The 72,089-nt window shown below is 37.9% G+C and overlaps 1 pseudogene; it reads left to right on the forward strand.

Annotated features, from left to right (window-relative positions):
- The first annotated feature begins 1,319 nt into the window (after positions 1–1,319).
- On the forward strand, positions 1,320–59,321 carry LOC118838535 (annotated as a pseudogene).
- The last annotated feature ends 12,768 nt before the right edge of the window (positions 59,322–72,089 follow it).

Consider the following 72,089-nt stretch of genomic DNA (forward strand, 5'->3'; position numbering starts at 1 on the left):
TTTTTTTTCCTCTTAAACCCATTCCCAAGGAAAGTAAGTTACCAGAACTAACAGCCCTCCTCCCCATCTACTTCTTCTGGGTCAATTCTTTACTCTCGCACCTCATTTGTATAAAATAATTATTCTTTTTAGCTGTTCCTAAATGTTTTACTTTTTAAAAGTCATATCACACTCAAGTCTACCCCAATCTTTCTTACAAACTACCCAATTACTAATGACAATCTTAGACACACATTTTACATATATAAAAGGTAAACAGTCTATCCTTATTGAATCCCTTGGGGTCAGTCTTTGGTATATACCTTATGTTTCTCTTGGCTCTTACATGTGAAATCTTCTATTAAATTGAGCTTTTTGTTTTTATTTTTTTAAACGATGTCCTGAAAGTATGACAGTTGATTAAATATCCATTTTTTTTATTCAGGATTTTGCTTAACTTTGCTGGGTATAACATCTTTGGCCAGAACCCCAGTTCTTTTGCTCTTTGATATATAGTGTTCTAAGACCTGTGGTCCTTTAATGTCTCCACTGCTACGTCTTGTGTGATTCTAATTATGGCACTGCCATATTTAATTTTTTTCTTGTTGTTCTTAATATTTTATCCTTGAGCTGTGGGTTTTAGGATTTGACTGTAATATTCCTATGAATTTTCTTCATATGATCTTTTTCTCTTTTTTAAAATTTCTACTTCTATCCCCCCTCCCCTTGTTCTCACACTTCTGGATAATTTTCCTTAATTATTTCTTATATTATTATATCAAGGTTCTTTTTGTGATCATAGCTTTTAGGTTTAATTCTGATATTTTGTCTTCTTGATCTGTTCTCCAGATCAGCTATTTTTTTATCATATGTTTTACTTTATCTTCTATTTTTTTCATTTTTTATAGTTTGTTTATTATTTCTTGATGTCTTATAACTTTTCTGGCTTCAAGTTGCCTAATTCCAATTTTCAAGGTGTCATTTTCTTCCTTAAGATTCTGGATCTTCTTTTCTAATAGGGTGACTTTCTTTTCATAGTCTTCTTGTTTTTCTTGGAGTGTTCTTATTTTTTTAAGCTTCCCTTAATCTTTCTCAATTGATTGTTAAAGTCTTTTTTTAAAATTTTTCTACAAATTCTTTTTGGGCAGGTGATCATTTGATGTTACTCTTTGGGGTAGAGGAAGGTTTTTTTGCTTCAATATCCTCCTCCGAAGATGAACCTCCATCTTCTTTATTCCCATAACAGCTTTCTATGGTTAGATTCTTTCTCCTTCACCTGTGCATTTTTTTGTAGTGATAGCTTAATTTTTATGATCACTTCTTGTCCTGAGGCACGGGGGATGGTGCCTCACCCCAGATCTTCAGTTCTCCCCTGTAGCCTGGAAGCAAAGCCAAATCTCCAGCCTCCTGATAGTGCCCATGCCAGGGGTATCCGCCCCACTGCTTCTGCACTCACCAGGTGTGTACTCTTTCCTTCTCAACCCCACAGCTCTCTGCAGCACAGCTGGGTCTGATGTCCCTTGCCAGGAGAAGTTCCTTTGATCTTCCCTGCCTCAGATGCCCAACTCCCTTCTCTGTCACAGAGGTAAAAGCTCCTGTGGCTGGGGCCAAGGCAGCCTTCCAAACCAGCTAACGCCAGGGCTAACCCTTGTTGTTAAGAAGGACCCTAACCTGGAGGTGTTTACTTTTCTTAGGGACTAAATCTCATCCTGGGATTTTTCTTCTGATCTTTTCAGATTGTCCAGGAGGACCGCTATTGTGCCCCTATTCTTATTTGTTTTTACCCAAACTTTGTTAGCCCTGAGATGCTAGTTTATCTCTTTTGTGGGGAAAAATCTTGAGAGCTTGAAAGTTTCTGACCTACTCTGCCATCTTCCCAGAATCCTCTTCTTTAACTCCCACTCAAACTCTTTCAGATCTCTTTTATTTATTGTCTTCTCTTTTATAATGTAATCTCCTTGAGGGTAAGAACTATCTTTCCTTCTGTTTATATTTGTATTTCATGGTTTGTAAAGCTTCTGGCACATAATGAGTGCTTAATAAATGCTTATTGACTTAACTTTAGTATTAAGATCAATTGCAGTTCTTTATGGATCCCTCCAAACATCTACTCTCTAAAATACCATCAAAACTGCATATTTATGTACTTATTTCCATTGCTTCTGCATTGCAGCTGCTCCTGAGAAGTGCTGTTTTTATACCTCATTAGCCCAGTTCTCCCCTACCTGATAATGTGCCAACCTGCTGTGTAGTATTAGCAATTAAGAACATGCCAGCATCTCTTTTCATACACACTCCACTCTACAACATCCAACTAAATTTCCATTGGACAGCCTTTTTTATCTTGGCCTATTATTTTTCTCTTTAAGCTTTATTGCTTACCTTTCCTCAGAGCAAATATTATCCAGATCCACAAGTCTTGTGGTTGTCCTGTTATGCCATTATAAAGATCAAATCCTATTCTCTGATGTATTTCTCCTTCTTACTCCATCAGTCCATTGCACCTTATAAGTCAGAATAACAGAACAAGGAAGTGCTAATAAAAGAAAAAAGAAAAAAATGTTTTGAAGATAAATCTCATAGACCTCACATTTTGCAGATATTGCTCTGAGGAAGTACATTGTCTAACTTGCTTAGGGTGGCTTATGGAATGTACACCAGGGTCTGTGAGGGAATTTCCATAACCTTCATGTAGGCTACTGAGACCACTGTGACTATACCAACTTGTATCAATATCCACCTAGGGTATACACCTTGGAGAGTACCCTAGCCTACACAACTTCTATTTAATAATATGCCATTTGTTTTAAGTTTGTCCTTTTTTCTAACCCCATATCTTTTATTTTATTTTATTAAAAAAATTAATACCTCAACCTCTCCCCATGAGGAATCCAAATCACCTCTATATGTAATGCTACACTGGAAACTGAGACACAAAAAAATGGCAGGCAATTGAAAAAAGGTGATAACTGAATTATATTTTCCTCTCTGATATGCTTTTGGTTTGGAGGATGGTTAAGAAGTCCTTCCTAAGCCCAAATCCCTAAAAGGAAAAAAAAAATAGAGTCTTACCTTTAACTACTGTGTGGGAAAATACTTTCCCTTCTAGTTTGTTTTTATCCCTCTCAATTTCTATAGTAGTGCTGGGCATAGAATCACATAATCGAAATAACTATAGTAAGAAAGTAACTCTGGGGCAGGTAGGTAAGGCAGTGAGTAGATCCCAGGCCCTGGAGTCAGGAGGACCTGAGTTCAAATCCAGCCTCAGACACTTGACATAGCTGTGTGACCTTGGGCAAGTCACTTAACCCCAATTGCCCTACCTTCTCCCCTCAAAAAAAAATAAAAGAAAGTAACTCAAAGGTCATTTAGTCAAATCCCCTTATTTTACAGAAAAGAAAACTGAGGTCCAAAGAGGTTAAGTCCATTGCCTCAGGTAAAAAATACAGTATGTGACAGAGGTAAGATTTGAACCTAGAGTCTCTGACTCTAAAACCGGTGCTTTTCCAATGGCACAATAATGTCACACAAAATGGATAGTGACTGTTTGTTAACTAACTGTCTTTTACTTCTACATGCTACCTATCTATGAACACCCTTCACCTCTATTAAGACTTCTAGGACTAATTCAATCCTCACTGATCTCTACCTTCTCTGGACTCTTATAGTATTTATAGTCTAAAACTTAGAATTTACTCTCTGGGTAGGAGCTTTGAGGTATTAGAAAGATCACTGAATTTGGAGTCAGAAGAATTGACTTCTGGTCCTTATTTTGTTATCCGCTAGCTGCTTGACCATGGGCAAATCATAGGATAAGAGGATTTAGAGCTAACATTAGAGTTTATCTAGTCCACCACAATACTTTTATAGATGAGGGGAGTGAAGCCCAGAGAGGTGAAGGGATTGCCCCAAATCACAGAGATGATAAATATTAAGAGCTGAGATTTGACCCCTGGTCTCCTGACTCAGATTCTAGTCCACTTTCAAATACAGTATTGTCACTTTGTTAAAGCTTTTTGGGTCACAGTGCATCATCTCTAAAATGAAGATATTGAATACTGTGACTTCAGAAGTCTTTTCCAGTTCTCTAAATTTGAGTCTTATATGTTGTCTAATTTTCTGGTACCTTAATATTATTTTCCCCTAAAGACAGTAATCTCTTGGAGGACAGGGATTTTGACTCTTTTTTGGTATTTCTCATGATATCTTGTGTAATTCTAGATACATAATACATGCTTAACAAATACTTTCAGTTTTGAATTGACCAATTGACTAAGGTCACCTTTATGATATAACTAAGGAGTGCAAGTTATAGATTCATAGTAAGCTTTTGTTTTTGTTTTGTTTTGTTTTTTAGATAATGGTCTCAGTGATAAGATATATAATTCTGATTATCACAGCCTTCACTTCCAGGAAGGAGAGGCATTTTAGATTTTACCTCTCTGCCAGGGTTTTCTGGTACCCTTTAAGAATTTCGAGGAATGTCTAGGTTCTTTGCCTTTGGTACCAGCCCCCCTCCACCATGGTATTCCCCAAATATATGGGGGGGTCCCTTGAACATTAGTTCTATCTAGACAATAACAGTCTGATAAGCTTTTATAAAGAAATATACATTTTAAAAGGTATAATCCTAATGATACAGACTTACTCCCCACCCCACCCCCATGCCACCTCCATTTCTCAGGAAGGGATCAGGTCCTTAGGCTAACTTTGTTTTTATATTTCACATCCCACTCCTAAGTCAAAAAAGCCTACATCTCTAGTCCCAGGAACCCTGTCTTTTCAGGCCTTCTTTGAGTCATCCTTCTCTCAAGGGTGAATGAATAGGATATCGTACAAACATGAATCCTGGCTCCAAGATCATCAAGTCTCTAATGTAGGGTTGGGAGCCCAAACCTGGAATGGAAGACAAAGAAACAAATAGCCCCAGGGCCCATTTCTTAGAGCAAGACACAAGAGGAAGCAGAGAAAGGAAGCCTTTCTCCCTCCTTTCACTAGTTCAGTTCATGGCATCCATGTTACAGTTGAACTAGGATCTTTATCTCCAGGATTCAGCAAGAAATAACCTAAGCCAGAAAGAGTAGCAGAAACATAGCAACCATCTCAGTCGTTCTAATTTTAAAGATGCAACCTATTGATGTTTTGGAGACAATTGATGAAGGCTATTGCCACCTACATGCTAGGGGACAAGAGTGTCTCCATCTTAGGACATCTGAGTATGAAAAGATCAAGAGCTTGAGGGTGCTCCATGTTCAGTGATCTAAGGAGGCTCCAAAGATAAGCCACCATTACATGATAAACTGATCTGTATTTATAAAAATGAAGTCTATTCTCCAATTGGTCAATGATTGAAGTATGTGAGCAGGGAGGAAGATCCAAGACAGCAGCTGGAAAGCAGGGACTTGCTTAAGCTCTCCCCCACATCCCTGCAAACACCTATAAAAATAGCTCTGAACAAATTCTAGAGCTGAGGAACCCACAAAATGGCAGAAGGAAACAGGTCTCCAGGCCAGGAGAGCCTGAATGGTCACCAGCAAGTATATATCACACTGTGCTGGAAGCAGAGCACAACCCAGCATAAGCCATGCCAGGACAGATCAGACCAGGAGTCAGCCAGCGGAACAGGCCCTAGGGCCATGAATCATTGAGCTGTAGCAGTTACCAGACTTCTCAACCCATAAACGCCAAAGAGCAGGTTAGTGGGAAACTGTGGGATGGGGTTGAGACCGGTCCTGCCACCAGCCCTGGGGATGGCAGAGGTGGTGCAGCAGTGATGGTAGCAGCAGCAGGAAGCTCCTGAGGCTGCTTCCAGAGCTCCAGTGTCAGCTGCTTCCTGAGTCCCTGGCTCACACAGTGGGAGGAATCTAGCAGCAGATCTGAGCGGGAGTGCACGGAGTGCCTTGTGGGCACAAAGGAAGTTTCTCTTGCTGTGCCCTGCTCGGATCTGGACTGTGGTCTTGGTTGGCGGTTCTTGGGGGAGGAGGAGTGCTGCAGTAACAGACTCTAGGGTGATGATGAAGTAGAATTAGCTCTGAAAACAGCAGTGCTTGGACCCTAAAGCTTGGGACAAAGTACTTTACTATACAAGCAGTCATACACTGACAAAAAGCTCAAGGGTCAAGTAGTTGGCTGTGAACATGAACAGGCAGCAAAAATGAACTCAGACTCAAATGCAGACTCAAACTCAAACTCTAGATCCCCTTTTTAGTGACAAAAAGGATCAAAACATAGATCCAGGAGTAGTTGACAAAGTCAAAGAGCCTACATGAAAACCAACCAAGTAAAATATGAATTGGTCTCAGGCCATGGAAGAGCTCAAAAAGGATTTGGAAAAGCAAGTAAGAGGAACAGAGGAAAAATTGGGATGAGAAATGAGAGAGATGGAAGAAAAGCATGAAAAACAAGTCAATGACTTGCTAAAGAAGACTCAAAAAAATACTGAAGAAAATAATGCCTTAAAAAAATAGACTAACCCAAATGTCAAAAGAGCTGCAAAAAGCCAATGAGAAGAATGCCTTGAAAGGCAGAATTAGAGAAATGGAAAAGGAGGTCCAAAAGACCACTGAAGAAAATACCAACTTAAAAATCAGATTGGAGCAAATGGAAGCTCGTGACTTTAGGAGAAATCAAGGTATTATAACACAGAAAAAAGGAATGAAAAAAAATGGAAGACTGTGAAATATCTCATTGGAAAAACCACTGACCTGGAGAATAGTTTCAGAAGAGATAATTTAAAAATTATTGGACTGCCTGAAAGCCATGATTAAAAAAAGAGCCTAGACATCATCTTTCATGAAATTATCAGGGAAAACTGCTCTGATATTCTAGAACCAGAGGGTAAAATAGAAATTGAAAGAATCCACTGATTGCCTACTGAAAAAGATCCCAAAAAGAAAACTCCTAGGAATATTGTTGCCAAATTCCAGAGCTCCCAGATCAAGAAGAAAACACTGTAAGCAGCCAGAAAAAACAATTTGAATATTGTGGAAATGCAATCAGAATAACACAAGATCTAGCAGCTTCTACATTAAGGGATCAAACGGCTTGGAATACGATCTTCTGGAGGTCAAAGGAGTTAAGATTAAAACCCAGAATTGCCTGCCCAGCAAAACTGTGTATAATGGTCCAAGGAAAAATATGGATTTTCATCAAAATAGAGGACTTTCAAGCTTTCTGGATGAAAAGACCAGAGCTGAATAGCAAATTTGACTTTCAAATACAAGAATCAAGAGAAGCATGAAAACGTAAACAAAAAAGAGAATTCCTACGGGATTTACTAAAGTTGAACTGTTTTGTTTATATTCCTACATGGAAATATGATGTGTGTAATTCATGAGACCTTTCTCAGTATTAGGGTAGTGGAAGGTAACATACATATATATATATATATATATATATATATATATATATATATGTATATATATATATATATATATATATATATATATAGACAGAGGGGACAGGGTGAGTTGAATATGAAGGGATGGTATCTAAAAATAATTAAATAAATTTAAGTGGGAGAGAGGAATATACTGAGAGAGCGAAAAAGGGAGAGATAGAATTACGTAAATTATCTCACATAAAAGTGGCAAGAAAACACAGTTCTGTGGGAAGGGAAGAGAGGGCAGGTGAGGGGGAATGAGTAAATCTTGCTCTCATCCGATTTAATTTGAGGAATGAATAACATACACACTCATTTGAGTACCTTACTCCACAGGAAAGTAAGGGGAAGGGGATAAAAAGGAGGGATGATAGAAGAGAGGGTAGACAGGGGGAGGAGGTAATCAAAATCAAACACTTTTGAAAAGCGACAGGGCAAGGGAGAAAACTGAATAAAGAGGGACAGGATAGGATGGAAGGAAATAGTTAGCCTTTCACAACATGAGTATTGTGGAAGTGTTTTACTTAATGATACATGTGTTGCCTATGTTGAATTGCTTGCCTTCCTAGGGAGGGTAGGTGGGAAGGGAAGAGTGAAGAGAATTTGGATCGCAAAGTTTTAAAAGCAGATGTTAAAAAGAAAGTTGTTTTGCATGCAGCTGGGAAACAGGACATATAGGGAATGGGGCACAGAAATCTATCCTGCGCTACAAGAAAGAAAAGGGAAAGGCGATGGGTGGGGGAGTGGGGTGACAGAAGGGAGGGCTGACTGGGGAAAGAGGCAATCAGAATATATGCCATCTTGGAGTGGGCGGGAGGGTAGAAGTGGGGAGAAAATTTGTAACTTGTGGAAATCAGTGTTGGAAACTAAAATATTAAATAAAAATGATAAAATATTAAATAAAAATTCAAAAAAAATACATTACATGAACAGGCATTTCTTGAGGAAAGAAACCTGGACTTCCAATAGCCATATATCAAAAAAATCTTCCATATCACTTATAATAATAGAATTTAAAATTAGAACAACTCTGAACTTCTTTTTCCCACCCATTAGATCAGAAATTGTTGAAAACAAAAGACAAATGACAAATGTTAGAGGGGATGCAAGTAAACACGAATAGACTGTTGACAAAGTTTTGCATTGGTAGAGCCACCTGGAAAGCAGTTTGGAACTATGCGCAATGATTCCATTACTTATCCTAATCTTAGAGAAATCAGGAAAAGAAAGAAAGAACAAATTTGTATGTAAATATTTATAGCAATTCTTATGTTTGTGGCAAAGAATAGAAACTAAGAAGGTATATGATAATAGTGAAATGGCTCAACAAATTATGGTATGTAAATGAAAAGGAATATTATTCTGTATAATAAATTATTAAATGGATGGCTTCAGAGGAACTTTGGAAAGACTTGAATATGGAGTGAAATGAGGAGAGCAAAGGAAACAATGTATAAAATAACATCAATGCTGAAAAATGAGTCAACATTCAAAGGCTTAAGAATTTTCCTCAACATATTCACCAGTAATGATTCAAAGGAGTGATGATGAAGAATGTTATCCACCTCCTTACAGAGAGGTGATGGAATAAATATGAAGAATGTGACACATTTTCATATGTGGTCAACGTGAAAATTTGCCTTTTTTTGGCCTTATTTTATAAGGTTTTTTGTTTTTTTTTCTATGTGGGGAGGTTGGAAGCTAGAGAAAATGAATGCTTGTTAAATTTGATTGTGTGTGTGTGTGTGTGTGTGTGTGTGTGTGTGTGTGTGCCTTAACAGCGTTACACCAGTCTTTGGGAATAACCTTAACAATTTATTTTTCCATTTAAATCCTGTTCAGTTATAGTCACATAGATGTGTCTTTCGCAAGTGGAATGAGGTATTTTAAGTCCCTCTATATCTGGAATAACATTTAGGTTCAACATTCAGAAAGCAAGAAAAAAAAATGATATTCAATCACAAAGATTAAAATTAAAGTTAGAAACAGGCCTCCCTACCATTTGTGGCATGTCTTTCCCTGTATACAGTCCAATCCTTCTGGGCAGAAACAATATAGCACTATGAACTTATGTTACCTTAAAGAAAATCTTTCAGGCAGCTTTCCATTCTTCTGTTGTACAAAAACTTCAAAAGCACCAAGTAACATTCCATTCACAAATTGGATGAGATGTGAAATTACAGTGTTGGCAGCTGAGTCACCAGAGGTTGCTCTACTTGTCTCAGTCAATATAAACCACTACTCTCTCACTGGCATCCTGGTTCCTGAGCTCAAAATCTATGGGAGAATGAAAGCCCAAAGCCCAGCAAAAATAATTTTTTTTTGAAAAATGAAGTCTTTATCAGAGAAACTCACTGTAAATTGTTTTTTGTCACAGTGATGATTATCAACTATGTATTTCCATCCATCCTATTTTCTCCCATTTATCCTAGTATCTCTGTCTCTCTCTGTCTCTCTGTCTCTCTCTCTCTCTCTCTCTCTCTCTCTTTCCTTTTACCCTGTCCATTCTCAAAAGTGTTTTGCTTCTGAGTTTTACCTTTCCTAAACTGCCCTCCTATCTATCAGCTCCACCCCCATTCTCTTATCCTGTTCCCTTCCTGCTTTCCTGTACTGAGTATGTATATTATTCCTTCTTTGAGCCAATTCTGAAGAGAGCAAGGTTTATGTGCTCCCCTTATTGCTTCCCTCATTTTTCCCTCCACTGTAAAATGTCTTTCAGGCCTCTTTTATAACACATAATTTATCCCATTCGGCCTCTTTCTTTCCTTTTCTCCCAATGCATTCTTCTTTCTCATCCCTTAATTTTGTTTTGTTTTTTGACAATCCTACCATCACATTCAACTCATACCTCTGCTTTCTGTCTATGTACACTCCTAACTGTCCTAATAATGAGGGTTTTTAGGAGTTACAAATATAGTTTTCCCACGTAGAAATATAAATACTTTAACCTTAAAGAATCCCTTATGATTTCTTTTTCCTATTTACATTTTTTGTGTTTCTTTTGCATCTTGCATTCAAAAGTAAAATTTTCTATTCAGTTCTAGTCTTTTCATCAGGAATATTTAAAAGTCTTCTATTTCTTTGAATATCCATTTTCCCCATGAAGGATTATACTAAGTTTTGCTGGGTAAGTAATTCTTGGTTTTAATCTTAGCTCTTTTGTCCTCCAGCCTATAATATTCCAAGCCTTCTGATCCCTTAATGTAGAAACTGCTAAATCTTGTGTGATCCTGACTATGGCTCCACAATACTTGAATTGTTTCTTTCTGGATTCTTGCAGTCTTTCCTCCTTGATCTGGAATTTGGCTATAATATTCCACGGAGTTTTCATTTTGGCATCTCTTTCAGGAGGTGATCAGGGCATACTTTTTTTAATTTTTATTTTTAGTTTACAACACACGGTTCTACATAATTTTGAGTTCCAGATTTTCTACCCTCCCTCCCCCCTCCCTTCCCCCTCCCTCCCCAAGATGGCATGGAATCTCATATAACTACCACATATAACTTTGCATTGAATTAATTTGTACACTAGTCAAGTTGTGGAGAAGAATTATGACCAATGGGATGAATCATGAGAAAAAAGAAACAAAACCAAAAAACAACAACAACAACAACCCACAAACAAAAACAAAAGAGAAGAAATAAAAGGGGGGAGAAAAAGGCGAGCATGAAGTGTGCCTCAATCTGCATTCATACTTCATAGTTCTTTCTCTGGATGTAGATAGCATTCTCCATCATGAGTCCTTTGGAGTTGTCTTTGTACCTTGTGTTGCTGAGAAGAGCGAAGTCTATCAAGGTTGGTCCTCACAGAATACATATATCTGTGGTAGTGTATAATGTTCTCCTGGCTCTGCTCCGCTCACTCAGCAACATGTAATGTAGGTATTTCCAGGTTGTTATGAAGTCCATATCATCCCCATTTCGTATGGCACAATAGTATTCCATCACCTTCATATACCACAGCTTGTTCAGCCATTCCCCAATTGATAGACATCCCTTTGATTTCCAATTCTTGCCTACCACAAAAAGAGCCACTATAAATACTTTTGTATATATGGGTCCTTTTCCCGCTTGTGTGATTTCTTTGGGATACAACCCTAGAAGTGGTATTGCTGAGTCAAAGGGTATGAACATTTTTATAGCTCTTTGGGCATAGTTCCAAATGCTCTCCAAAATGGCTGGATCATCTCACAACTCCACCAGCAATGTAACAATGTTCCAATTTTCCCACATCCTCTCCAGCATTTATCATTTTCCTGTTTTGTTATTTTAGCCAATCTGACAGGAGAGATGTGGTATCTAAGAGTTGTTTTGATTTGCAGTTCTCTAATCGGTAGTGATTTAGAGCATTTTTTCATATGCCTATAGATATCTTTAATTTCTTCCTCTGAAAACTGTCTGTTCATATCCTTTGACCATTTCTCAATTGGGGCATGCCTTATATTCCTATATATTTGGCTCAGTTCCCTGTATATTTTAGAAATGAGGCCTTTATCAGAGATATTAGTTGTAAAGATTTTCTCCCAATTTTCTGCTTCCCTCCTAATTTTTGTTGCATTGGCTTTTTTTTGTACAAAAACATTTCAATTTAACATAATCAAAATTATCCATTTTGCATTTTGTAATGCTCTCTATCTCTTGTTGGGTCATGAATTCTTTTCTTTTCCATAAATCTGATAAGTAAACTATTCCTTGCTCACCCAAATTACTTATAGTATCAGCCTTTACTCCTAAATCATGAACCCACTTTGACTTTATTTTGGTATATGGTGTAAGATATTGGTCTATGCCCAGTTTCTGCCCTACCATTTTCCAATTTTCCCAACAGTTTTTGTGAAATAGTGAATTATTAGCCCAGAAGCTGCCCTCTTTGGGATTATCAAAGAGTAGATTGCTACAGTTGTTGACTTCTCCATCTTGTGTTCCTATCCTATTCCACTGATCCACACCTCTGTTTCTTAGCCAGTACCAGGTAGTTTTGATGACTGCTGCTCTATAGTACAATTTAATATCTGGTATAGCTAGGCCACCTTCTCTAGCATTTCTTTTCATTAATGCCCTAGATATTCTAGATCTCTTCTTTTTCCAGATTAATTTTGTTATTATTTTGTCCAGCGCAGTAAAATAATTTTTTGGTAGTTCAATTGGTATGGCACTGAATAGATAGATTAATTTAGGTAAAATTGTCATTTTTATTATATTAGCTCAGCCTAACCATGAGCAACTGATATTTTTCCATTTATTTAGATCTGACTTTATTCGTGTGAAAAGTGTTTCATAGTTATGTTCATATAGGCCCTGGGTTTGTCTTGGCAGATAGACTCCCAAATATTTTATAATGTCTACAGTAACTTTGAATGGAATTTCTATTTCTATCTCTTGCTGTTGGGCTTTGTCAGTGATATATAGGAATGCTGAGGATTTATATGGGTTTATTTTATATCCTGCAAATTTGCTAAAGTTGTTTATTATTTCAAGTAGTTTTTTACTTGATTCTCTAGTATTCTCTAGATAAATCATCATATCATCTGCAAAAAGTGATAATTTAGTTTCTTCTTTTCCTATTCTAATTCCTTCAATTTCTTTTTCTTTTCTTATTGCTACAGCTAACGCTTCTAGTACCAAATTGAATAGCAGGGGTGATAATGGACATCCTTGTTTCACCCCTGATCTTATTGGGAATGAATCTAGCTTATCCCCATTACAAATAATGTTTGTTGATGGTTTTAGGTAGATGCTATTTATAATTTTAAGGAAGTTTCCATTTATTCCTATGCTTTCTAGTGTTTTTAATAGGAATGGGTGTTGTATTTTGTCAAAGGCTTTTTCTGTGTCTATTGAGATTATCATATTGTTTCTGCTAGTTTTGTTGTTGATATGTTCAATTATGCTAATAGTTTTCCTAATATTGAACCAGTCTTGCATTCCTGGAATAAATCCTACCTGGTCGTAGTGTATTATTCTCATGATAAGTTGCTGCAATCTTTTTGCTAATATTTTATTTAAAATTTTTGCATCAATATTCATTAGAGAAATTGGTCTATAATTTTCTTTCTCTGTTTTGACTCTACCTGGTTTGGGTATTAGTACCATATTTGTGTCATAAAAAGAATTTGGTAGGACTCCTTCTTCACCTATTTTCCCAAATAGTCTAAAAAGTATAGGAATTAGTTGTTTTTTGAATGTTTGATAGAATTCACATGTAAAACCATCTGGCCCTGGAGATTTTTTCCTAGAAAGTTCATTGATGGCATGCTCAATTTCTTTTTCTGAGATGGGGTTATTTAGAAATTTTACTTCCTTTTCTGTTAACCTGGGCAATTTACATTTTTGTAGATATTCATCCATATCTCTAAGGTTGTCAAATTTATGGGCATACAATTGGGCAAAATAATTCCTAATCATTGTTTTGATTTCCTCTTCATTAGAGGTGAACTCACCCTTTTCATTTTTGATACTGGTAATTTGTTTTTCTTCTTTCTTTTTTTTAATCAAATTGACCAAATGTTTATCGATTTTATTGTTTTCTTTTTTTCATAAAACCAGGTCTTTGTTTTATTTATTAATTCAATAGTTTTCTTGGTTTCAGTTTTATTAATCTGTCCTTTGATTTTCAGTATTTCTAATTTGGTATTTAACTGGGGATTTCCAGTTTGCTCTTTTTCTAGTTTTTCAGCTGTATATCCAGATCATTGATCTCCTTTTCCCTATTTTATTCATGTAAGCATTTAGGGATATAAAACTTCCCCTAAGAACTGCTTTTGCTGCATCCCATAAGTTTTGGTATGTTGTTTTATTACTGTCATTCTCTTGAATGAAGTTATTAATTGTTTCTCTGATTTGTTCTTTGGCCCACTCATTCTGTAGAATTAGATTATTTAGTTTCCAATTAATTTTTAACTTATTTTTCCATGGTTCTTTGTTTCAAATAATTCTTATTGCATCATGATCTAAAAAGTGTGCTTTGACTACTTCTGCCTTTCTGCACTGGAATGTGAGGTTTTTATGCCCTAGTACTTGGTCAATTTTTGAGTATGTGCTATGTACTGCTGAGAAGAAAGTGTATTCCTTTTTAAACCCATTCAGTTTTCTCCAGAGGTCTATCATATCTACCTTTTCTAAAATTCTGTTTACCTCCTTAACTTCTTTCTTATTTATTTTGAGGTTAGATTTGTCAAGTTCAGAAAGGGGGAGGTTGAGGTCTCCCATTATTATAGTTTTGCTGTCTGTTTCTTCCTGTAACTCCCTTAACCTCTCCTCTAAGAATTTGTATGCCATACCACTTGGTGTATATATGTTAAACAATGATATTGCTTCATTGTTTATGGTGCCTTTTAGCAGGATATAATGTCCTTCCTTATCTCTTTTAATTAAATCTATCTTTACTTTTGCTTTGTCTGAGATTAGGATTGCTACACCTGCTTTTTTTTAGTGTAGCTGAGGCACAATATATTTTCTCCAGCCTTTTACCTTTGCTCTGTGTGTATCCCCCTGTTTCAAGGGGGCTGTCTGTCCCAGCTTTCTTATTCTGGGGATTGTGAGTCTAGAATTATAGCTTTCAGTTTCTTAAGGTGTGGGGGTCTGGCTCCCTGATGTCTCTTTCCCTAGGGGTGGTGTCCAGCACTGTTGCTCTTCAGTGATGGTCTCAGCTGTTGCTTGAGCTGATGTCTGGCACTTCCCCTGGGGGAGCAAGATTACGTCTGGGCTCCTGGTGTTGACCCTTGCAGGCTCTGCCCCTCTGGGACTAATGAACTTCTACTACTTGACCACTGAAGCCCCACTTCTTTCTCCTCTGTTCCAGCATTCTCTTTTTTCTTCTGAGGAATTCTCTGAGTGAGGAGGAGAGGGATTAGAGCCGTTTACCTGGACATTATGTCTCCTGGAAGTTCAGGACGCTGTGTTTTATGACTTTGGGCTGCAAGCCTCAGGAGTTGGTGTTTCACAGCCGGTGGCATTGTGCTGCCTTTCCTCACTTCCACAGACTGCCATCCTGTGTTGGGAGGCCTGGGGATCTCTGCCAGTTTGGGGTGCCCAGCTTTTTCCCAGTCCGTCTCCCACCCAGTGCATTCTTTCAATTTCTATTTTGCTCTCTGGTTCTAGAATATCAGAATAGTTGTCCTTGAGAATTACTTGAAAGACGATGTCTAGGTTTTTTTTTTTTTAATTTTATCATGACTTTTAGGTAGTCCAGTGATTTTTAAATTATCTCTCCTGCATCTATTTTGAGATCAGTTGTTTTTCCAATGAGATATTTCAGGTTTTCTTTTGTTTTCATTGGTTTTATTTTGGTTATTTCTTGATGTGTCATAAAATCATTAACTTCCACTTGTCCAATTCTAACTTTTAAAGAATAATTGGGGCAGGGCAGAGCCAAGATGGTGGCATGAAAACAGGGATTCAATTGAGTTCTTCCCCAAATCCAAAAATGACTCTAAGCATTTTCTAGAGCTACAGAACCCACAGAATAACAGAGTGAAAAAAGTCTTTAGCCCAAGATGGCCTGGATGGTGTCTATGAAGGGTCTATTGCACCATGCTGGTTGCAAAGCGCAGCTTTTAGGCTGCGCCAAAAGAGACCAACATGGAGAAGGCCTCAGAGCACTGAATCACTGGAAGCTACGACAATTTCCAGGCTCCTCAACCCACAAATGTGAAAGACCATGTAGCAGGTCAGTGGGAAAACTGTTGGACTGAGGTGAGAGAAGGGTGAAGTCTGACCCCAGCTTCAGGGCAGTGGAAGTGACTGTAGTGCCCACAACAGCAGCAGCAGCAGCAGTAGCTGTTTCAGGAGCTCCAGGCTTACAGATGGTGGGGAAAATCAAGCAACTGATCAGAGCAGGATTGCAGGGATCTCTTTGCTGGCAGTGAGGCAGGATTCTCTTGCTTTGCCTTGCTTGGATCTGGGTCACAGTACTGATTGTAGGTCCGTGGTGGAGGAAGAGCACTGGTGTGGCTGAGCTCATGGTGGCTGTCGAAAGGGAGTCCTCCTGGTAGTTACACAGCAGAAAGGAGTGCTTGCACTCACAAACAAGGCCACAGGCCAGGAGAGGAGTATCATACCCCCTCAGGATAGAAGTAACTCTGAAAACAGCAGTACAAAACCCCTGAAGCTTGGACAAAACACTCTTCACACTGGAAGCAGTCATATCCTGACAAAGAGCTCAAAAGTCAAGTAATTGACTGGGAAAATGAGGAGACAGCATAAAAGGACTCAGACTATTGAATCTTACTTTGGTGACAAAGAAGATTAAAATATACAGCCAGAAGTAAACAAATTCAAAGATCCTACATCAAAAGCCTCCAAGAAAAATATGGATTGATCTCAGGTCATGGGAGAGCTCAAAAATGGTTTGGAAATTCAAGTAAGAGAGATAGAGGAAAAAATGGGAAGAGAAATGAGAGTGATGCAAGAAAATCATGAACAACGAGTCAACAGTGTGCTAAAGGAGCCACCCCAAAATATTGAAGAAAATAACAACTTAAAAATAGACTAACTCAAATGGCAAAAGAGGTCCAAAATCTAACTAAGAGAATAATGCCTTAAAAGAAGAACTGAACAAATGGAAAAGGAAGTCCAAAAGATCACTGAAGAAAAATAATGTCTTAAAAATTAGAATGGAGCAAGTGGAAGCTAGTGACTTTATGAGAAATCAAGATATTTTAAAACAGAAAAAAGGAATGAAAAAATGGAAGACAATGTGAAATATCTCATTGGAAAAACCACTGACCTGGAGAATAGATTCATAAGAGACAATTTAAAAATTATTGGACTACCTGAAAGCCATGATCAAAAAAATAAATTATGAAGGAAAACTTCCCTGATATTCTAGAACCAGAGGATAAAATAGAAATTGAAAGAATCCACTGTTCACCTCTTGAAAAAGATCCCAAAAAGGAAACACCTAGGTATGGTATAGCCAAATTCCAGAGTTCCCAGGTCAAGGAGAAACTATTATATGCAGCCAGAAAGAAACAAATCAAGTTTTTATGGAAAGACAATCAGGATAATACAAAATCTAACAGCTTCGACATTAAGTGATCTAAGGGCTTGAAATATGATATTCCAGAGGCCAAAGGAGGTAGGATTAAAACCAAGAATCACCTACCCAGGAAAACTGAGTATAATACTTCAGGGCAAAATATGGATTTTAAATCAAATAGTGAGCATTGAAGCATTCTTGATGAAAAGACCACAACTGAATAGAAATTTTGACTTTCAAATACAAGAATCAAGAGAAGCATAAAAAGGTAAACAGGATAAACAAGAGAGAGAAATGATAAGGGACTTACTAAAGTTGAACTGTTTACATTCCTACATGGAAAGATGATATTTGTAACTCATGTGACCTTTCTTAGTATTAGGGTAGCTGAAAGGAATATACATATAGATAGATAGATAGACAGACAGAGGGCACAGGGTGAGTTTAATATGAAGGGATGATAGCTAAAAAAACTAAGGGGTGAGAGAGGAATATATTGGGAGAAGGAGAAAAGGAGAGACAGAATGGAGTAAATTATCTCACATAAAAATGGCAAAAAAAATCTGTTATAATGGAAGGGAAGAGGGTGTAGGTAAAAGGGAATGAGTGAACCTTGATCTCACCAGATTTGGCTTAATGAGGGAATAATATACACACTCAATTGGGCATCTTACTCTACAGCAAAGTGGGGAGAAGTGGATAAAAGGGAGGGATGATAGGAGCGAGAGCAAATTGGGGAAGGAGGTAGTCAAAACAAGCACTTTCGAAAAGGGACAAGGTCAAGGGAGAAAATTGAATGAAGTGGGGCAGGATAGGGTGGAGGGAAATATAGTTATTCTTTCACAACATGACTATTATGGAAGTGTTTTGCATAATGATGCATGTATAACCTATACTGAATTGCTTGCCTTCTCAAGGAGGGTAGGAGGGCAGGGAAGAAGGGAGATAATTTGGAATTCAAAGTTCCTAAAAACAAATGTTAAAAAAATTGTTTTTACATGAACTGGGAAATAAGACATACAGGGAATGGGGTATAGAAATCTATCTTGCTCTATAAGAAAGTAAGGGGAAAGGGATGGGAGTGGAGGGAATGAGGTGATACAAGGGAGGCCAGACTGGGGAAAGGGGCAGTGAGAATACATGCCATCTTTGGGTTGGGGGAATGGAGAGATGAGGAGAAAATTTGTAACTCAAAATCTTGTGGAAATGAATTTTGAAAACCAAAAATAAATTTTAAAATATCAGAAAAAAGAATTATTTTCTGCAGTGAGCTTTTGTACTCCCTTTTCCATTTGGCCAATTTTACTTTTCAAGGTACCTTTTTCCTTCATTGAATTTTTGTGCCTCTTTTACTATTTGGCCCAGTCTGTTTTTTAAGGTGCTATTTTTTGTGCCTCCTTTACCAAGCTGTTGACTTTTTTTTAAAGATTTTTTTTTGCATCACTCTCATTTCTCTGCCCATTTTTTTTCCCTTTACCTCTCTTACTCAATTTTTTTGGAGGGGGGAAGTTAGGGCAATTGGGATTAAGTAACTTTCCCAAGGTACACAGCTAGTACATGTGTCAAGTGTCTGAGGCCGGATTTGAACTCAGGTCTTCCTGACTTCAGGACTGGTGCTCTACTCACTGTGCCACCTAGCTGCCCATCTCTTGATTTTTAAAATCCTTTTTGAGCTCTTCCATAGCCTGAGACCAATTAATATTTTTCTTTAAGGCTTCGGATGTAGGAATTTTTACTTTGTTATCTTCTTCTGAGCAGTCTTCTTTATCACCATAGTAACTTTCTATGGTCAGGAAATTTTTCCTGTTGTTTCCTCATTTTCCAGTCTATTCTTTGACTTTTAACTCTATGCTAAAGTTGGGTTCTGATTCCCAAGTAGAGCAGGCACTGTCTCAAACTTCAGATATTTTGTGTAACTGTTTTCAGAGGTAATTGTGGGGACCTTGAATTTTTGGCTCTTCCAAAGTGGCATAATCTAGGGAGAGATATGTTTACTACTTTGCTGTACTGTGCACTGGTTTGTGAAAGACCACAAACACTGTTTTTTTTTTCAGTCCTGGAACTGTGAGCAGGGTCTCTGCTGCTGCTGGCCATAGATGTGCTAATGGTCCTCCTTATACTGAGACTAAGACCAAGGACTGCTACTCAAATCTGATTATAAGTAATGAAACAGAATCATGACCATGGTGCCAGAAAAGGGACTGCCTTAAATCTCCTTCTATCCTGTTGTCCCAATTCTCTTCCTGTCTGTAGGCTTAAAGGTATATAAACTGCTAATCCTGCCACTGATTCAGTCTCCCCAATGCCTGCTCCTGATTTTCTGTGGCCCAGTATGCACTGGCACGGTCTGTACTGGATTGTGTTCCTCTCTCCCCCTGGTGCAATAGAACTTTCCTGCCAACCTTGTAAGTTGTCTTGGGTTAGAAAATTGCTTCATTCTGTCTTTTTTGTGGGTCCTACCACTATAAAGTCATTAGAAGAAAAGTAGTAGTAGTAGTAGTAGTAGTAGTAGTAGTAGTAGTAGTAGTAGTAGTAGTGGTAGTAGTAGTAGTAAGAGTTATTATTTAAAGGTATTTGGAGGGGTTTGGGGAAGAGCTCAGGTGAGTCCCTGCCTTTACTCTGCCATCTTGTTTCTGCCTAGAAATAAGAACATTTCATTAATGATTATAGATCAAACAGATAGCACATTCCAGGTAGTCAATATTAAATCATTTAGTGAGAAAAGACTTTGGAGACACATTGCAAGGATACTTTTTAATCACTTGATAAAGAAATGTTTATCTGCTTGAACAACAATAACAAAAAAGACACACATACCATAATGGTCACACTATTTTAGAAAAACAAAAGCAAAAACTTTTTTTAGGTTGTAAAGTGACTGTGGGCAAGACATTTATCACTGACTAGGCTTGAGTGTTTTAATTAAAGTATATGTCTTTAACAATTGGTTTTAACACGTATCTTATTTCTTTTCATCTTAGCAGTGAAATAAACCATGAAAAAAAATAATTCTTAAAAGATGTCACCAAATAGTTGGATACAAACTAAAAGTCTCCCCTGACCTCCTAAAAGAATTGAGAATATAAGTCAATCTTTTACTTTAAAAAAACTGGAAAAATTTAGAATAATTATTTCAAACATATACTCTATGAATATCAGCACTGTATTAAACTTTATAAACCAGAAAGTGACACTGAATGAAGATAACACGGAGCCAGTTGGGTGTTATTATTTTAGGAAAGATACCTACAAAATAGCATGAAGGACAAAGAGTCCATTTGAGAAAGATTCTTTGTCCTTTATACTATTGGGCTATTTTTTTTTTTTTGCAGTTCGCCAGACTGATTTCATGAAATGTTAATGGAATGCCATGTCTCCACCAGATATATACACACACATACATATGTGTGTACACATGCATATACACACATATACATAAACACACGTATAAATATATGTACGTGCACATGTATTCATATACACATACACACATGTGTACACCTGTGTATGCACATATATGTACATGTACAATATATGTGCATATACATGCACTTATGTGCATATATACAATAAATGTGTATGTGTATATGTGTGTGTATACAAATAGGTGTGTGTATGTCTGGGATTAGGATGGTGGTGCCTAGAAAACATTACTATCTGAAAACTTTTCTCGAAAAGAATAAAATTAGTTTAATTCAGTTCTATTCCTACTTGATAGACCTCTATATAACAAATCTCTAATCAACTCCCTTGATTTGCACTATGATAAGAGGTTCTAAAATGTTTTAACTTGGACATCCCAGGATTAACTACAAATTATATTTCCATGAGACATCTTGAAGGGAAAGCTTGGGAAAAGTACCCATGACAATTGAACCCACTAACAATGTGGAATAGTGATCATTTTAAATGAGATAAAGTTATAATGAGCATGGGCTCCAAGAGTTCAAAACTCAGAGATTTTTTCCCAGAAGTTTAGGATAGAAATGGGCAAGGGGAAGGGAAAGGAAATGGCATTTACTAAGGACCTACCATGTGTCAGGCTCTATGCTAATTGTTGTGGCTTTTGTTTATTTTGTTTTGTTTTTGTTTTTTTACAAATATTACATCATTTCATCATTAGGAGTCCAGGTATCATTGCTTTCACACTGAGTTTGGGAGTTGAGTTGTTTTTCTTTTTTTCTGAAAACTTATACAATAACACAATTTGAAGCAATATAAAGGTCATCTTGCCCAGCCCACAGGAGAACAAGAATTCCCTCCATAACATACCCAAAAAGTAATCATTCAACATTGATCTGATCTCCTCTAGCAAGTGAGAACCCACTATCTCCTAAGGCAGACAATTCCACTTTTGTACAGCTCAATATTTTGGAGTTTTTTCATTATATCAGATCACAACTTTGTAAATTTTGCCCACTGTTCCTAGGTATACCTTCTTAAGCAAAGCAGAATAAATCAAATCCTGCTTCCATTGTGTTCTTAACCAAACTAGAGATAGAGGCATTTACAAAAGATAAAATAGATAACATTGATTACTTGAAACTGAAAGCTTCAGCATAGTCAACATTGATAAATCTAGGATAAAAGGGAAATTGGTCAAATGTGAAAAAAATCTTTCTAACAAATTAATTTGATAAGAGTTTGGTACCTAAAATAAACAATATCTGTATATATATATATATATATATATATATATTATATATATATATATATATATATAATTTATGGTATATTATAATATCATATATACACAAATATATATGACTAATAACCATTTTCCTATAGGTAAAATGTCAAAGGATATGCACAAAAAGTTCTTGAAGGAAGAACTCAAAAGTCTTCATAAACACATGGAAAATGCTCCAGATCCCAAATAATAAGAAAAATACAACTCAAATCAATGCTGAAATTTTACCTTATACCCTAAAGTTGACAAAGAATTACAGTGGTCAGTGTTGGAAGAATTGTGAAAAGATACATTGTTGGTGGAGCTGTGAAATGGTACAACCATTTAAAATTTTTTTTTTAGTATTCTAAAACTTATATAAACAATAGGAAAAGAAAAAGAAACACATTATAAACTTACATACTAAAACTTAAACACAAAAGAAGAAAAAAAAAACATTGCCATGTGTGCAACAGAAGTAAGAGAAGATTCAAAATATATAGCAATAAATTTCCATTTCAAGAAAGCATATATAATAAATAATACACATCATTTTCAGAGCTTTCCATCTTTTCTTTGCATCCTTGTATGTTTTATTTTTCTTCTCTGCTGTGCACTTTTTACTTTGTTGTTTTTCCTTCCCCTCCTCGAGGTGACAATTAAGTGTGGAGATGTGTAGAAAGATAGATAAAAAGAGAGAGAGAGATGATATATACATTCAAAGGTTTATATATATTACAGTACATATATACATATATAAGGTATATATACATGTATATATATGCATATACACAAATACCTGTATACCTATATATATTATACAATATACCTATATAATTTATATATGCATACATGTGTATGTATATGCATACATATATATGTACGTTTAAATACATTCTTATATACATTTACATACACATACATACACATACTTAGATATCTATAATCATACTCATGTAGACATATACATTCATATACATCTATGTAAGACCATATTGTTTCTCTCTTGCTTCTCTGAGGTTTGATAACATCTTCCTTTATAAATCCAAGTCTTTCCATATTTTTCTAAGTCCACTGACTTATTTCCTACACTGCAGCAATATTCCCATCTTATGCTGTATAGTCATTTTAAATCATCTAAAACAATATTAATATGGCCGACATGTGACATGATTACTACCCTTGCTTTTTTTCCTAATAAATTCTACTCCAGATCTTTATTTTATATTTGTGTATATTTCTTATTTCCTATCCCTACTGACTTCTCAACTTTACTTCTACCACTGCATTGCCCTCCTATTACTTAACCTACCCTCCTCCAAAGATCCCTCCCTTATCCTCTCCCCCATTGCTGTTAATCTAGATACCCTTCTATAGCCCACCTTGTCCTATGCCCTCCCCTCTACCTCTAAAAATATCTCCCCACCCTGCTCTATCCTCTTAGCCTTTTATTTCTTTCTGAATTTGGAATGCTTTTATATCCTTCTAGATATGTTTGTATAGTTCCCACTTTAATCCATTTCCCAATGAGATTAGTGTTTCAGAACTGCCATCCCTCCTCCACCATCTAATCCCTCCATGTCAGTCCTTCCTCTCACACCTCATTTGTATAGTATAATTACTCTTATACCCTGTATAAGATAATTACTCTTTTCACCCAAGAGGACCATTGTTCTGCCCCATCTCTTGTTTGTTTTTGCTGATCTATTTTTGCCCCAAGGCACTATTTTGTCTTGTTTGTGGGGGAAATGTGGAGAGGTTGGAATTTTCTTACCTACCATATTTTGCTGCATAATAATTGCAGATTTTATGCTAATTTTTTTTGCTAAAAGATGGGGAGCAACCATTATGAGAAAATTTTAAAAATTGTACCCATATTACTAAAAAATCATTCATTACTAAACTGTCTTTGCAGCAAGATTAGGATGCATAGAATACTCATGAATATACAAATATACATTGAAATTGAATACTGACAATGCCTATGCTGAGAATTCTAGGCTCCAGGTTTGAAATGTGCTAGAGATAAATGCATATCCATACGCCACTGATAAATACATCTCTTCTCCATTTATGTTTTAAGCATCCTGATGAACAGAATTATACCATTCAAAAATTACAAGACGAAAGGGTATAAACCAATTTTTGGACTGAAAAAAAACAGGGTGTGATTATTATGTGGTGGCGACGATTATGTGGTGAAGTGTGGTACTCTGCAGGTTTTCCAGAATCCTCTGTAACAACTGATTTGGGAAGCAATTTGGAATTAGGCAAATATAGTGACTAAAATGACCATACGCTTTGTTCCAGAGATTCTATTACTGAGCTTATACACAAAGGAATCTGTCAATGAGGGGGAAAATTTTTCTTATGTTTGAAAATATTTGTAGCAGCACTTTTGGTCATTGCTAAGAATTGGAAACACAATGGATGCCCATCAATTGGGCAATGGTTAATAAATTATGGTACTTGAAGCTAATAGAACAATACTATGCTATAAGAAATTATGTATGGCATGAATACAAAGAAATGTGGAAAGAGCTATATGAGCTGAAGCAGAGTGAAGTAAACAGAGCCAATAAAACAATGCCATACAATTCAAATGCAAAAAAAAAATCAAAAGTAAATACAACAAAATTATCAAGATCAAGTGGAACTCACATGCAAAGATATGAGAAGATACCTCTGACTTACTGCTTCTTGGATGTAGAAGATCCACATTTGTGACATATTACATATTTTCACATGTTTTCAATATGCTTATATTTTTTTTCCTCTCCTAAAAATATCACTTGTCATATGGGCTGGCTTTCTGGGAGGGGGTGTGGAAAGGCTTCATGGGATACTATGTTGATTTAAGAAACAGAAAATGTCAATTTTTTTAAAAAAAATCCCTCCTCCAAATGAAATCCTTTTAAGTATTAAAAAAAGTTATCATTACCTTCTCTAAGTCTTCTTTACTTTAGGCTACACAGTGCCAGTCCCTTCAATCAATCCTCTTATGCCTTGATCTATAAGCCTTTCATTTTCCTGAGTGACTTCCTTGGAATGTTTTTCTTTGTCAGTAAAATGTAGTAACCCAGAACTGAAGGCAGAACTCAGTTATGGTCTGACTAAGGATTCCCTAGGCTTGGATAAACTTTTCAGTGGATCTTAAGCTTATATTAGTTTGTTTTGCTTTTTTTTGTTTTGTTTTGTGTTTTTGGCTACCATAGCACACTGTTAGCTCATATTGAGCTTTCTGTTCACTAAAACTCCATACTGTCTTATGATGATAATCTAGCCATGACTCATCACATCCACCATGTTTTGCTTATAAAACTGATTTGTTTTGATGAGATGTATTAGTATTGATAATAAATTTCATTGTACTAGATTTGGCTCTACATTTTATCCTGTCATTTAAAAAAAAACCTGACTCTTTCATGAATTATATTAACTACCCCTTACAATTTTGTATCACCTATAAAATTATCAGCATGCTGCCTCAACCTTTATCCAAGTCATTAACAATAATGTCAAACAACACAGGGCCAAATTCCAGGATTGCCCAAGTTGACATTAAATCATTAATGGATGTTCTTTGGATCTGGTCATTCATCCAGTTCAGAGTACATCTACATATGCTACTGAATAGTACATATCCAGTCCTTTCTTCACAAGAATAGTATGATTTTGGAAAACCTTTTGCTAAAATATAGGTAAATAGTATTGACTACTTTGCTCTGATCAAACAGTATGATAACTGGAAAAAAAGAAAAGTAAATTAGTCTGGTATGACTGCTTATTGAGGAAGCTATGATTTCTGCTTCCTTTTCTAACTGTTCACTAACCATCATTTTAGTGATGTATTCTAGAATTTTACTAGAAGAGCAGATTTCACTCTCCTATTTTGAGGACTGGGACATCAGCCTCTACCTAATTATATGGCTCTTGTCCCCTTATCCATGATCTTTCCAAAGCCATTGATGTTTCCTTAGTGATCACAGCCATAAGTTATTTATATACCCTTGGAAGCCATTGTTATGTTCATTATGAGTAATAGACAAACTCATATTAACCTTCTGCCAAAGGCCTTTTCTACCACCATCCCCTCTTCCAACCACAAGTTCAACAGCACACAAACTGGGGTCTGGGTTATAAAAAAGAAAAAGAAAAATCAACAATAAAAACAATATCTAGCATTTGTGCAGTGCCTTAAGGTTTCTAAAACACTTGACATGTTATCTTATCAAACACACGTATCAAATACGTGAAGCAGGTACTTTGTTATCTTCATTTTATAGATGAGGAAATTGAGGCTGAGAGAGTTTAAGTGACTTACCCAGGGTCACAGAGCTAGTAAGTGTGTAGCTGGATTTGAACTCTCAAGACTTCCTATTTTCAAATCCAAAACTCTACCTATTATACCACATAGTTTCCATCACAAATTCCAAGGTGTTTCAGAAGCTTACCAAAGAGGTATGGGAAGTATTTTCATTATAATTTATGGTTTTATCTTAATCAAATCGATGATTTTATTGTGTGCATAAGCATGATAAACAATAGAAGTATTTCATTTAATATTAATAGGGGGAATAACGAGGTTTATTGAAAGCTAAGGAACACAAGCCAGCAAAAAGTTTGGGAACGTGTGTCTTCTCTTCTAAGACTGATTTACATTTAATCTCTATGTCTCTTGAAAGTGGAACATGGAACACAATAATGGCTTAATATATGCTTATTGACTTAACTTGATTATGTGCCTATTTACATACGCTGCCTTCTCCATTAGTGAATAAACTCATGAGGGGGCAGGAACTACTTTCACTTTTTCTTTGTATCTCCAGCATCTAACAGAGTGTCAAGTAAAAAGTAAGCATTTTATAAATTTTTTTTTTATTTATTGATTGGTTGTAGAGCTTGCTTGCAATAGTACATTTATGAGGTGGGGCTACCATCAAATATTTATTATGTTTCTGGGGGGAAATCTGATATTGCAAGGTTTTCAAAACTAATACTCTATTTTGTCCATTCTTTGAATCTAGAATTCTGTAAAAAGAACATTTTTGACATATACTGTAAGTCCATCAAATAACAGAATGAAGCATCGTGACTTATGGCTCCATCATTTCATATAGGAACTTAATTTTTAGAGGCATAATGTAGATTCCTATATCTTTAAGGTGAGAACCTGTTGAGGTATTCATATTTTTGTTATATAGTCATATGTTTGTTATACACTTTTTAATTATTTAAAGGAAACATGCAACTCCTAACCCAGATTTAACTATAGGCCAGGATGTTCTGAATCATTTTCTAGTATTCTCAGATGGTATGTTCCCAGGCTACTTGCTCTGTTTGACTAAGAAAAATATCTGTATCTATATCTGTTTATCTATCTATTGATTGTGATGCCAATCAGTGATTAAAGACCTTTCCTATCCATTCAATAGGCTTCAGGGGGGGCTAGTTAAAGAAAGCTTGATTAGAGGTTTGTTTGTAGGAAGGCCTGTACCCTTTACTTACTAGCTGCTAAGCCCCAGGCCTACACTCTTTACTTACTAAGTACTAAGCCCCAGGCCACCACCCTGTCACTGATTGGGCATAAAAAGAGTATACACACACACACACACACACACACACACACACACACACACATACATACATACATATATATATATATATATATATATATATATATATATATATATATATACACATATATATATATATACCCAGAAGGTAGCCATCGTAAGGTCAAAATTCAGTCCAAGGAGGAAAAGTAAGAACACTGAGACAACAGAGTAGCAGAGAGAGTACAGAATGGAGAATGGAGACCAGAGAGCTACAAAGACCAGATAACTGAGGGGGGAGGGAATGTAGACAAGCAGATGGTTGCCATTCATGAGTGTTTATGGTCAGGCCCCACCAAGAAGGAAGGTTACAGGATGACTGGGTTCTTTGCTGTAATACTATATTATAATTCCCTTGTTGTTATATTGAGGTAAACTTACTAGCTTTGGAATACAATTACCACTAGGTTGGATTGGATTTATTGGCCTTAGGGATTGATTCTCTGGTGTCTAAATAAATGTTACACTTCCTCTGCCTTCTACCTAAAGAATCACTTATACTTTGCATTTCTGAACTATACAGGCATGTTCATGGTCATCTTTGAGGTCATGAATATTGCTTATTGATACATTAATATGTCTGTATCTAGATATCTATCTATGTCTATATATCCATATGGAAAAAAACGCTTTTAACTCCAAGTATAGTCACATTTTATTTCAGTCGAAGTCTGTGTGGCAAAGCCTATTCTTTAGGACTTATGCATTTAACTACTAGACTACCTGCTAAGAGCTTCTCTCAAAGTTTCTTTACTCTTGCTTTAATACAAAATTTTAACAAGTAGGGTTATCTAATCTTATAACTCAAGGTATATCAGAAGTACCAAACTAAAAGATGGAGGAGGGACAGGGGGCAAGAACTGAAGGCTCATTGAGATGGTTATTAGTATCATGTGCAATCATACTGATAGCAGCAAAGAGTGACAAGTTGCTTAGTAGCAAGGAAAGAGACAGAAAGACTATTTAAAAATTTGAAAGAATTAAAAATATAAAAGCACAGAAGTCCCAGACCATTTAATATAAGGATAAACAATCCTACCTATCAAAACTTTGCATGAGATCACCATACTAAATGAATAAAGTAAATAATCAATAATAATAAAGTAACACTAAAGCAATAATCATACCAAAGTAATAAATTCAATAATAAAATAGTTAAATTTTGTAAAGCACTTCATAATTTATAAAGTGTTTTTCTTAAATTACCAATTTCATCATAAAAATTGGATTGAGATGTTACAGGTTTTACTATTCATACTTTACAGATGAGAAAATTAAGATTCTAAGAAGTTGAGAATCACCTTTGGTTATGAAGAAAATGTAAGAAGCAGTAGTGAACCTAGGACTCTCCCAATACTCTTTCCACTACACTATTTTGCATTTCAATCTTATAGATGGATCACAAGATCTGGAAGAGACCTTAGATGTTTACATATGTGCATATTTACATGTGGATATGTGTATAGTTTTTAAAATTACTTTAAAAATATTTTACCAATGTGTTTCAACTCCCTTATTTTGTATCTGATTATAATAGTGATCTTGAATCACCAAGAAAATTTGATCAAAATACATTCACAATGTTTTCAAAATTTATGGCAATATGGAAGAATATCAAATGGATTTTAGGAAGATTTCCATGAAAAATGATTAAAATTTACAAAACAGGTTGGTTTTTAGTGTAGTAAGCTTTGGTTACCTTAAAATTTATTTATGTGGAATCTCCTAGTAGGCCAAAGGAAAGGCCATATATATGACTATCGGTATGTTTACAAGATCATCCCAATTATCTGTGCTACTTTCCCTCTTCCATTGTCTCAAATTTGTAATAATAATAATACTAATAATAATGAAAGCAGTAATAACAATAGCCTTCAATATTTATAATTCCTTCCTCATAGGGATGTTCTGAGTTAATCACCCCAATTATTTTTTTCTCCATTTTACAAACAAGGAAATTGAGACTCAGAAATTTTAAATGAATTTCCTATGGTGACATGGCTAATTGACTTAAGAGAAAATACTGAAATCTGGTGTTTTCTGATTTCAAGTCCGGTAATTTCCCTACTCTGCTGAGTTACCATTTGTAATGGCAAGCAAAGTGGGACTTTTTGCTGTTTTTTTTTTCTTTTGTAGTGCTTCTCAGCACTAAGGCAATCAAGTGCCTTTGATTGAGTCTTGTCTTTGTTTGAATCAAGTGTCTTTCATTGAATCAGGAGTCTTTGATGACCTGCTTAAATCACAAGAAAGCCTAAGTCACATGAGTTTGAGTCAGATGGTTGTGACACCGTCTGACCCTAAAGAAATATATATGTATTCTGAGGTTAACATTTTGCTTTGGGAGCTCACTCATTGGAAGAGTGTTCATGTGATTTGGCTAGACAAAACTCTGGGTAGCGGTTAAGGAGCCCCCCGGCTTTAAAAACCCAGATGATGGTGCTTCTCTTTCTAGTGACTATGTATGTATTGCTATGGACAGACAGTTAGAAGCCCTTAGAAGCTGCTTATATAATTTCTTCTTGTAATTTCTGTTTGTGTTTTCTCTGAAGTTCAGGGTGCTGACTTGTTCCCCCAAACTAAGTGAATGATATATGTATTAAAGTAAGATTGAAAACCACTTAAAGTTGCTTTCCTTTAGAAAAGCAGATCAAAGCACCTGTGCTAGCAGACCTCCTGTGTGCTGGTGTTCTTGGTCTTACACCTCCATACTGGCTACAAGTAACATTGTTGTTATACCATTTAAACCCTGAATTATCTAGTATTGGCTATCTTCATTCCTAAAGGGATTCACACTTTAGATAGGGGTTGGGCTTAATGACCTCTAAATTCCTTTCAAGTTATGATATTCTGTGGTGCTAACTGTCTGACTTTTCATCACTAGTGGAAACAAACAAATAGATGGGTAATAGGAATACTATTGAGCTTGTACTTCACTTATCCTGCACGCACACACACACACACACACACACACACACACACACACCAAATGATCTCTCCTTATTACTAGCCAAGTGATTCTTCCTTCAAGGGTATTTATTTTTAAATGAAATTATGCCTTGTCTATGCTTGTTTGCTGAGATACTTGTGGCCTCATTAGGGAGACAGAATCCACTGCCCTTCAATGACTCAGAAACACTCACATATCAACATATCAACAAATATGCCCTAATAAAGCAGAATCTTACTACCTGGGTGTTCAGGGAAAGCAAAGAAAAAGGGTAAGCAGTCAGATAGGGTTAATTGGAGGTCTTTTAGAAAGAGGTGAGTTTGAAAAAGATTTAGTATCCCAAGGCATTGAAGCCAGATGCTTACCTGCTGAGAGTAGAAGGACCAAGATGTGATATCTGTGTACCTCCAGGCTGCCATAGAAGGGGAACCTTCACCTTGGTCATGGCTCTGGGGCTCTGCCTCCCTGGAGGGTCACTAAGTGTTAATTGAGGATGATGATGTGGGCATGCTGCTTTCTATTATCTGCAGCCACTGATGTGTTACATGGGTAGAGAAGGCCTCCTTGTAGACACATTTTGGGAAGGACCCAGTGCACATGATTCAAACAAGCAGGGCCTCAATGACCTGTCATCCTATCAAGAATCTCCTCGTGGCTAGAATAATTATGGCCCAGGAGAGAGCTGGCAGGATTGATAATGGGACTTGGTAATGACCCTCTTTGTTTCAACAAATTCGTAAAGCAGTTCCTGAATTTTAAAAAGCGCTGTGCAAATCGATTTGTTAGCTGATAAAAAGTGAATGGTAATTAGCTTATAATAAAATGGCTCATTTCCATGTCAGCTGGTATGATGTGAAGGGAGGAGGAAGGTTCCTGAGGACTAGATCACCCTATGTAAACTTCTTCCATTATAGATTGTTGCTAGGCTCCAATTATCACTTTAGAATATAATTAGAATCAGTTTTTTTTTTCAAAAACAGAATGGAATAATACGAAAAGTTTTGAGGAGATCTGGGAAACACTCCTGCTCTCAAACAATCTACCAACTCATTTTTCATAGGCTTTTATTTCTTTGGGTAAAACACTGTCCCTTATGACATTCAATCAAAATTCAACTAAAAGAAAATCTTCTGAGTAGCACCTCACTGTGAATGAGTGGATCATTTTAAGGGTCTGGGAGGGGGCTATTTTTTTTCTTTTATTCTTAAAGTAAGCACAGTTCCTATCACATAATAGGCCCTTAATAAATACTTGTTGATTGGTTTATTGATTTTTTTTCTACTTCCATAGTATCTGCAACTACTGAAGACCCAGAAAAGAAAGTTCTTTTGGCCAAAGTTCTTGCCACTTTAAAATGGTTCAATATCAGAAGACATGTTTTTTTTTTTTTCCAATGGACGTGACATTTTAAAAAGATATATTATCATCTATCTCTGTACCCTTTGAAAAACTGGGCCTTTCCATCTGACTTAATTTTCAAATGTCTTATATATATATATATATATATTGTTTCCTCCTACTAAAATGTTACTTCTTTAAGGACAGAGAATGTCTTGAGGTTCTATTTTATCCCCAGCACAGTGGTTTGAAAATAGCAAGCACTTAATTACTGTTTGTAATTTCATTCATTCTTTCACCCAGCCATCCACTGATCCATTCATTTATTCATAGAAGAAGGAAACTAGCCATAGTGAGGTTTGAGGTTGAGCAAGCAAATGAGAAAACCAAATATGAATCAGAAGAGAAAGGTGCTGGAATCAAAGGTGGGGAGTATTATTTTGCTTAGTTCACTCCTGAGATGTGATTGTGAGCATAAATGAGGACTCTGGTAAAAAAAAAAAAAGCTAGCTTTCCTGAAGCACAGGTCTCCATGTTTGTCTGTAATAATGTATCATAGGACAGTTGATAAGACAATGTTCTGACTTTTTTAATATTAGTTCAATATCCACAAAATATCCCCACTGTCTTGTGCACTTATGCATGTTTCCTATTTCTCTATTGATTCTAATAGATCTTCACATTCCAGGATCTCAGTGATTGTTACATGTATTTTGTTGTTATTGTTTAATTTTGTTTTTAAAAAAAATTAATGCAAATATAAGATAATAGATACAAAGAAGTTTAGAATGTCAACAGAAACAGTACATTCAATATGCAAAGACTAGATGATTCACAACATTTAAAAAATATTTCTCCTTGTCTGTTGAAGCTCCAGATCCAGCTGTATATCTTCTATCAATATCTTCCTAGAGAATTCAGAAATTTTAGCTCCAAGTTCTCATTTTATTACTCTCATCAATGATTACAAGGATGTGCTCAGAACTTTCGCTTCTCCAGGCATCTGTTCTCTAGTAAGTGAGAGGATATAAGGGTTTTCCGCTGAGTCTTAAGAACTGTATATTTGTAGGCTGTCAACATTTAAAGAATCTTTAAATCATTGTCCAGCCATTACTATCTGTGTGTGCACATAGTCACAGAAAATAATCACTATTGATCAGGATGGGATTGCGTAGGAGACGGTAGGAGGGGTCCAACAGGCAAATTTATCATCATTGGGAATTTCTGGTGTTGAAACATTCTCTAACTTTGTAGATCAACAGCTCATCCATAATAATAGTTTTGAAGACTGTCCTGAGGACATCAGTCAAGTGGAATGGCCATTGCCATATCACTAGCATCTGTCAGAGGCAAGGCTTGAATACAGGTCTTATTAACTCTTTTATGAAACTTTACCTCTTCATAATTATGCTGCTGACTCCAAACAGGGAGATGATCAATAGGGAAAATTTATATACATGTAGTTAAACTAATCATGTTGAATATCATGTCTGATACCAATTTAGCAAGCAAGATATTAAAATTCGTAGTCCGGGGAAGATGACAAGTTCAAGATCAATGAATTAATATCACTACCAAACATAGATGCACTAAGTGGTACAGCATCCAAATTCTTAGAGGAGAGGTTAAGGGAGTTACAGGAAGAAACAAACAAGAAAACTATACTAATGAGAGACCTGAACCTTCCCTTCTCAGAACTAGATAAATCTAACCACTAAATAAACAAGAAAGAAATTAAGGAAATTAATGGAATTTTAGAAAGGTTAGTTATAGTTGACCTCTGGAGAAAACTGAATGCAAATAGAAAGGAATATACCTTTTTCTTAGTGGTACATGGCACCTATGCAAAAAATTAACCATGTCCTAGGGATTAAAAACCTCACAATCCAATGCAGAAAGGCAGAAATATTAAATTCATCCATTTCAGATCATGATGCAATAAAAAAAATCTTGTATAATAAAGGGCCATGGAAAGATAGACTAAAAATTAATTGGAAACTAAATAATATAATCCTACAGAATGAGTGGGTCAAACAACAAATCATAGAAACAATCAATAACTTCATCCAAGAGAATGACAATAATGAGACAACAAATCAAAACTTATGGGATGCAGCAAAAGCAGTTCTTAGTGGAAGTTTTATATCTCTCAATGTTTACATGAATAAAATAGAGAAAGAGGAGCCCACTGATTTGGCATGCAATTAAAAAAGCTACAAAAGAACAAGTTAATAATCCCCAATCAAATACCAAATTAGAACTTCTAAAAATCATAGGAGAGATTAATAAAATTGAAATTAAGAGAACCATTGAACTAATAAATAAAACTAAGAGCTAGTTATATGAAAAATTGAATAAAATAGATAAACCTTTGGTTGATTTGATTTAAAAAAAAGAAAGAAGAAAACCAAGTCACCTGTATCAAAAATGAAAAGGGTGAATTCACCACCAATGAAGAGGAAATTAAAACAATAATTAAGAGCTATTTTGCCCAACTGTATGCCCATAAATTTGACAATCTTAATGAAATGGATGAATATTTACAAAAATAAAAATTGCCCAGATTAGAAGAGGAAATAAGATACTTCTGTAACCCTATTTCAGAAAAATAGATCTTGAGCAAACCATCATTGCACCCTCATAGAAAAAATCTCCAGGGCCAGATGAATTTACAAGTGAATTTTATCAAACATTTAAAGAACAAATAACATATAGGTCAAAACCTGTTATATATGGAGAGAGATTAAATAGTTACACATAAAGAAATGAATCTCAGGAACTTACAATCCAACTATTTATATTCTTATTTACAAACTCAATGATTTACAGAATCTTAGAATTAGGAGGGACCTTGGAAGTCATCATCTTCCAAGTCAAATCATATGCAGGTTAGATTATCCTTAATTCAACTGTGTTAGAAAACAGATAGGAAAATAGATTCACTAGTCTAGACCACATAACTGGTACAGGCAATAGTAGGTTGTTTCAACAATTTGGCTCTCAGTTGTTGTGGGGGTGAAAGACCAACACAAGCCGAACAACAAGAATGCTGCCAGCACAGGTTCTTTGATGTGCTTTATGAAGGAAAGTAACTTGAAGGGGTTAACAATCTTACTTCAATCCAACATATAAACATCATTCACCTAGTTCAAAGGAAAAAGCCAGCACCCTGAACTTCAGAGCAAATACAAACAAATTGCAAACATGCATTATAAACAGACAAAATACAATTCATAGTTACCAAGAAAGGCATTAACATCTGGGTTCACAAGCTGGAGGGCTCTTAACTACAGCTGCCCAGAGTCACCACATCTGTTCTCTCTTTTTATACACTATTTATCTGTCATCAAATGTCATCTGAGTGACCAGAACTTAGGCTTCTACTATTGGCTCTGGTCTTAGCAACTCCCCTTAGGACCCTGAGGGCTTCACACCCACATAGGTTTAGCACCTAGTAGATAGAGTTTTGGGCCTGGGGCTTCACACCTAGTAAGGCTGAATCAAAGACAATTAATTTATCATTCTAAAACATTAAAAAACTCACAACTTAATTGATTTTGCATAGGTCAGGTTAGTCACACATCAGGGTGAGTACTTCACATGGAATATTTTTGAGGCCAGCCAGAATACCGGACAGTGCAGGAACTGACATCTAGCTTACTGGCATCATCAGGGCAAAGTTCAAGATAGGCAAAGGAAACAGTGCAGGTATTGAAATAGGTGAAAAACATAGTATGGTTAAAAGAACACTGGACTGAGAATTAGGAGACGGCTTCTTGTCATTGAACTTAATTCGCGATGTGACAGGAATATTGTATAATATTTATTTACCTTAGTTTTGTCATCAATAAAGTGTGGGGTCAGATGTGATTTTTGATGAGACCCCATCTGTCACTAAAATTTCATAATTCTAAGGTTCTAATTGACTAAATTGGAGAGGTAAAAAATTGACACTAAATAGTTCTTTAGGAAAATAATAACACCAGAAATGATTGGTTGAGATATCTTAGAATTTTAATTAGTCCTACTGGATTGTTTCTACCCCTTGAATAGAAATCTTTGGTCCTTCTCTATTTCCTTTACTGGATCTTCATCCAAATTATGCCCAATCACTATGGATGCCCCACAAGGGTCTGTGCCAAGTCTTCTCTTAAACGTCTTTACTACAAAGTCCTACCGAAGTTTGAAGTTACTAAAACAAACTACATAACACATTCCAGGTTAATCTGCATTTCACTTGATGATCTCATTACTTCTCGTGGATTCAGCTTTTGTCTCTATATAGATAGTTCTCAGTCTTATGTATCTAGCCATAACCTATCTCCTGACCTCCAGTCTAGCATCTGTGACAACCTACTAGACATCTTAAAATAGATGTCCCATTGACATTTTAAACTCAATATGTCCAAAACTGAACTTATCAATAACTTTCTTATTATTATGGAGAACAACACTGTTGTTCCAGTCACCTGCCCTCTCAGCCTATTTCCTATCCTGTCATTTCTACCTTTGTTACATCTCAAGTATATATCCCTTTCTCTCTTCTGGTGCTAACACTACCTTGATGCAAGCTGTCATCACCTCACATCTGGAATATTTCAATTCTCTTCTTGTTAGTCACCTTGGCTCAAGTCTCTCCCTACTCTAGTCCATCCTCTACTTGGCTGTCAAATTAACCTGTCTTAAATAGAAGCTTGACCATGTTACCTCTTTCTTCAATCAACTCCAGTGACTCCCTATTCTTTAATGATCAATATAAACTCTTATTTTTGGCATTGATGCTTTCTATAACCTGGCCCAATCCTAACTTTCTAGTATTCTTACACATTATATCTTCCTCCTCGCATTGCCTCTATGATCTAATGGCACTGTCCATCAATCTGTTCTTCTTACTGGACACCCTATGTTTTAACTCTGGGCATTTCACTTGCTGTTCTATATGCCTGGAATTCTCTCGCTCCTCAATGCCACCTCCTGACTTCACTAAAGTTGTTCAAGTCCAAGCTAAAATTCCACGTTCTACAAGAAGCATTTCGTGTTCTCCCATAATGACAGAGATTTCTTTTTCTTGATTATCTTATAGAGAGATTGTTTGTTCATTTGTTTGCATGTTTTCTACTCTATTATACTGTGAGCTCCTTGAGAAAAGAGATGGTCTTTTGCTTTTCTTTGTATCCTCTTGCTTAACACAGGGCCTGGCACAAAGCAGACATTATGAATGCTAGGTGATTGACTGATTATAGAAATATTCTTATGCCTCCCAAGTTTTAAATATCTGCTAGATGGGAGAACCATATAACTTGGAGCTTTACCCAGTTACCCATAACCTTCAGTCATCCAGTAGCCATTTCCTCCTCTTCATTACATATTTCATCTTATTAGTATCCTTTCCCCACGGTCAGGAATGAGTAATAAATGCTTTATGAGCAGGTATTGGGCTAGTTTTCTTTCCTACTACAAAACACTTAGGGCAATATTAGGTGCATTAAATATTTGTTTATTAATGGATTAGAACACCTGATGCCCATACACATACCCCATGCTGAAAATACTTTCAGAAATAAGAAAGTCAAAAGAAAGCAGTTTATCGTAATTTACATGTAATTACTTCTTTAAGGAAAAAAAACACATCTTAATTCTGTAGCCTTTGTTTCTCATGCTGGTTTGAACAGCAACTCTCAAGTCCTGAAAATCTAGTAAAGGCAAGGGAAAAAATGGGGAGATTACCAGGGAAGTCTCTGAAGAAAAAGGTAGAAATATTTAATGTAGATAATTATGCAAACAAGGTTTTCATATCCTAAGTTTTAATAAAATTAGGTTTAACAAAAGTCTCCAGGGACCAAGCCCTAAGGAGTTTATCAAGATGAGCATTCAACTGTGGAAAATTGAGCTTAAGGCTAAATTGATTTAAGGGTGAAAAACCCAGTGCCTATCAGGGATCTATTGGAAAGAGATGGACTTATTTCTTTGAGAGAGAGAGAGACAAAGAGAGAGAGAGAGAGAGAGAGAGAGAGAGAGAGAGAGAGACAGAGACAGAGACAGAGAGACAGAGAGAGAATACATACACATTTATGAATTACTGAGGTTGTTTGTTTCTTTCTAGCCTAGAAACAAACTCCAATCATGCTAGCAATACTGGACTGTATGAACTATGAAAAGAGGTGGAATAAATAAGTGTTGTTTTCTATCTTAGAAATGAGGATCAACTTAGTTTCATTCCCACTAAGGAACCAATGTGAGAAAAAATGAGAAAATAGAATTGATTTATTGACTGTGCAACACTGATTGCTTTGTGAGTTTATGAGATATCTACCACTTGGGATATCTCACTGGCTTCAGATAGTGTAGAATAGGCTTACTCTGAGGGAAATGGAGGTGGAGTAGGAAAGATAATTTTATATGTTTTTTTTTCTCATCTGGTGATTTTGAAAGACACTGGCGATCTTTTGAACATGGTATAGCATAGGTACATTTTTTTGTATTGAACCTCAAATTAATACTTCAAAACTTCCAAAGTTTTATGGTAACTCTAAAAACCACCATCCGAGGAGAATCCATGAATAGATTCCCCAACCCCACCCCTGCTAAAAAACCGGGTTGGAAGTCCTCCTCACAATGTCCATCCAAATTACATCCCCGGAACCTATCTCACACTGCAATGACTCTATAGCTTTCCATTACTATTGAACTTGGACTAAGCCATAGCTGTTTTCATTTGAACTGACCCTGCCCAAGAGCAAAGACTCTTAAGCTCCAGACTTCATTCTATCAGAACCTTGAGTAAGAGTCCAAGACCAACCCTGTAAATCAAGCTATCACTCTTGGGGTGAGAGCTTTGAATACTGGAACTCTCAATACATCTAGAACCACGCCCAGGACCAAAGCTTGAGAGAGTAGGCAGTCTGCCATTAGTAAATCATACTTTGAGTAGCATATCTAACACCAGGTTCAATGTCTATTATTCAATGCTTGAGAGAAAAATGATGCTACTTTTCATTATCAAAAAACCCAAGAGAGTAGTGCTACTTATCTGGCCAATGGCTAGGAATCTCCCATAGCTTTCTTTCTAAATCTTTGTAAATAAGTCACTGACTGCTTAAGTGAAAACCTCAGCTTTCATATTCTATTCCCTGCTTTCTTGTCCCTATGCACCTCAGTGTTACCCTTCCTAAATCCCTATCTTTCTCAATTCTGACCTTTCACTTTTATTTTACAGTACACTCAATGTATTATTAACACTTTTTCCTTAATCATAGAGGTCTTCTTCTCATGACTCTTCAATCTTCTCATGCTCCTAGAAATCCAGGTCACAACTAGATACTATATACCTGACCACCTTCTTCAATGGTAGGTGAAATTTTTCATGCTTTCCAAAACTGTGGCCAGGAGTAGAAACCAATTGCATCTGACCTCCAGACTTGCTCTCTATTCACTACACCATACTGCCTCATTAAACTTAAAGTGCTAAATAAATGTCAGGTATTATCCAACAATCTCCCTTTTCCTGTAACATAATCTCAATCCAGATTCAAACATGATCCACAAGTGACTGATCTTATCTTTAATTTTTTTTATTTTTTATTTTTTTAATTTATATAACATATTTAGTTTTCAGCATTGATTTTCACAAGAGTTTGGATTACAAATTTTCTTCCCATTTCTACCCTCCCCCCCATTCCAAGATGGCATATATTCTGGTTGCCCTGTTCCCCAGTCAGTGCTCCCCTCTGTCACCCCACTCCCCTCCCATCCCCTTTTCCCTTCCTTTCTTGTAGGGCAAGATAAAGTTTTACACCCAATTGCCTGTGTATCTTATTTTCTTGTTGCATGCAAAAACATTGTTGTTTGTTTTTGAACATCTATTTTTAAAACTTTGAGTTCCAAATTCTCTCCCCTCTTCCCTTCCCACCCACCCTCCCTAAGAAGTCAAGCAATTCAACATAGGCCACATGTGTATCATTATGTATAACCCTTCCACAATATTCATGTTGTGAAAGACTCACTATATTTTGCTCCTTCCTGACCTATCCCCCTGTATTGAATTTTCTCCCTTGACCCTGTCCCCTTTCGAAAGTGTTTGTTTTTGACTACCTCCACCCCCATCTGCTCTCCCCTCCATCATCCCCCCCATGTTTTTTTATTTTCTTCCCTCTTCTTTCCTGTGGGGTAAGATTCCCAATTGGGTATGTATGGTATTCCCTCCTTAGGCCAAATCTGATGAGAGCAATGTTCACTCATTTCCCCCTCATCTGCCCTCTCCCCTCCTCCCGCAGAACTGCTTCCTCTTGCCACCTTTGTGGGAGATAATCCATCCCATTCTATCTCTCCTTATCTCTCTCTCTCAGTATGTTCCTCTCTCATCCCTTAATTTGATTTTATTTCTTTTAGATATCTTCCCTTCATCTTCAACTCACTCTGTGTCCGCTCTCTCCCTCTCTCCCTCCCTCCCTCCCTCCCTCTCTCTCTCTCTCTCTGTCTCTCTCTCTCTGTCTCTCTCTCTCTCTCTATCTCTCTCTCTATATATATATATATATATATATATATATATGTATATACATACACACATAGATATACATACATACATACACATTCACCCATATATATACATAAACATATATGTATGCATATTCCCTTCAGCTACCCTAATACTGAGGTCTCATGAATCATACACATCATCTTTCCATGTAGGAATGTCAACAAAACAGTTCACCTTTAGTAAGTCCCTTGCAATCTCTTTTTCTTCTTCTTTTTCTTGATTACCTTTTCATGCTTCTCTTGATTCTTGTGTTTGAAAGTCAAATTTTCTATTCAGCTCTGGTCTTTTCACTGAGAAAGCTTGAAAGTCCTCTATTTTTTTGAAAATCCATATTTTGCCTTGGAGCATGATACTCAGTTTCGCTGGGTAGGTGATTCTGGGTTTTAATCCTAGCTCCATTGACCTCCGGAATATCGTATTCCAAGCCCTTTGATCTCTTAATGTAGAGGCTGCCAGATCTTGGGTTATTCTGATTGGGTTTCCACAATACTCAAATTGTTTCTTTCTGGCTGCTTGCAGTATTTTCTCCTTGATCTGGGAGCTCTGGTATTTGGTGACAATATTCCTGGGAGATTTCTTTTTGGGATCTATTTGAGGAGGTGATCGATGGATTCTTTCAATTTCTATTTTGCCCTGTGGCTCTAGAATATCAGGGCAGTTCTCCTTGATAATTTCTTCAAAGATGATATCTAGGCTCTTTTTTTGATCATGGCTTTCAGGTAGTCCAATAATTTTTAAATTATCTCTCCTGGATCTATTTTCCAGGTCAGTGGTTTTTCCAATGAGATATTTCACATTATCTTCCATTTTTTCATTCCTTTGGTTCTGTTTTAGAATATCTTGATTTCTCATAAAATCACTAGCTTCCACTTGCTCCAATCTAATTTTTAAAGTAGTATTTTCTTCAGTGGTCTTTTGGACCTCCTTTTCCATTTGGCTAATTCTGCCTTTCAGGGTATTCTTCTCCTCATTGGCTTTTTGGAGCTCTTTTCCCATTTGAGTTAGTCTGTTTTTTAAGGTGTTGTTTTCTTCAGTGTATTTTGCGGTATTTTTTTGGGTCTCCTTTAGCAAGTCATTGACTTGTTTTTCATGGTTTTCTCGCATCCTTCTCATTTCTCTTCCCAATTTTTCCTCTACTTCTCTAACTTGCTTTTCCAAATCCTTTTTGAGCTCTTCCATGGCCTGGGATCAGTTCATGTTTTTCTTGGAGGCTTTTGGTGTAGTCTCTTGCACTTTATTGACTTCTTTAGGCTGTGTGTTTTGGTCTTCTTTGTCAGCAAAGAAAGAATGCAAAGTCTGAGGCTGAATCTTGGTGCGTTTTCGCTGCCTGGCCATATTCCCAGCCAACTAACTTGACCTTTGAGTTTTTCAGTGGGGTATGACTTCTTGTAGACTAGAGAGTTCTATGTTCCACGTTTGGGGGGAAGGTGCCAGTTCTGCCACACCAGCACTGCTCCTTCCCCAACCCCCAACCCAGACTGGGCTTAGATCTTCAGCAGGCTTTTCACTCCTACTCTGATCCGCCACTTAATTCCTCCCACCAGGTGGGCCTGGAGCCGGAAGTGACAACAGCTGTAGCTGCCCCACCTCTGCTGCCCCTGGGGCTGGAAGCCAAACCTCGAACTCCTTCTACTCCCGCAGCTTTTCCCACTAACCTTCTCTGCAGTCTTTAGTGTTTGTGGGTTAAGGAGTCTGGTAACTGCCGCAGCTCACTGATTCAGGGTGCTAGGGCCCCCTCCGCCCGGCTTCTGGTCTGGATGGTCCATGCCGCTCAGGCTGGGCTCTGCTCCACTCCGTTCCCAGCTCCCAGCTCCCAGCTCCCAGCTCTGTGTGGGATAGACCTCACCCAGAGACCATCCAGGCTGTCCTGGGCTTGAGCCCTGCTTCCCTCTGCTGTTTTGTGGGTTCTGCCATTCTAGAATTGGTTCAGAGCCATTTTTATAGGTTTTTGGAGGGACTCCGTATGGAGCTCACACTAGTCCCTGCTTACCAGCTGCCATCTTGGCTCCGCCCCCTCGTGACTGATCTTATCTATATCCCAGATGATGAGTCTCTCCCTTCAACACTGCAAGATAACCCAGACTGACATCAAGGACAGACTAACAGAGTAGAAGTGGTAATAGGAATACTGAATCAGGTACCAGCTTACTAAATGACTCTAACACAAACACTTCACATCTCTTCAATTTTCCAGAAAAACACAGAACAAAACAAAATGGGACTCCTAAAGCTTGAGTTAGATCAACTACATTTATTTACATATCCCATTTCTCTAGTACAGGAGAGGCCTTGTGTCCTATTGGAGCATGCTCTGAAAAAGGAGTCAAAAAACCAGGCTTCCATTCAGCTTTGCCCCTTTGTTTAACCTTCAATAATCTACTTAACCTCTTGGACTCATTTTTCTTCTCTTTAACATAGGGATAATAATCTCTGCCCTGCTACATCACACTCCTGATATGAAGGTCAGAGGAGATCATAGCTATAAATGCAATTTGAAAGAGTTAAAAGCACATTATCAACTTAGGATATTAGAATAATGTAATTCACACCTAGGTTCTGACTCTCAAATTATGATTTTGGACATGTATCTTCAATTTATTTATTTTACCCCAACTGACTAATACCTATGGCATTGATCCTCTACCAGCAACAGGAAATGGAACTGACAAAAATGGACATCTCTAGGTGCCATAGCCCAGATCCCATAAACACATATGTGCAAATGCATAAGTAGCATGTCTCAAAAAGCCTTAATTTTATAAAAGCCTTTAGTCTTTGGCATTACAATTTAAAACTACACTAAAATATTTTGAAATATACTTTGTAGTTTCTTCTCCATTATTTTGTTTTGCTCTAAACAATAAATTAGATAACTTTCACATGTTTGTGTTGTTTCTTATCTGAACTGCAGCCTGAAATTTGTAGACAGTCTCCTTAATTCCAGGCTCCTAGCTTCTCCCTTCTCACTCCATCACTTGCACCCTTCATATACAGTGCCACAGGAATCTTCTTTAAATATTTGTCCATCCTATTATTCTACTACTTTCTGTCTTGCAATAAATGAATGAATGAATAAATGAGTGAATGAACTGATCAAAGACCTCTACTGAGCATTTGCTACAGTGATGTGCAAATCAATTGGAGGTGAAATATTTAAATAGATATATAAGAAACCAACAATTTTTTTACATCATATAAAACATTGTAATATGTCCTCCTTTTGCAGGAATCACTTGTTATATACACTTTGGTATGGGCTTCCCATAGTTTTGACACAACTTTTTTAACCTTTCACCATAAATTCACACTTCTATCATATTGCATGTTTAATTCACCTTTGATGAATAGCCCATTTTTCCAAGTCTAGGCTTGATTATAGTCTATGGGTTTTGAACAGGGTTTAAATCAGTCAAGTTCCTATACCCCTGAAGTGTGTTTAGTTTGATTTCGTAGACAAATTTCTTAACCTTTCATGACATATGGCATGAAACGAGGTCATGTTTCAGTATGAAATCTTGGTTTGGGAATTTCTGCAATTCTGGAAACAAATTCTGATTCTCAAGATATCAGTATATTTATTCCCCTAGTGGTGAGAATACTTTCAGGCCCATTAGAAATTACTATCACCACCACCATCTCCATTTGCTTTCAGGTAGATGTTTTACAATCTTATGAAATTATCTAGATTTTGTTAGCTCACTTGGAATTCTTCCAATAATTATTTTGGTATAAGCTTGAATGAAAAAGTGACTTTCATCATTATAAATTATCTTTTCCTAATCTTTGTTATTCCAGTCTTTTTTTTCTTTTTATAGTTACAGTTAGTACTTGCATTTTTACTGGTTTTCTAGCTGTTCTTCCAACTTCAAGCATTCTGTTCTAAGCTGTAGAGGAATCAGTAACAATCCCTCCAGTTCCAAGGCCTTTACTTGTTTTATGAAGATTTGTTAGGCTGTTTTGAAGCTATAGTTTGTCAGTTCTTAGTGTTATTTATATTTTAGACTATACTTTCTTCTATATTTTTGTGCAACTGGTCAAATTTCATTGTTGAAGGGAATGGTCCTTGAAAAGCTTGATTTCCTCACCCTAAAAATCGTGTCTCTAATAGTCACTAAAATGAGTTCTATAAAATCTAGAAGTTTTGATGATTTCCTTGTAGCATTATCCAGTCTTCAACATCACATAATTTAAAACACAACAAAAGAAAGCAATGAAATATGTGTATATGGCATAAAGTCCAACACTCAACATGCAGAGAATTGAAGGTAAAGGAACCAATTAATGTTGGTTTTTTTAGGTCAAGAACATACATTTTGAGTTAGACTAAGATCAATAGAAGTAAACACAAATATCACCATTGTGATTCTCTCACTCCTTCTCTCTCTCTCTCTCTCTCTCTCTCTCTCTCTCTCACACACACACACACACACACACATACTATGAAAGTATTACTTTCTCAAGTATTTCACATTCTAATTATGTTCTGTTTCCAGTGCTAAGTACTAGGGATAAAAATTAAATCAAACAAATCATTTCCTGCCTTCAGAGAACTGACATTCTAATAAGGGAAAACAGCACATTTGGGGAGTTGTTCTCTTTTTGGACAGGGAACCCAGAGGAGGGTTTGGAGTCATAGGGGTATTTGACTGACATGATCTTTCTGGCTTTCATAATACTTTTCCTAGGTAACATTATCTTATAACGCCTCAAGAACATAGATTTTCCAATGCAATCAGGTCTGTTTTTCTACTGTGCCCTGAAACTTAAATGATCATTCTCACATATGCCTTCTCCTCTTCTCTGCTAGAAAGCCCATTCATAAAGGCTATAATAACATCCTACAGTCAGAACGTTTCCTCTTTCCACTTCATTTTCAATCATATACTTCTATACAGAAGCCTATAGTTTTACTCCACAATTGGTATTTTATTTTATAGTATGCTGCCTAATTTTTTCACATTTTATACATTCAACCCATCAGAATCATACCTAGTAATTCCGGTATTTGGTGCTAATTCAGTTGAGGGAGGTGGAGTCACTTGAAACTACAGTTACAATGGTGGAGGGGATAGACTACAGGCTAATGGGTGGCTGGGATAGGGCAGGAATGCTGCCTCAAAGGTTGGGAGCAGGTTAGGTTATTCAGAGAGATTACCTATGCTGTAGTTGTCCAGGGGAAAAAATATGATTTTATGAATATATCTACCATATAGTACATGTTCCTCTCCAACAATTCCTTATTTTAATTAATTATTCTTGCTGTCTAGTTTCTATAATTTACTTTTATGTGCAGGAAGAGTACAACTACTGTCAGCACAGACTGAATTTCAACATCATGGGGAAAAGCCCCAGGCACCCTACTCTAGAATGTAAACACTCTTTGAGAACAAAGGCTATATAGCATACATTTCATCCACAGTAGCACTTAGTATGTGACTTGGCAGAGAACAGGCACTCAGTAAAGACATACTGATTGATAACTGACCTCTTGATCAATGGAACCATGTCTTACACTGAGAATCTAGCTGAGTAACAGGGAAATCTTAACCCTAACCCTGTCTCAGAGGCACAGCTGCATTCTTTTACTCTTAGGCACATACCTCCACCTGCTTGGAAAGGCGAATAACCAGAACCACTTCAGGAAGGTGTTAGGAAGTTTAATTAGCCAATGTTTACAATTTGCTTTGAAGCTGAAATGTGCTAATTATATTTTTCCCACTTTAAATATGGGAGTCATGAGGAACTGAAGTCTTTGGAGCTTCATGGGTACAGAAAGGGGAGGACAGGGTTTCTTTCCCTTCACAACTTGAGCTCTCTGGGCAGTTTTTGTACATATGCTGCCTAGCAAGTCAGCTTGAGATTTGGCCAATGCACTCCAAGGACAAAGGGGGAAGTAACATAACAGCAAACCTGGCTGACATCCAGTGGTAGGTGGAAAAGCCTTCAGATGTGGCAGTCAGAAGATACAAGCATTTCAGGAAGCTGCCAAAACAACCTGGTGATTATTTCAGCAGGTAGGTGGTGATCCTGGTGAGAGAAGGTCTTATAGAAAGGGAATGATGATTTTTCAGTGGAGAGACACTAGGGCATTTTTGAACCCCTGATAGAGAGAATGGGTGGGATATACCTGTCTTTTCAGTCCAAGTTAGTTTAATATTTGTGGGCTCCTAATGTATCACAGAGATAGAGTACATGATGCAGTACATTATGGAATTTACAATCTATTAGGAAGATATGACACAAGTACAAATATCTATTAAATATTATAAATACATATTAAGTTCATTAGTGAATTAGAGAACGGAGTGTTATGTGTGAGATCTAAGGAAGAAGGGTATTCCTCACTGGTTCGTTCAGGAATTCTCCATCGATGAGGTAATATTTGAATCAGTCTTTTTTGTTGTTTTGTTGTTTTTGTTCATCTTTTATTGTCCAAGAAGACCAATCACATCATGAGAGTGATGTGTTGACTTGCATATGAATTGGATTTCAATGAGGTTGAGCTGCACAAAGTCAGTCTCAATCTCTCCTCCATCGTCATTGGAGTGCAGTGACAAGACAAAAGTCAAAATGACTGGCAATGAAAGGATAAGTAGGAATTCAACAGATGTGGGACATTGCATTTCTAATAAAGGTAGAAATACACAGGGAAGGATTGAAGGGGAATAAAACACTATTATATTGGTATGGTTTGGCAGGAACATAACTAATATGATAAGAAGTTATTTGAGATAATACTGGAAAAGAGCAGTGCTATCAGATTGTGGAAAAAATGGGCAAAAAATCAGGCATATTACTTAGTAGTCAATATTGACCCACTGAAAGTTTTTTGAGCAAAGGAATCACATGACTAGAACTTTTCTTTTTTAAAATCTATTTTTAGTTTTCAACTTTCATTTCTACAGGATTTTGAGTTATAAATTTTCTCCCCATCTTTACCCTTCCCCTACCCCAAGATGACATGTATTCTCGTTGTCCCTTTCCCCAGTCTACCCTCCCTCTATCACCCCACTCCTCCCCCCTATTATTCCACTTCCTTTTACTTTCCTGTAGGGCAAGATAGATTTCTATACCCCATTCCCTGTGCATCTTATTTCCCAGCTCCATGTAAAAACAATGTTTTAATATTTGTTTTTAGAATTTTGAGTTCCAAATTCTCTTCCTTTTTCTCTTCCCACTCACCCTTCTTGAGAAGGCAAGCAATTCAATATAGGTTATACATGTATCTTTATGCAAAACACTTCCATAATAATCATGTTGTAAAAGACTAACTATATTTCCCTCCATTCTATCCTGTTCCACTTTATTCAATTTTCTCCTTTGACCCTGTCCCTTTTCAAAAGTGTTTGCTTTTTACTACCTCCTCCCCAATCTCCCCTCTCTTCTATGATCTGTCCCTCTTATCCCCTTACCCCCTACTTTCCTGTAGAATAAGATACCCAATTGAGTGTGTATGTTATTCCCTCATTAAGTCAAATCTGATGATAGCAAAGTTTACTCATTCCTTTTCATCAACCCCCACTTCCCTTCCATTATAACAGCTTTTTCTTGCCATTTTTATGTGAGATAATGTACCCCATTCTGTCTTTTCCTTTCTCCTTCTCTCAGTATATTCCTCTCTCACCCCTTAATTTTATTTTTTTAGATATCATCCCTTCATTTTCAACTCACCCTGTGCCCTCTGTCTATATATATGTATATTACCTTCCACTACCTTAATACTGAGAAAGGTCTCATGAATTACACACATCATCTTTCCATGTAGGGATATAAATAAAACAGTTCAACTTTAGTAAATCCCTTAGGAATTCTCTTTTTTGTTTACATTTTCATGCTTCTCTTGATTCTTGTATTTGAAAGTCAAATTTGCTATTTAGCTCTGGTCTTTTCATCCAGAAAGCTTGAAAGTCCTCTATTTTAATGAAAATCTATATTTTTCCTTGGACCATTGTACACAATTTTGCTGGGCAAGTGATTCTTGGTTTTAATCCTTACTCCTTTGACCTCTGGAGGATCGTATTCCAAGCCCTTTGATCCCTTAATGTAGAAGGTGCTAGATCTTATGTTATCCTGATTGCATTTCCACAATATTCAAATTGTTTCTTTCTGGCTGCTTGCAGTATTTTCTCCTTGATCTGGGAGCTCTGGAATTTGGCAACAATATTCCTAGGAGTTTTCTTTTTGGGATCTTTTTCAGTAGGCAATAGTGGATTCTTTCAATTTCTATTTTGCCCTCTGGCTCTAGAATATCAGGGCAGTATTCCATGACAATTTCTTGAAAGATGATGTCTAGGCTCTTTTATTGATCATGGCTTTCAGGTAGTCTAATAATTTTTAAATTATCTCTCTTGGATCTATTGTCCAGGTCAGTGATTTTTCCAATGAGATGTTTCATATTATCTTCCATTTTTTCATTCTTTTGGTTCTATTTTATAATTTCTTGATTTCGCATAAAGTTACTAGCTTCCACTTGCTCCATTCCAATTTTTATGGTATTATTTTCTTCAGTGATCTTTTGGACCTTCCTTTCCATTTGTTCAGTTCTGCTTTTTAAGGCATTCTTCTCCTCATTGGCTTTTTGGAGCTCTTTTGCCATTTGAGTTAGTCTATTTTAAGGTGTTATTTTCTTCTGTATTTTTTTAGGTCTCCTTTAGCACACTGTTGACTCATTCTTCATGATTTTTTTGCATCACTCTCATTTCTCTTCCCAGTTTTTCCTACTTCTCTTACTTGATTTTCCAAATTGCTTTTGAGCTCTTCCATGGCCTAAGAACAATTTATATTTTTCTTGGAGGCTTTTGATATAGGCTCTTCAACTTTGTTGACTTCTTCTGGCTGTATATTTTGATCTTCTTTGTCAATAAAGTAATATTCTATAGTCTGAGTCCTTTACACTGTCTGCTCATTTTCCCAGCCAATTACCTGACCTTTGAGCTCTTTGTCAGGGTATGAGTCCTTCCAGAGTGGAAAGTGCTCTGTTCCAAGCTTCAGGGGTTTTGTGCTGCTGTTTTCAAAGCTACTTCCATTCTGTGGTGGTATGAAACTCCTCTCCTGGCCTGTGGTCTGCTCTGTGAGTGCAAGCACTCCTTTCTGCTGTGTAACTACCAGGAGGACTGACTCCCTCTCCACAACCACAACCTCCATAACCACCACAACTGCCACATGAGTGCTCCTCCCCAACCAAGGACCTCCAATCAGTACTGTGACCCAGATCCAAGCAGGTCAAAGAAAGAGAATCCTGACTCTGCACCAGCAAAGAAATCCCTGTGATTCTGCTCTGATCAGCTGCTTGATTCCCTTCACCATCTATGGGCCTGGAGCTCCAGAAGCAGCCACATCTGCTGCTGCTGTCACAGCCCCTGCAGCCACCTCCACTGTCCAGGACCGGGGCTGGATCAGCCCTTCTCTCATTTAGATCCAACAGTCTTCCCACTGACCTGCTACATTGTTTTTGGGGTTTGTGGGTTGGGAAGTCTGGAAACTGCCACATCTGCCAGTGATTCAGTACCCTGAGGCCTGCTCTGGCCAGTCTGCTCTGGCCTGGTCTATCCTGTCATGGCCCACATTAGGCTGCACTCCTCTCCCAGCATGATGCAAAAGACCCAGTGACCATCCGGGCCATCTTGGGCTGGAGGCTTTTTTTCACTCTGTCATTTTGTGGGTTCTGTAGCTCTTGAAGTTGTTATAGAGTCATTTTTATAGGTGTTTGGAGGTATTTGGGGGAGAGCTTAAGAGAATCCCTGTTTTCACATGCGCCATCTTGGCTTTGCCCCTCCTAGAACTTTTCACAAAGATTGTTAGTCTAGAAGTGATATGGAAATTAGATTTGAGATAGGCAAATAGTGCAAGTGGCAATAAGGTAATATGGTAGCAGCAGAAGGAATGTAGAAAGGGGGTCAAACGTAGGAGATATTCAAGAGATAGAATTCATGTATTTTCATTACTGATTGGAGATGAGAAAAGAAGGACAGGCAGAAATCAATAATAACATCAAGGTTTCAAATATGAGTGCTTTTCTGGGATTGTCTTGGCAACATGGCCTCACTCTGTTGCTTTCATTCAGATGTGAGGTATAATCACAAAAACCAAAGAAAAGCAAACAAAAAAAGAACTCATTTGAATGATAATTCTTTTGAATTCAACTTTCATTCATTAAAAATGAACAAGAAATTATAACTCATTTCCTAGGCTTTTTGGGTATACAAATGACATAGACCCATGGCTCCTTTCCTCAGATGGGTTACAGTTGAGAAGTCAAAGCAACTATGCAGAAATCAAGCAAGAGAAATAAGGCAATAAACATTTCCCCCCTTTCTTAACATAATACTGGAGAACTTGTGTGTGTTTTTCTTGCTTGTGGTCCAGTAAAATGATAATTGGAACTGGAATTGTGGAATCAAGGCTCAAATTCCAGGTGATACTTGTTACCCATGTGACCTTAAGAAAGTCATTTAAAATTCAGGACCTTGTTTTAATGTTATGATCCTGTTACTATGTATACCTTACCAAAACCTCAAATTGCTTATACAACCACCCTCTGCCTTCTTTGCTTGTCATAACATATTGCTGAATGACACTAGAATTTGTGATAATGGGATCTATCACAGATTGATGCTGTTTTATAACTGTACCCCATAGCCATCCTCTTATTCTACCATAATAGATTCTCTGACCATTTCCTTCTTTCTTTCACCTCTCCCTCAACTCAATATTTTGCTAATTCCTCTTTCTATGTGTTTGCACAACTTTTTTCCCACACTTCAAATATTCTTCACCTAATTGAACACTTCCAATTTTTCAAATTTCTATTCTCTTCCAGAAGATCTTCCTTGACCACTGTAAACTACAGTAAGCCCTCCTTCTTCTGAATCACCATAGCAGAGGTTCTAACTCAATACCCTCAGTGCTTCTTGGATATATTTAAGAAGTTACATGACCTTTGATAGGGGAAAATATGTTTATTTTCACTAATTTCTAATTTAAATTAAGCAGTTTTTTTTAAATTGAAACATTTCTAAGTGGCCCATAGACTTCACTAGATTGCCACACAAACATAGATAGATAGATAGATAGATAGATAGATAGTTGGATAAATAGATAAAAAACTTAAGATCCTGTGTTCTCTAGTAACGTTTGTTTACTATATCCCTTATTCTGGTTTTTAGTCAGAAAAAATATTTCTCTGTATTGTTGCTTAACTATTGTATATGTGAATATGTTCTCTCCAAATAAATTATAAACTTCTAGAGTCCTGTGACAATGCCTATCCATCAATCAGAGAAAATTACTTTGGTTGGACCTCAAAGGATATATATGTGGTAGATAAGTGACAAAGAGAAGGCCTGAGGGTATTCAAGGATTTGGGGGAAAATTGTTTGAGCAAAGATCCTGTTCAGGCAGTATTATTGAAATTCTTAGGCTTTGGCACAAGTGAGAGTGGGATCCATATTTCCCCATACTGGCACTAGGAGAATTGTCTTTTTGTGATGAATCTGAAGAACACCAGAATTCCTCTTTGGGAAAAGGTACCAAGGGAATATTGTGTGTTAGGAAGAAAGGCGAAGTTCAACCACAGGGATGATTGAAAGGAAAAGTCAAAGCTTATAATATAAAAGCACACAGGTGCACCTTGCTTTCCTCAATAAGTCTTTCCCTGTTCATCAGCATTTCACAGGTGCACCCTTGTCTTCTTTCCAACAGGTAGGCATTCCTTCCCCAAAAGGTCTCACCTCACCAACATCATGCTTGCTGCTGGGATAAGTACTGGATTGTGTTTGGCAGCTTCCACAACACTTAGATCTCCTGAATGCCTCGCCGACAGGCTTTTTCACCTCCCACTGGGTATCATCTGACTTTTCATTCATCCAAGCCCTCAAAATGACAGGCCCCATAATTAATCTTCACAAAGATATCCCTCTTCCCTGGCAGTAGGTGTGGTAAATGTCAAAATTCTATCCTGCTAGCATACTCAGATTATAGCATTAAAAAATTCCACCTATAGCATGAAACAAATGACCTAGGGGTGGGGTGGTGAGAAGGAGTAGCTTGATATGGGAAATAACTGCACCATTTTTTTCAGAGAATGTTAGAGCTAGAAGGAATTATTTGTTAGTACTTTGGACACAGAGAGATGGGAGATTCTAAGCCTTTCAGCTTTGATACAACACAATCCAGAAATGCCTGCAGTTGCTTCTATTATGGGCCAATGAGGTGGGAGCTTGGAGGGCCAAATAGAGAGAAGGCAACTGGGCACGTTTAGGGAAAAGCAGTGGAAGAATGTATGTGCCATTAATTTGATTTGAAAAATTAACATCTAGGCTGGTTGAATTTTCAGACACTTCGGGAAACAATTTGGTATTTCATAAAGCTATTCCTACCAGTGTTACCTTAGACAGGTACTTGAATTCTCTGAGAAGACTATAGTTTCATCATGCATTTTCCATGGAGGCTTTCTCAGGGAGTCTGTTGCTGGACTTCTCTTTGGACAAGCCAACCACTGCAAAGGAAATCAAAAGGATTATGTGATGTCACTGTTCTCTTCCACACAGACATTACGTGTACTGTGACTACATGTGGCTGGAAGTCAATCCTCCAGGACTAGGCAGATGATAAAACCTTTCTGAGACAATTGGCAGCTGATAAAATATCATTCTAAAATTTCACCCTAACAACCTTGGGGAGGGAGTAATAACAAAGAGCATAGTACCTTACCCATCATCAAGTCCAAACCCATCAGTGTGCAAAGGAGGAGACAGATAAATAGAGCTGGGAAATGATATGCCCAAGATGACAGGAGTAGTTAGTGGCAGATATAAAACAAGACCATGGGTTTCTTAATTCCTGTTTTAGAACCTTTAATATTCTCTCTCTCTCTCTCTCTCTCTCTCTCTCTCTCTCTCACTCTCATACACACACACACACACACACATACACACACACACATACACACACGTACACATATGCCTAACAAAATTTTTATGTGAGTTATCCTGCCTTTTACCTTAAACTCCATGACCAAATAAGCATAGCAATACATTTCTCAATGAGTATTTGTTAAATGTCTTCTATGTGCTAGGGTCTATGACAAAAACTTAGGATATAAGGAAAGGCAAGGGACAGTCCCTGCCTTCAAGGAGCTCACAATCTAAGGGGCTTTCTTAATAGAAAGAAAAACTGTCAGGAGATGGAGCCAAGATGGTGAAATAGAAGTAGGGACCTGCTTGACCTCCCTGAAACCCCTCAAAATACCTGTAAAAATGATGCTAAACAAATTCTAGAGCAGCAAAAGCCACAAAACGACAGACTAAAAAAAATTTCCAGCCCAAGACAATCTGGTAGGTCAACAGGAAGGGTCTATTGAAATGGGCTGGGAATGAAGTGTAGTCCAGTATGGGCCCCACAAGCACAGATGGGGCTGGAGAAGGCCTTAGGGAACAGGATCACTGGGAGCTACAGTGGATTCCAGACTTCTCAACCCACAAACACAAAAGACAACTTCAAAGGTCAGTGGAAAAGGTCTCTCACCTGGAGGACAGAGGAGCATGTTCTGGCCCCAGGCTCAACCCCAGACCCAAAGTGAACGCAACCATTGCCTCCATGGGGGCTGCTTCTGGCGTCCTCAGCCTACAGACAATGGGACAATCAAGCAACTGATCTGGGTCACAGTCTTGGGTGGCAGTCCTTGGTCAAGGAGTGCTGGTGTGGTATAGCGTGTGGTGGCTTTGGAGCAGGAATCCTCCTCACAGATATAAGGCAGAAAAGAGTGCTTGTGGTGGCTCACAAACCATAGCACAGGCCATGAGAAGAGTAAACACCTCTCCTTTGATCACATCACACCACTTTGGAAGAAATGAAAATTTACAGGTCCCTAGAAATATCTCTGAAAACAGGTGCACAAAACCCCTAAATCTGAGGGCAGTACACACTCCACGTAACAAAGAGCTCAAAAGGCAAATAATTGGCCTGGAAAATGAGCAAATGGGGGGAAAATCAGACTATAGAAGCTTACATTCTTGGTGAAAAGATGTCCTTGGTGAAAAGGAAGATCAAAACATACAACCAGAAGAAAACAACAAAGTCAAAGCTTCTGCATCCAAAGCCTCCAGGAAAATATGAATTGGTCTCTGGCTATGGAAGAGCTCAAAATGGATTTTGTAAATCAAGCAGAAAAAGTAGAGAAAAAATTGGGAAGAGAAATGAGAGGGATGCAAGAAAATCATGAAAAAATAGTCAACAACTTGCTAAAGGCAACCCCAAAATTTTGAAGAAAATACACCTGTAAAATTAGAGTAACTCACATGGTAAAATAGGTCCCAAAAGCCAATGAGGAAAAGAATGCCTTAAAAAGCAGAATTGGCCAAATGGAAAAGGAGGGCCAAAGTCTCACTGAATAAAATAATTCCTAAAATATTAAAATGGAGCAAATGGAAGCTAACAACTTTATGAGAAATCAAGAAATTATAAAACAAAACCAAAAGAATAAAAAAGTAGAAGACAATGTGAAATATCTCATACAACCGACCTAGCAGATAGATCCAGGAGAGATAATTTTTAAAAATTATTGAACTACCTGAAAGCCATGATCAAAAAAAGAGCCTAGACACCATCTTTCAAGAAATTATCAAGGAAAACTTGCCTGATATCCCTGAACAAGAGGATAAAATAGAAATGGAAAGAATCCACTGATCACCTCCTGAAAAAAGATCCCAAAAGGAAAACTCCTAAGAGTTCCCAGGTCAAGGAGAAAATATTACACACAGTTGGAAAGAAACAAAGAAACAATTCAAGTATTGTAGAAACACAATCAGGATAACACAGGATTTGGCAGCTTCTATACTAAGGGCCTGGAGGACTTGGAAGATGATATTCCAGAGGTCAAAGTAGGTAGGATTAAAGCAAAGAATCATAGACCCAGCAAAACTAAGTATAATACTTGAGGTCAAAAAATGGAATTTCAATGAAATAGAGGACTTCTAAGTATTCTTGTTATAAAGACCAGAGCTGAATAGAAAATTTCACTTTCAAATACAAGAATCAAGAGAAACATGAAAAGGTAAACAGGAAAGAGCAACCATAAGGGACTTATTAAGGTTTAACTGTTGACATTCCCACATGGAAAGATATTTGCAACTCATGAGATACTTCTCAGTATTAGAGTAGTTTGAGGTATATATATATATATATATATATATATATATATATATATTTATACACAGGGAGAGAGAGACAGAGACAGATGGCGAAGGGTGAACTGAATACAAAGGGATGATATCTAAAAAATAAAATTAAGTGTTAAGAGGAATGTACCATGAGAAAGAGAAAGGGAGAGGTAGAATGTAGTAGATCATCTCACATTAAAGAGGCAAGAAAGAGCTTTTACAACGGAGGGGAAGAGGGCGAAGTGAGAGGGAACAAGTGAGCCTTACTCTCATTGGATTTGGCTTAAGGAGGGAATAACATATGCACTCAATTGGGTATGGAAATCTGTCTTACCCTATAGGAAAGCACAGGAGAAGGGAATTAGAGAGGGGGGTTATAGGAGGGATGGTAGATTGGGGGGAAGGGGTAATCAGAAACTAACACTTCCGTGGAGGGACAAGTCAAAGGAAAGAATAGAGTAAATGGAGGGTGAGATAGGATAGGGGGAAATATAGTTAGTCTTTTACAACATGACTGTTATAGAAGTACTTTGCATGATTACACATGTATAACCTATATCAAATTGCTTGCCTTCTCAAAGAGGGGAGGGAGGGATGGAGGAAGGGAGAGAATGTGGAACTCAAAGCTTTAAAAATGAATGTTAAAAATTGTTTTCACATGCAACTGGGAAATAAGATATATAGGCAATGGAGTATAAAAATCCATCTTGCCCTACAGGAAAATAGAAGTGAAGGGGATGGGAAGGTGGGGGGGGGGGTGTGAGAGAAGGAAGGGCAGATTAAAAGAAAGGGTAATCAGAATGCAGCTGTCCTGGGGTGGGGAGGGAAGAAACAAGGAGAAAATTTAGAATTCAAAATCTTGTGGAAATGAATGTTGAAAACTGAAAATAAGTAAATTTAATTTAAAAAAGGAAGAAAAATTGCCATCTTTCAGGTCAGGTTATAGGTGTTGTCAACAAACTTCTCAGAACACTTTAATACTACTCTACTCTTTTGGGGAAGACATTGCCATTTTTGTTGTTATTTTTTTGGGGTGGGGGCATATTGGAACAGAAGCAAAACAAAGGTTTGAGCCAGATTGCCTAAGAAGATCATGAATATCAATGTTCAGTGCCCAAGAATATGATAGGAGCAATGAAATGCAGTGGGAAAAATGTTTGATTTAGTGTCACAGAAAATGAGGTTGAATCAAGGCTCTGTCTTTAACTGTGTGATGTTGGGCAAATCTGTTGCACTTTTCTGGATCTCAGTTTCCTTCAATATAAAATGAGAGAGGATGACTAGATTATTTCAGTGGTTCTTTTCAGGTTGAAGTCAATAATCCTCAGTAAAGCAATTTACAAAATCCCAACAGGGAAACAATTCATATGTATATGAAAAACCTAAGAATGATACTATCAAATACATAAAAGTCAGAGATGGCATAATACAGAAACATTTTGGTTTGAGGTTGGTATGTAAAATTTAAACAAGAGGAGGGCTGGGGACGCCGTGGCCGGGCCGGGCCGGGCGAGGAGGAGGAGTCGGGCTGGCGGGCGGGCGGGCGGCGGCATGGCGGAGCCGAGCGGGGCCGGAGCCGAGCGGGGCCGGAGCCGAGCGGGGCCGGAGCCGGGCCGGGGCCGGGACCGGGACAGGGGCCGGGACCGGAACCGGGGCCGAGCCGGCGCCGGGGCCCCCGATCGGGTCACCGTCAAGACCCCCAAGGACAAGGAGGAGATCGTGATCTGCGATCGCGCCTCGGTGAAGGAGTTCAAAGAGGAGATCTCCCGGAGGTTTAAGGCCCAGCAAGACCAGCTTGTCCTGATCTTCGCTGGCAAGATTCTCAAAGATGGGATCAAGGACCCCACAGAAGGCTCAAGATCCTGCTGCTGCTGCCACCACCGCTACCGCTGCTGCTGCTGCCACCGCTGCTACTGCTGCTTCCTCTGCCCCGGATGCTGCTTCTGCTCCAGCCCCCACAACAGCTTCACCTGCTGCCCCTGCTCAACCATCCACCTCAAGCAGCACTGTCCCTGATGCTGCTAGTGGAAACTGGAGGAACAGTGGAGGTGGTCCAACCCCAGGAGCTGGGGATGGGCCTTCTAGTGGGCCTGCATCCATACTCTCTGGCTTTGGGGGCATCTTAGGACTGGGCAACCTAGGCCTTGGCTCAGCTAATTTCATGGAGCTACAACAGCAGATGCAGAGGCAGCTGATGTCCAACCCTGAGATGCTGTCCCAGATCATGGAGAACCCCCTTGTCCAAGACATGATGTCCAACCCTGACCTGATGCGCCACATGATCATGGCCAACCCACAGATGCAGCAGCTCATGGAGAGGAATCCAGAGATCAGCCATATGCTCAATAACCCAGAGTTAATGAGGCTGACCATGGAACTGGCTTGAAACCCTGCCATGATGCAAGAGATGATGAGAAAACAGGACTGAGCCCTGAGCAACCTAGAGAGCATCCCTGGAGGATACAATGCCTTGCGCCACATGTACACAGACATCCAGGAGCCCATGTTCAGTGCCGCTCGGGAACAGTTTGGCAACAATCCCTTCTCCTCATTGGCGGGGAATTCTGACAGCTCCTCTTCCCAGCCTCTCCGGACTGAGAACCGGGAGCCCCTCCCTAACCCCTGGAGTCCCTCAGCCCCCACCTCCCAGGCCCCAGGGCCCGCTGGGGAAGGCAACAGAGGCTCAGGGACCAGCCAGGTGCACCCAACAGTCTCCAACCCCTTTGGGATCAATGCAGCTAGCCTGGGGTCAGGGATGTTTAATAGCCCTGAGATGCAAGGTCTTCTCCAGCAAATTTCAGAGAATCCCCAGCTAATGCAAAATATGATCTCTGCCCCATACATGCGAAGTATGATGCAGAGGCTTGCCCAGAACCCTGACTTTGCTGCTCAGATGATGGTGAATGTCCCATTGTTTGTGGGAAACCCCCAGCTACAGGAGCAGCTCAGGCTCCAGCTCCCTGTCTTTCTACAGCAGATGCAGAACCCAGACTCGCTGTCCATTCTCACCAATCCCCGGGCCATGCAGGCCCTGCTACAGATTCAACAGGGGCTGCAGATGCTGCAGACGGAGGCCCCAGGGCTGGTGCCCAGCCTTGGCAACTTTGGGGCACCCCGGATCCCACCTCCCCCTGCAGGAGGTAGCAGCGGCCCAGAGCCCCCCCATGACTTTCCCATCCATGCCAGCTAGTGCCTCTCCAGGAGGGGGCACCACCAGCCCCCAGCAGCAGCTGATGCAACAAATGATTCAGCTTTTGGCTGGAGGAGGAAATTCCCAGGTGCAGACACCAGAGATTCGATTTCAGCAACAGCTGGAGCAGCTCAATGCCATGGGCTTCATCAACCGAGAGGCTAACCTGCAGGCCCTGATCGCTATGGGTGGGGATATTAATGCAGCCATTGAGAGACTGCTGGGCTCTCAGCCCTCCTAATCCCTAAGTCCATCCCCTCCACCCCACACCCCCATCCACATATGCACACCTAAACACTGACTTCCCCTACATCATTTGGTTCCTTTGACAGCTCCCCGACCTCTCCAAATCCATAACCTCATCTCCTACGACTCTTCATCCCCTGTCTCTCTGGTCTTCAAGCCTCTTCAAACAGTGAGGGGAGAGGCATTTGGGGCATGGCAACCTTACCCCATAGCTCTTTCTTGAGTCTCTTGGTTCTAATTGTACATCTCTCCTCCATTCTGCCCCTGCCTGACCTTTGGCAAGAGATATTGAAGCAATTCTGACTTTTTTGGGGGGTTTCCCAACTCCATCCCTGACTGCCACCCATATTCTCCATAACTTATCATTAATAGAACTGAGTCATGGGATGACCTGATTGATTGGCTTAATCTATCAGGGAATATTGGTCTGCCCCTCCTAGTTGATTATGGAATCTTTTGGTGTCTAATTCTGGCCATCCCCCAGCTTTCTTATCAGAACCCTCCCAAATACTTCCTATCAGTCCCATCTCCAACCTTAATCCCGCCCCCCCCCAATGAAGGGTTGTGAGTTTTGCTTCCAAACGGGAGAGGGCAGATGGAGAAGGCAGTTAGTCTGTTTAAGACACCCCCTTTCCATTCACCCAGTATATACTTCTATTCTGAGCACCATTTATATGCACAGCTCTTTTGTGGGCTCTTCTGTGAGAGAGGAAGGAGAAATTGTTTCCTTGTTGGGGAAGGAGATGGATCACTCTTTCAGGATACAGAAATAAGGTGGGATGATCCTACCAGATAGGGATCTTGACATCAGTGCTGCAGATACAGAGTGGGGCACAATGAAGCTTCCTGGAGGAGAGAGTGGATGTCCCAGTTGTTGGAGCAGGTCAGAATGAAGGAGTCAGAAGCTAGAAAAAGCCAGCAACCCTAAGGGCAAATTGTGGTTTGCTAGATTGGGATGGAGAGTGAATCTAGGAAAAGGGACTTATAAATCCTAATTAGGGATTGGAATTAGAAGGGAGAGAGGGTAATTCTCAATACCCATAATGGTCCCTGTTGACTACATAACCCCCAAGCACAGAATGTTGATACCCATCCCTTTTACCCTCTCCCTCCCCCCACCCCCAACACAGACACAAACATATTCTCCATGTGCTCAAGACCACCGGGGGCTTGTCCAGGTCTGAAGTGACCAGTGCCTTTGGCCCTCCCCTGGGAATTAGGGTTTGTCCCAGAAGGGGCTGAGATTTTTTCCCTGCCCCTCAGGGATATTGCAGGAGGGAGGGTCCTATGTTCTTGTTTCAGAACCATCTCCCCCAAAGAGAAATGGGGGTTTGCCAGTCTGGGGGTGGGATGGGAGTAGCTGGTATGCAGAAGACTTGATGCCGAATAAGGATGAGCATGCCCCTTTGGAAAGGGGCAGGGATATCACCCAACCGTCCCCTCCCCCTACACACACACACACACACACACACACACACACACACTCACTCACTCACTCTATACATATACACACACATGTACATAATCACCCCAATCTCTGAATATTGGTAAGTGCTTTAAGATCATAGGATAGAAGAGGGATGGGGGCCTTTAGCCTCTGCATCCTGAGCCTATGCCTTTCTTACCTCTGTGTTCATTCCCCCCCTCCAAGTTCTTCCTTTTGTCCTCTATGCCAGAAGACCTTATTTGAAGGAGGAAGTGGTGATGAAGTCATTTTTTTTGAGCTAGGGTTGGAGACCAAGATAGTAGAGAACAGACACCTCATCCCTACCCCATTCCCCCAATCCCATGTAAATAAATGGCGTGATCTTTGTCGAAAAAAAAAAATTTAAACAAGAGTGGTAGGTGTGGAGCTTGATGTAGAAGGATAGGTGAAGTTTGATTTGGCAAAAATGAGTGGAGATTCCATTTCAGATGGGAAGAATATTGACAACGTCCCGCTTTCACTTTTTTTTCTTGCCAACTCTGAAGAAGTGTAGACATCTCCTCAGCCATTTTACACTTTGGGAAAGATGAAAAAACAAACAAAGTAAAGTTTAGAGCTTCACAGTTAGTATTTATGATATACTCATGGAAGAGTGCATGCTCTACTAAATTTCATCTCTTTTCCTTGCAATTAATAATTATTGATGTTTAAAATGTCACTCCAAGCAAATGCTAAACACTCAGTTAATATGGATGTTGGCTGCCTAATGATGAGAGTGGTGCCACTTTGGACTTTGTACATTCAAAGGATGATTAAAAGGAGTCAGTGATAAATATTCTTGTGTTGGCTATTCTACAGTAAGCTATAAAAAGTTAATGTGAGTATAAGCTACATGATTATAGGGTATGCAAAAATTTCTACTGAGCTCTGATCATACATCACTTGGAATATTGTGTACATTTTTGATCCCCCCAGAAGAGGATGAGAAATCTAGAAACCATGCAATTCAAAGAAAAGTGTGCAGGCTTAATAATTCACTACACGTGACAGGATGATTTTGAAGGAAAAGTGAATGCTCTAATTTATTTACATTTTGCTTTCCCATAAAAATGTTTGTTTCTTTTGAGTTCTTGTAAGTCTTCTCTACCATGATTTCCAAATTACAGTTTTGCCCACAGTTGTTATGAAATAATAAAAAAAGTTTATTTGGGAAAAGCCTTTTTGTTCCTTACTCATTGATTCTTTGAAAAGTTTTAATGGAAGAGAATAGACAACTGAGAAGTGAAGGCATGATCAGAGCTCAGTAGAAAAAATTTGTGACTGCTTTTAACCTAGGTTACATTAAAATAAGCAGATCATCCATAAAGAAGGAGATGATCTTTATGCAATACTCTCTTAGTTATAAATATCTGGAGAATTGTTTTCAGTTCTGGGTACCACATTTAATAATAACATTGATTAGCTTGAAACTGTCCAAGGATTAGCAAAACAGTATGGTTGTCAACCTAGAAATTTTGTCAACTGAAGAACATGAAAGGTACTAAACCCAGAAAAGGTAACAGAAGGGGGTGCATTACAGCTGTACTCAGGAATTCGAATGGGGCAGCATATGAGAGAGGGATGATATTGCTTGTTGCCAAAAGGTATCACTAGTACATTTAATTAATGCTTGCAAGAAGTAAATCTGGGCTAAATATAATGAAAAAAAGTTTCTTAACAAAATGATCTAAGAGTAAAATGGGTTATTTAAAAGGTAGTAATCTTGCCCCCATGGAGGATTTCTTTTTTTTTAAGGATTTTAAAAAATTTATAATTTAGGGTTTCAAGTCATTCCTGAAAATCATTAATCATGTTACTTTCGAAAAGGAGATCTTAAAATGGCACTTAATCCATTCTTTCTCTTGCTCCTTCCCCACCACGTTTAACTGTTCTACAGGACCACACTTGCAACAATCCAGTCACCTATCTAGTATTTAGAGCAAGCTAGAGGAAGTGAATTTGGGAGGACACTAGAAAAATCCAAAAGCAGAAATTTCAGACTCCACATAGAATATATAGGAGTGGGGAACCTGCGGCCTTGAGGCCACATGTGACCCACACCTGATTTAGATAGAGGAAGGTGGTAAGACCATTGCCAGTACCATCATGGTCAAATGCTATCTACAGTATTATTATGTCTTGTCCTGGATACCATATTTTAGGAAGGATATTTACAAGATGGAACAAGTCCAAAGGAGACCAACCATGAGGCTGAGAGGTACTCAAAATTGCTTTATAAACAGTGGCTCTGACAGAACTTGGGGTCCTTCACTTGGAAAAGCCAATGCTAATGGTAAATATGATTAGTCTTCCAATATCTGAAGCATAGACACAAGGCAAAGGGGTTAGATTTATTCTTCTTGACCTTTTCATGTGCCTCTTGATTCCTGTATTTGAAAGTAGAATTTTCTATTCAGCTCTGGTCTTTTCATCAAAAATGATTGAAAGTTCTCTATTTCATTGAATGTCCATTTCCCCCCAGAAGTATTATACTCAATTTTGCTGGGTAGATGATTCTTGGTTTTAGTCTTAGCTCTTTTGACCCCAGGAATATCATATTCCAAGCCCTTGGACCCCTTAATGTAGTAGCTGCTAGATCAGCATTTTTTGGGTCTCTTTTAGCAAGCTGTTGACTCATTTTTCATGATTTTCTTCAATCACTCTCATTTCTTTTCCCAATTTTTCCCTCTACTTCTCTAACTTGATTTTCAAAATCTTTTTTGAGCTCTTCCAAAGTGTGAAACCAATTCATAGTTTTCTTAGAGGTTTTTGATGTAGGATCTTTAACTTTGAGGTCTTCTTCTGGTCTTTGTTTTGATCTTCTTTGTTACCAAAGGAAGATGCTATAGTCTGAGATGTTTTCTTTTTTCTTGCACTGTCTGCTCATTTTCCCATCCAGTTACTTGACTTTTTGAGCTCTTTGTAGAGCTCAGAGTAGAGAGTCTTCTGTCCCAACCTTCTGGGGTTTTTCACAGCTGTTTTCAGAGCTATTACTAGGCACCTGTAAATTTTCAGTTCTTCTGAGGTGGTATGATCCAAGTAGAGGTGTTTACCCCTCCCCCAGCCTACAACCTAGTCTGCGAGCTACCCCAAGCACTCTTCTCTGCCTTGGAACTCTGAGGAGGATTCCCTCTCCACAGCTGCCACAACCTCTGCCACACCAATGCTCCTCCTCACCCCAGGACTACCTTCTGTCATCTCCACCACTCTCATATCTCCTCTCCACCCCCTACTTTCTTGTAGAGTAAGATAGATTTCCATATTCAATTGAGTGTGTATGTTATTCCATTCTTAAGCTAAATCTAATGAGAGTAAGATTTGCTCATTCCCTCTTACCTCCAACTACCTTATACTGAGAAAGTCCCTATACCCTATACCCAACTATATTCCCTCCAACCACCCTAATACTGAGAAAGGCCTCATGAGTTACAAATATCATCTTTCCATGTAAGGATATAAACAGTTCAACCCAACAAGTCCCTTGTGATTTCTCTTTCTTTTTTACCTTTTCATGCTTTTCTGGAGTCTTTTATTTGAAAATCAAATTTTCTATTCAGCTCTGGTCTTTTCATTAAGAATGCTTGAAAGTCCTCTATTTCATTGAATATCCATGTTTTCCCTGAAGGATTATAGTCACTTTTGCTGGGTAGGTGATTTGTGGCTTTAATCCTACCTCCTTTGACCTCCGGAATATCATATTCCAAGCTCTTCAATCCCTTAATGTAGAAGCTTCTAAATCTCGTGTTATCCTAATTGTGTTTCAACAATACTTGAATTGTTTCTTTCTGTCTGTTGGCAACATTTTCTGCTTCACCTGAGAACTCTGGAATTTGGCTACAATATTCCTAGGAGTTTTCTTTTGTGAGCTCTCTCAGGAGGTAATAAGTGGATTCTTTCAATTTCTGTTTCATGCTCTGGTTCTAGAATATCAGGGCAGTTTTCTTTGATAATTTCCTGAAAGATGATGTTTAAAGCTCTTTTTTTTGGTCATGGCTTTCAGGTAGCCAAATAATTTTAAAATTATCTCTCCTGGATCTATTTTCCAGGTCAGTTATTTTTCCAATGGGATATATCACAGTGTCTTCTATTATTTTTATTCTTTTGGTTTTGTTTTGTAATTTCTTGATTTGTCATAGAGTCATTAGCTTCTATTTGCTCCACTCTAATATTTAAGAAATTATTTTCTTCAGTGAGCTTTTGGACCTCCTTTTCCATTTGGTTAATTCTGTTTTTTAAGGCATTCTCCTCCTCATTGGCTTTTTGGACATCTTCTGCCATTTGGGTTAGTCTACTTTTTTAAGGTGTTATTTTCTTCAGCATTTTTGGGGGGCTCTCCTTTAGCAAGCTGTTGACTCATTTTTTCACAATTTTCTTGCATCACTCTCATTCCTCTACCCAATGTTTCCTCTATTCCTTTTATTTGATTTTCAAATTCCTTTTTTAACTCTTCCATGGCATGGGACCAAATCATATTTTTCTTGGAAACTTTGGATGTAGGACCTTTAACTTTGTTATCTTGTTTTGTTTCTATGTTTTGATCTTCTTTGTCACCAAAGTAAGATTTTATAGTCTGTTTTTTTCCTGCTGTTTGCTCATTTTCCTAGCCAATTACTTTACTTTTTAACTCTTTATTAAGGTAGGACTCTGCTTGCAGTGTGGAGGGTGTACTGTCTCCAGCTTTAGAGTTTTGTGCAGCTGTTTTCAGAGATACTTCTTGGGACCTGTAAATTTTCAGTTCTTCCAAGGTGGTATGATCAAAGGAGAGGTATTTACTCCTCTTCTGTCCTGTGCTCTGGTCCATGAGTAACCACGAGCACTCTTTTCTGCCCTAGAAATGTGAGGAGGATTCCCTCTCCACCACTGCCACAAGCTTCAGCATATCAGTGCTCCTCTTCACCCCAAGACTGCCACCCAGGACTGCAACCCAGATCCAAGCATAGGTGAAGAAATAGAAACCTGCCTCAGTGCCAGCAACTAGATCCCAGAACCCCCCTCTGATCAGCTGTTCATTCCTCCCCTCTGTCTGTGGGCCAAGAGCTCAGGAAGCAGCCACTGCCATCACCTACTTGGGGCTGGGCCTGGAATACGCTCCTCTCACCCAGGTCAATAGACCTTTCCTAGTGACCTTATAAGTTGTATGTGGTGTGTATGGGTTGAGAAGTCTGGAAACTGCCACAGCTGCCAGTGATTCAGTCCCCCGAGGCCTGCTTCAGGTTTGCTAGGGCCTGGTCTGTGCTGGCATGGCCCATGCTTGATGGCATTCCTCTCCCAGCCTGGTGTAACAGACCTTTCCTGTTGACCTTCCAGATTGTCACAGGCTGCGAATTTGTCTCACTTTCATTTTATTGGTTCTGCTGCTCTAGAATTTGTTTAGATTCATTTTTACCGGTATTTGGAGGGATTTGTGGGAGAGTTCAAGCAAGTCCCTGCTTTTACTCTGCCATCTTGGCTCCACCCCTTCTTTTTAAAAATTATTTCTAAAAAGTTTCTATCAGAATGATTTACTTCTATTCAAGAAATCTTCACTTCATTAATCTGTGTCCACCAGCTATCATTCAAGTATCTCTATCCCCATCCTTTGGGGTTTAAACCCTTTGAGAAGGCCATCTACAATAGGCATTTCCACTTACTTTTTTCTTATTTATTCTTAAATATCTACAATCTGGCTTCCAACCTTGTCATTAAACTGAACTTGCTCTCCTTAAAACTACTGAAGATATCTTAATAGCCAAATCTAATGTCTTTTTTTTCAGTCTCCATCCTTCTTGACTTCTCTGCAGCCGTTGATATTGCCAATCACCCTTTTCTCGTGGATATGCCCTCTCTCTAGGATTTTCTGACAGTACTTGTTCCTTATTGGCCTCCTATATATCTGTCCATTTCTCAATCTCTTTTCCTGTATCTTTATACAGATCATACCCACTAGCTGTGGATGTTGCATAGAGCTCATACTGGGCCCTTTCTCCTCTTACTCTACAATATTTCACTTTGTAATATCATCATGTCTAATGGATCCAGTTATTATCTCTATGCTGATAATTCTCAGATCTATTTATCCAACTTTTTTACCTCTAATCTCATGATTCCACCTGCCTATTCAGTATTTCATAATAGATGTCCCGTAGACATCCTAAACTCCACATTTCATAAACTATACTCATAATCTTTCCCTCCAAACCTCTCTTCTTCCTATCTTCCTTATTAATGTGGAGGATATCCTTTCTTTTCTCTCACCCAGGTTTCTAACCCAGATTTCATCCTTGATTCCTCTTTCTGTCACACACCCACCATATCAAATCAATTGCCAAGGCCTTTCTGTTTTTATCTTTGTAACATCTCTTACATCTACATTCTTCTATTCTCTGACACTGTCAACACCTTGATGTAGACACTTATTACTTTATTCATGGACTGTATGCTGATACATATCCCTGCCACAAGTCTCTCTCTATTTCAATACATTATCTTCTCAAACTTCTAAACTAATCTTCCTCAAGAACAGCACTGAATATGTCAATGCCCACAACCCAATTCCCACTCAATAAATTCTAGTGACTTTCTATCACTTGCAGGATCAAATATTAAATCTTATTTAGCATCCAAAGCCCTTCATAACCTCCTCCCTCCAATGTTCTGGTATCCTCAAATGTGAGCATTTATCCTTTGATCCAGTGATAATGACTTCCTTGTCATTCCTCAAACAAGATACTACATTTTCCAAACCTGGGCATTTTAGCTATCTGTCCATAATGCCCAGAATATTCTCCCTTCTCAGCTCTACCTTGTTGTTTCTTTCATATCCCAATGAAAATTTCCTTTTCTTAAGAGCCTTTCCTGGTATCACTTAATTCTAGCATCTTCTCTCTGTTAATTATTTAAAATTTATTGTATATTGCTTGATTATCCATAGTTTGCATATTGTCTCCCACCTTAGGCTATGATGTGGTTAAGAGCAGAACTGACTTTTAGCATTCTTTGAAGTCCTATTTTTAGCATAGTGACTAGAACATAATATGTACTTAATAAATTATTATTCTCTTACTGATTGACTGATATACAAGGCCATCATTTTTGAAGGTATGCAAAAAGAAGTGACACTTTTGCAAGTGATAATCCTATAGCAGAGCACATCTTTGTCACCATATTATCTGAAAGGTACACTGATGACTACATCCTACTGTGTCAAAACAGAGGCAAAATAACCCCAGTCTTCTCAAATAGTTTATAGTCTATTGGGAAAGAACACATGAAAACCACTTTTTGCAAAACAAACTATACACAGGAACAACTGGAGATAATCAAAGGAGTGAAGGCACTAGAAATAAGGGAGATGGAAAAGGCTTCCTGTAGAAGGTAAGATTTTAGCTAAAACATGAAGAAAGCAAGGGAAGCCAGGATGTGGAGATGGGGAGGGAGAGAATTCCATGCATGGGGGACAGGTAGTGAAAATATTCAGATTGAGGAGGTGGGGTATCTTGTTTGAGAAACAGGAAGAAGGTCAATGTTACTTGATCACAGAGTATGTAGAAAAGAGGTAAGGTATATGAAAGAAGACAAGAAAGGTAAAGGGAGGGAATAGGATATGAAAGGTTTTGAATACCAAACACAGGACTTAATATGTGTTTCTGAAGGTGATAGGGAGCCACTGGAGATTATTGTGTAGAGGGGGTAAGATGATCAGACCTATATGTTAGGCAGATCACTGTGACACCTCATCATATATGACAGTGGCAAAAGGCACATGGGAGATGTAAGATTGGGAAGAGAACAAGTATATCATGAAGGCTTCAATTTTTTCAGCAAAATATGAGGGTGAGGGAGCTATGTTGTTTGTTGATTATTTAAGAACAAAGATCTTATAAGGCAAAGCAAAATGACACTTTAAAGACTCACTTTGAATGTTATCTTTACTATACACATATCAAAATCAAATGAGATTCCTCTAAAAAATGTAACAACAGAGATCACAATATTCAATGATCATTTGATTATTAACATCAAGCTTGGCAAGGAATAGGAAACCATCTGTTTACCCAAGTTTTTTGCCATGGTCAGGGATGATGTCCATAAAAGTTCAAATTTTAAATTCACTCACTACAATTAAAGAAGTCACCTAGATTCTCCTGTTTGTATATGACATCAGGCTGATTTCATCTTGGAACACTTTCTAAATTAGGTGGCATATTGGATAGAGTGCTGAGCCTGGTGTCAGGAAGTCCTGAGTTCAAATTCATCAAGTCACTTAATCTCTCTTTGCTCAACCATAAAATGAGAATGATGAAAGCATCTTCTTCCCAGGGTTGTTGTGAGGATGAAATGAGATAATATCTGTAAAGTACTTATCACAGTTCCTGGAACATAGTAGGAACTTAATAGATGAATATTTCTTTCCTTCTTTCCTGAGTTTTAAGATAAATTTAAAAAGTTTAGCCTATCTATACAACCAAATAAATGTATAGGTGGACGGGAGATGCCTGTTGTCCAGACTATGGTATACAGATGAATTTAAAACCTTTAGAATTATCCCATCGGTAAGCATATCTTGGACAGACACTGTAGATGGATAATTAACCTCACTCATATTGAATAGAACAGACTGTTTTGCCTTTGGAAAACTGTGTAGTGCTTTTGATGACCTTGGACTTCTCAAAGAAAAAAAAAGACTATATATATATATATATATATATATATATATATATATATACATATATATATATGTATATATATACTTTATGTGTATATATTCTTTATTTGCATATATACATATATATATTCTTTTTATGTATATGCATATATACACATGCATGCACACATATAGACATATATGAAGATGATACATGAATATGATATATGAAGAATATCATTGGCACAGAGGATTAAAGGATATCATTCGATAGATGTATAATCAGAAAAGGACATGTAACTGGAGACATGGATAATTAAGCAACCACCCTTTTACTCCATTGAGTATCCATACAATGTCAAGAAATCTAGAGGAAAACCTTGTAGTTTATGGGATGAGCCTCATATGGAAGACCTATAGGAGGACAGGGACAAGAACAGAGCAGGCTGAGTAGGCATAGATGCATTATAATTTGCATTGTTGCAAAGAGCACACAAATTAAAGCTATCACAAGTCTATTAAAATACTCAACCTCTGTTTCAATGCATGGGAGTAAAGACATGCAAGTCTATAAAGAATATTCTTTCCTTCTTTCCAATTGCTATCCCCTGAAATTTTTCATTCTATGTCATGTCAGTATTCTCCACAAAAAATCTGGTCTTGCAGTTTTAAGTGAACATTTTTTCTCCCTCCTCCTAAAATTTCAGTGTAAAGCCTACTTATCAGTTGGAAAGTCTTGATAAATATGTTTTTTCCTATTTTTTGTGATATGCAATACATCCTTTGCCTAGAGTCTGTCAGTCCGAGGTAGTAGGCCCTGGTCTAGAAAACCAAATCCTGTGCTTTGACACCATTTATGTATCAACATGAACATAGTACCCACATCTATAAAATCACAAATCCATTGAAATGAGTTTAAATAAATGCAGAAGAGTTTCCAAAAATAAAACAAACAACAAATAAAGAGCTGTTATTTGATACCCAAAAAGGGAAAGGCCATTTTTTACAAAAGTTACTGGGGATTGGAGTCACTTTTCATTGTCTGATCATATCAGGAGCTGAGTCCTAACAGAAGATAAATCAATTGTTCAGCCAAGTCAACAGAGAACCTCCTATATTTCAAGTCCTATGAAAGAATCATAAAAGATTCAAGAGAATAAGAAACATTATTTTCCCTCGAGGTACTTACCTCCTAGCTGGGTAAATACAATTCACACTTTTTTTTAATTCCAGGTATCCATGCAAAAATGTGTAGTATAACGAGGTAATGACAGTGTAAGACACTGTTTGATGACATTGTGTGGAATACATCATACTTATGTGGTATAGACTTTAAATGACAGAATAGTGCAGTGAATATAGATACTAGTGTGTCTTTGAGCAAGATTCTACAGGTGGCAGGAAATAGGATGTCTTTACATCACAGCTGAGGCCTAGGCATTCCCTTAAACCCGGGGACCATTATGATATACCCAGGACAGCTGTGTGTTCATGTCCAGCTGTACAAAAAGTGACTGAGATTACATTTTCCTAAATATAATTAACTTCTATCACCCAGGTCGTCCAAAATATTCATTAAGTATTTACATAGCCCATCAACTATGCTTCTAATAGCTCTATGCCTCACTATTCTCTTCCTTTTCTAACCGCATACAACTTCTATGCCTCATCCTGTAGAACACATATTTTAAAGCTTGGTTAGACATCTTAGCTTTTAATCACTCACTATTTTCTACCATGCTCTCTGATAGGGCCTTTTGGGTGGGTATTGTTCTTCCCTTACATTGACATTCAATAAGACACTGTACTGAGGAACCCCGGGGGCAGGTTACAACGTTTTCCTGGTCTGGAAACTTCTCTTAGTTTCATGAGAAGTGAGAAAATACAAAAGCTTGGGTCATGGATAAAAACAAAGATGACAGTAACAGCAATGACAATAGCAAATTGTTGTATAACACTTCAATGTTTACAAAGTGATTTACATAAAATCACATTTCATGCTCCCAGAAATCATATGAATTCAATGATATTTTCCCCCAATTGAGAGACAAGGAAACTAAGAGAAATTAAGTGACTTATCCATCATCATATAACTAGTAAGTATCAAAGAGTGAATTTGAACCTAGATATAGCCTACTTCTATTTTCGGTACTCTTTTTCATTGTATAGGACTGAACTTACCTTTAGCTTCATGAATGAGGGAGGTTTAAAATTGAAGCATGAAATAAGATCAAATTGGTTCATCAGGGAATAGGGCAAAGTGTGCAGAGGCCTGGATGCAAAATCAAGTCCATCTACTAGCTATTTGCTGCATAAAATTATATAAACCTTCTCTTCTGTCACTCACTCTGATAAATTATAAAAGATAGGTAGGGGCAAAAAATATTATTGTAATGGCAGCTTCCAAATCTAAAAGCCCATGGTCAGTGTATCTGGGTTTCTTATCTCTCCCACAACCCCAGTAGGAGTGTTTATTCTGTCACTAGTTAGATTCAACTTTATGTTTCATAACTGTTCTGTTTTTGTTTTTATCCCTTGGTTAATTCTTATTGGTCAGGGGGAAAATTTGTTATTAATTAATTCCCCCAAATAATAAGCACTTACTTTTACACCAAGATGAAATAATACCACATGGAAAGTCGTATTTTATGAGATTAAAGTTGTCAAACAAAGGACAATGGTGAAGTCTAGCCCAAACTACATCCCGTGAGAAAATTTAATTTGATTTTGGGGATTAGGAAGAAAACTTTATTGTGTAGTTGAAACCTCGCCCTGCATGGCTGGGAAACTGAACCACTTTTACATGTTGTTTAGACACCTTTAAGTAAGGACTTAGGTTATGCTGACCAGAATACTAGGAAGGTTCAAAGACTGATGCAAGATTTCTCACAATTGTGTCTCTCAAACAACCTATATGTCTTCTCTGAAAACTGTCCCTGCTTTTATCAATTAGTTATTGTTTC

This window comes from Trichosurus vulpecula, chromosome 1 (assembly GCF_011100635.1).
Source record: "Trichosurus vulpecula isolate mTriVul1 chromosome 1, mTriVul1.pri, whole genome shotgun sequence".
Taxonomy (NCBI): Eukaryota; Metazoa; Chordata; class Mammalia; order Diprotodontia; family Phalangeridae; genus Trichosurus; species Trichosurus vulpecula.